Raw genomic sequence first — 72,089 nt, forward strand, 5'->3', positions numbered from 1 at the left:
TTCATTATATTTAGGTCTTGATAGACAAACAACTACCCATGATACATACGGGTCCCCAACCCAAAGTCCATTAGCAGCTCACATTATATATGGGTGTTTGTAGTACCTGTATTATATAGGGTTCAGTTCAGTTTTGACTAATCATCTATTTTTAGTTTTTTACAATTAATTAAGAAAAAAAATAAAAGTTTACTGCTATTTTATTATTAATTTAATACCAACAAAAATTATTACATTAATACAATTTTGAAATTAATAAAATGATAAAAATAAAAATAATTTTAAATTAACTAATAAATTAATACTAAAATAAAATATGAAAATATGTAATTTTTAATAATAAACTAACCATAAAAATAAAATTTAAAATGACAAAAGAAATAAGTTTAAGACTTTAATTTTAAAATTAAATGATACAAATTTGAAATTAATTAATAAAAATATGAATTTTATAATTAACTAATTGGAATTTAATTATAATTATTATAGTAGTTTAACAACTAATATTATTTTAAGATCCATTTAAATTCCATTGAGAATTATTACATTAAAAAAACTTGATAATGTTATTTTCATATTATAACATGGGCAAATTTAAATTACCTTCAATTAGTATAACTTCTAAATTTTATTTTAAAATTATTTTTCACTAATGCTAAACCCATTTAATTTTATTTAAATTAGGTTAATAAAAATGAAAAATATGGAATAAAATTGAAATTAATTTATTTCATAATTTTAAATTAAATAATAAATTACTTATCAAATTATTGAACTTAAAAGTAACTAATGAAATTAATAGTTAATAAATATAATAATTTGTAATTACTTGATAAAAGTAGAAGCATAATTAAGAAAAAATGCAATTGAAACAGATATATTAATTTTAATATTTTCATTAAGATCCATTTAAAAATAATTGAATAAATAAAATTTTGAAAATGATTATTAAAATTAATAAAAATAATTAATTTTATTTGACTTAGATTGGCTTGACCCAGTTGAGAATGTCGAAGAACTGCTGCTATACTTTCTCTTAATAAAAAACTTTGACTCCTAGACATACATTGATCAAATGCTTTGTATAGCTAATTTTGGATTTAGGGGTTTAATGTTCAACGGTTGGGGTTCTAATTTAGATATAAAAAAAATGATAATAGTTTTTATTTATAAATCAAGAGATGGTCAGGCATATACATCATACTACGCACAATTGGAGTGAAGTATATATAGGGCTCATATAGGAGAGTTGAACTAAATATTCAACCGATCTAACTTCGTTGCTTTGAAGCAAACCAAATAAGCTATTTAAAGAGGCTAATGTGGGGATGGACAAACGTTTTAGGCTCTTTGGTGTTTGGTCTTTTCATCAAATATATAGCTCATGATAAGCTATCAATAGGGACCCACTTTAAGAAAGGCAAAAGTTGTTCTTTGCATAGTTTTCAAAACTAGACCGGATTATATGGTCGGATTGGAAAAATCGGGAATCGGTTAGGTAATCGGTTCCGTTTTACCCTATAATCGTTATATTTCTCAAAAATTGTTGATTTAGTCAATAAACCGCCGACCTGGGTGGTCAAACCGTCTAATGGTTTGGCTGATTTTTTATTTTTTTGTTATAACGGGGCATCCATTTGGTTCGAACAATTGGACTATTCAACCGGGAACTGGACCCTTGACCGGTTTGTTATCTGATTCGGTTTTAAAAATTTTTGTTCTTTGACCCTTTCAAATAAACACTAAAATTCTTACTAAACAAAGTCCGTACATCACACGAAACCAAATCAGCCCCCACAACGTCCCACAGCACATCCTCGCCCGTGTGTTGGAAACATTTTCCAATGATAATATCAAGAATCATGATGTCATCATTGGAAGATGTTCCACTACACGGCGGAAATGTGTTATAGGACGTTGTGGGAGCTGATTTGAACCGGCATCGCACATGTTCCCCTAGTATATCATATGAAAGAACATATTTGTATCTACCGATTAATTAACAAAAATGAAAATAAAAAAGAAAGAAAAATTAATATTTGATGTAACAATAAATTAATTAGAAGGAAATTTCTCAAAACAGAAGCGCGTGACGATGTTATCTAATTTTCCAACTCTGGTACATTTCCATTAGACCATAAATTAAATTTCTCCACAACAAATCAACCATCCTACAAGTAAGAGGGTAATCGGCCAATCCGTAATTTCTACTCAAGTTGTATTTGATCTCACCTACTGATTGAGGATTTTCACGTTCAGGTTAAGTAAAAATTGGTGACTTTTAGTTAAAGGTGTTCGACCATTAATTCCTCAATCTCTTTAATTAATTAATACTATAATAATTAATATATACTAAAAAAAATTAATAGTCGTTGTTGTAGTTATATAGCATGCAGTTAGCACTAGCTAGATAGTTTTATACAAAATCTGGTGGATATATATAGAGGGACCAACAGCCTCACTGCCTGCCATTACCACAAACAGCTAGCACGGTGGAGCCTCCCTCCTGTTTCACCCTTTTTGTTACTAGGGGTGTTATCCCCAATCTATACATAAATTAATTCAAATTTCGACATTAAAATTAAAACTTTGTATTAAATGGTCCCATCCGTCAATATATATATATATATATTCATAATGAATATATTAATTGAATTATTAATTATTCATATATACATCAACAACGTAACCGATGCAGTGGTAATTGCAGGGTTCAGAATGCCCGGGGCGTTACTACAATTTCATAGTCTTGTTACTCACAGATAACCCATCACCCATGTCTCATGCATATAGCTAGCAAGCTAGAGGTTGTAGATTAATGTAGAAATAGAATAATACCTCGATCATAATTAGCTCTCGCTTGATCGGCTCCACCACCAAATTAAGCCTTGCTGGATAAATGTCGTAATTACTTAACCTGCTTAATTAATTAATTTCCCTCCTGTCATAATTCTAAGGAATGCCAGCCGATTGAGCAAAGAATCTTTTTTGAAAGAAATTTGAGCAAAGAATCATTCATATATATCTCATGCATTCTCATATATATATATATATTAGCAGGGATCAATGCGATGTACAGAATTTGTTTAATGGTTAAATACAATAGAAATACATAAAAGTATATAATTGTTTTATATTTTAATTTTTTAATAATTAATTCCAATTGAATTTAATCTGAGTTGATCGATTTTTTAGTATTTCTGATCAGCTTTGGTTCAGCAATTTTCCAATCCGACCAAGTTAGGTTAGTTTCGTTTTGGTTATTTATAAACCGATCAAAACTGAACCTACCCGACTATAGATATATATTAATATTTTATATTTTAAATATAATTTTTTAATACAGGAAAGTGGGAAAATTCTCATATTTCTTAGTTTAAAATATTTTATATCATAAATTTAATTTTTTAATAATACTATTGTAATTTATTAAATTTAAATTTAATTTTTAAGTATAAATCTTTTGGATAAACAATTCAAACAAAAAATAAACTCAAACGAATACAATCCAAGTTGGCGAGTTTTCACTAATGATCAGTCGGTTTCGGGTGACAAACTCTCAACCTGACCTAGTCGATTTGGTTGGTGAAACAACTTGCAACCGAATTGAACCAATCCTTGAGCACTCATAATTTCAACTAAATTAATAGTCTAACCTCTAATAAATAACAATAGTTTAATATCCAATAATTATTGAAAACTATAGCAAAAATACACGATTATTGAAAATAAATTTATAATGAATCAGGTCGATTTGGTTGGCGAAACAACTTGCAACCGAACTGAACCAATCCTTGAACATTCCTAATTTCAGCTAAATTAGAGATAGTTTAAGAGAGAATATTTCTACTAAATTAGAGATGATTTAAGAGATAAAAGGAATTAGATATAATTTAGGAGATAATAGGAATTAGAAAGAATTTAGGAGGAAGTGTGAGAAAATGGTGTCATTTGACTAAATATTAGAAAAGCAAATCCTTATTTCTTTATGGTTGTTAGAAATGGTTAAGCTTATATTATTTCTTTATTGGTCTAATAGATAATCATGTAGAATTAAAAAAATAAAAAATTCAAAAAATTAGGAAGAGGGGGGAGGGGGTTTGGAGAAAGGAGAAAGATGTATAGATAGATATGCATGCATATCCTCTATTTAAGTCTTAATCTCCTATCTCTTTGCGTATTTAAACACTACAACTCAACTGGTTTCCCCCGCAACTTAATTACCTTGTACTACTTGTTGTCTTGATCTATTAATTAATTTGTTCCTGTTTTAATTAATTGATGATTGATTTTAATTTTCCAAATAATAATCAATCAAAGCTCCAACTCCAGGGGATTATTCTGGTTAGTTTGCTTTTTAGTTGTTGACCAGTGATGATCACAACGAGTCGCCAGTCGGGCGAGGCCAACAACAATAATTGGGGGGGGGGGGGGGTTTGGCAGTTGGTGCTGGCGCATCAAATTAACTTGACTAAGAAAGACATCTCCATCCAAATTCTTCATTCTCGTCATCTAATCAACTAGCGTACATACTCCTACAACTGACTGCATGAATGCCAATCCAGTTCGATCGGTAATATACACCCAAAGCAAGGACAGCAATCATCAAATAGAAATTATAGCCAAAAAGGAAGAGGAAGGAGGGACTCAGCTCAAGTAGTGTGTGAGGGGAGGGGGACGGAGGAGCAACGGCTGCTTTCCCCTTTTAATTTCTTTATCACATCAATTTCCGCACCAATTATTATTAATAAAAGGGAACACCAGTTATGCATCTTTAATCACTACTAGGTAGAAAAATACATATATAAAAATAAAATAAGGAATAATAAAAGGCTGTCAAATTTTTCACTGTCATTGCTTTGAATCGAATAAGAATCCTTTTTCCCCTAGAACATGGATTTAGGCCCCAACGATGTAAAAGCTGGAAAGCTTTACCCAATTATCCTTGTATCCCTGCTCTTTTCCCCCATTTCCATCCATTATCATACCTTTAATCTTTCTCTCACGTCTCACCCTCTTTACTTGTACCGGCATGCCCAACTCAACTGCCAATGGGCGAGCTAGCTGGGCTTTTAAAAGGAGGGTAGAGAGTAGAGATTAAACCCACCCACCAACATTTTCACAGTCTTCTTGGCCTACCTTTGCCCGAAGCTAGCTATCTAACAGGACCCGAATCCTATCCAAATTAAACCTGAATGTTGACATAGATAGTGAGTGCATGCTTGATGCTTAGTTAGTACTTACTACTTAGTGGTAGTTAATGTCATTTTAAAATTTGTGAAGGGTATACAGAAAAAGCACCGGGAGAGATACTGATGTCACGTGTGTTATACTCTTAGAGAGTTAAAGCGAGTTAGGAAAACAAAAAAAGAAAAGAAAAGCGTGACTTTGATGTTTGATGGAATATTGCATGGTCTCTGTTTTTCTTCATCGAGCACTACCTGGAGTTGGGAATCTGGACTTCTTCGGGCCCTACCAATTATTTTGATGTTGCCAATTTTTTTTTTTTACTCAAAATTTGAACAATAATAAAGAATCTTCTGGTTTATCTCATTTTTCTTTTTCTTCTTTTCTTTTCAAAGAGAAAGAGAAAGAGATCTAGAGAGAGAGATCCGAATATCATTACTAGCACTATGTTTTTGAAATCGTAGCTTAATGCATGTAGAACCGAACCGTAGGAGTACTCCTAAATCTTGAGAAACTATAGAAGAAGAAGTTGACAAGTATTTTAGTTTTAGCCTTGCAAATGTTCTCCACAATGCTGATTTACTGGAAACCCTGACTACTTTCTGCGTGCAAGCGGATCGATCAGATGGTTGAGAACTCACTCAATTGATTCTGCAAGATCTCTTTGCAACAGTACCCTTCCAAAATTGGGGAAAAATAAAAGGATAATGGATTGGTTATTGATCAAGAAAATTTTGTAGAATTAATACAGTGGAAATGGATGCTTGGATCGATGATCCCCTGGCGGCTGGCCCTGTTTGGTTAATGGTATCGTGCTTGCATGCTCTAGCTCCAACCGCAAATGCTGTATACAAAGCAAATCATCCATTGCTGTGGATTTATATCCACTGGTCAAAGTTTGTCCGTCCAATACACTAAGACTTAATCGTACGTATGTCACTCTGTATGAATTTGTCTTATACATACCACATTAAAGTTCTGCCAGCATGAATTTGTCTTATACCACCAATCCCAAGTACTAAAATTTTTGTTAAATATTCATGAATTAATAAAACGGATTTATGAAACAGGATTCCTTTACATACCCATATATTTGGGATAAGGCATGGATGATGATGATATTAAAATACCATATGTGTTGATTAATTAAATTTCATTTTCTATCCCATATATATATATATATATATAATCGTACACACATATCTGTTTTATGGTATATGTACTGCAAAATAAATCCATGCATCTCTAAAATTAACAAATAACAACACGTCTGGCTGGAACAACTTCGAGTGGGTCCCAAGCATTCAAGTATTGTAGACGTAGACGTATGTATGATACATAGATATATAAAGATATGATGGATGTGTCAATTTGTACGTAAGAGAATTGAAAGAATATCTTAGCTTGTAAGAAAAAGAAATTTATAGCAATTTGACAACATACAGTGAGTGTTGTTGTTGTTGTTGTTTATATACATGTTCCGTTGTTGGCATCCTCCATGCATCCACATGATAGTACGTAGCTACTTTTTCTTTTCTGTCAGAAATATTCTCCTTGTTGGGGCTCTAATTAAACGATACTACACATCGCGCGAGTTTCAGATATTGCGAACCTGCAGAACAGGCCATGATAAATAGCAAAGCCTTCACCAAATCCACAACTTTTCTTTCCAAGCACAAGAAGAGATTTCCTCCTTCAATGGAAACCCAAACCCAGACCTTAATTTCTCCAATCTTTGGAGAGATAACCCATTTCAGTCATCCACAGCACCCTCTCGTGCAAGTTAGGGTTCCATATCTGTTTACCTGCACCGGTTGCAAAGAGTATGGAGCAGGGAGCAGGTACAAATGCCAACAATGCGATGTTCATCTACATGAATTCTGTGCCTTGGCTCCGCCTTCCCTAACCACCCACTCCCTCCACCATCAACACCATCTTGTTTTCTACACTAAACCAGGTGATGATTTCTGCGCGCTCGCAGATGTCTTCTGGCTCTAGCTCTATCATTTTTTTTTTATATCCATTAACTATATATCATCATTCATCAAGGCTTTTCTTCTTTCCATCTCCTCCTTTTATTATTATTATCTTCTTGATCTTTTCATTCTATATATATGGTTGATCTCTCCCTCAGCTCTGACTCTTTTTTTTTTCCATAATTTATTGAATCAATTTGAAGGCGGGGGATTTATACGATCACGATGCGACATTTGTGGGAAGACAACCAAAGGCTATGCTTACCGTTGTAGCACCTGTAACTTCGAGATGCATCCCTGCTGTGCAAAGCTTTGTCGGCAAATGGATTTTCCGGTGCATCCACATACCTTGATTCTTTTACCCACCACGACATTAACAAGCGGAGACCCCAATTTCAACTGCAATGAGTGCAACAGGAAGGGGCCAGGTGGCCGGGTTTATGGTTGCACAGTCTGCGACTACTACCTCCATGCAGTGTGTGCTAAGAACATGGTTAACGGGCTCTACGCCAATGGCATCAAAGCTCCCGAAAAGCCTAGCAGGTTAGGGGCTGCCGTTCGCCTCGCATCCCATGTAGTTGCAGGCTTCATCGGAGGACTGCTTGAGGGGATCGGAGAAGGGGTCGGAGAAGCTATCTTTGATAGCATGGTTAAAAGTAAGTCTATAGGTAGAAGCCGGCCGAAAGGCGGCTATGGGGGCAGAGACTAATACTCGGTAAGATGGATCCACAACCATGTGTTGTGTTGGTTTCTTCTGCAAGACTACTGCAGCTCTGTACTATATATTCATGGGCTTGTTAATTTATGGCATATATAGGTTTATTTGCCAAGTAAAATGTTTTTCACTTTTCATGTTATATATATCCTTTATTGTGATACTGATAATTATATATAGCTTTTGAGAAAATACAATTAATTAAATTACATACTGTCTTTCTTCTATTCAATTTGAAAATGCATATTAAGTCATCAGTAACTCCATTTTTTAAATAATATTTCTTTTTTCTTATGCTTTAATTTTCCAATATCCAGATTTATTGGATATATAGGCTGAATTTACTGTCACCATAATAATCACAAATTGAGAAAATAGAAGAGAGAAAAAAAAAAGTAAATTTTGATAGTTAAAGGGGTATGCAAATTTTTTAAGATGTCTATTTAGCTGTAAATTTTTCTATGTTGAAATGTTTTGTTTGGTGATTGATCACACGGCCGGGAAATATCCTATGCCCTGATTTTGGATAGGTTGGCTACATATCTGAGCCAATGGAAAGAGAATCCTTTAGATTGAAAACAAATTTGGTATATATACAAGGATTGTGGCGTGCATATTCATATAAGAATGCTTCTTTTACGTATCATTAAGGTTGCGTTTGGAAACGATGCAATTGGAGTGTAAGTTCCGATTGTGGGTAAATTTGTACATTGGTTTATTTTTGCCTGTGTTTGACAACATTATATTTATGCATTGACAAATGACAGTAAGGCTGCAAGTCGGGCCGGGTTAGGTTGGGTTGAGGCCAACCCTAGCCCAACCCTATGTTCTAAACCTCCAACCCTAACCCTAACCCAACCCGACCTATTCAACCCTAACTCAATCTGACCCAACCCGATGTCAACTTCAGATTGGGTTGGGCCCAACCCAACCTTCCCATCCCTTAAAATCTAGTAGAAAAAATAAGTATTTATTTATCATGAGTTATGACTTATGATAGATTTTTTCTCAAAAATATAAATTCATGAAATCAACAATAATGAAACATAAAATTATGGAAATAAAATCACTAATAACAATTCGTAGGATCAAGCAAATAATTTGAATCTATTTGATAGGTCACACATAAAAATTACAAGACAAAAGAAAAAGACAAGTAGTCAAGTACCTATGAATAACTTAAACTAAAGAAAGGTATGATAGTATATAGGGGGGTTATATAACTATCATGCATATATATATATATATATATGACATGTAGTATAGGGGGTCGGGTTGCCCGAGGGGTCAACCGTAACCCAACCCGAACTAAGGTTGGGTTCAAGAATTTCAACCCTAACCCTAACCCGATCATCAATCCAACCCGACTTTTTCAGGTTGGGTTCAGGCCAATCCGGCCCAAGTTGCAGCCTAAATGACAGATCAATGCATATTGGAATTTTGATAATAAGATGTAAAAGTACATCAATAAAAAATAAGTAAATTTGCATTCAAATGGTCTTTTGATAAAAAAAGCATATGCTTTATTGGAATTCGTGTTCGCATCCATTACAGCTAAAAGTCTATTTGGTAAGAAGATAAATTTATCGGTGCAAAACTAACCCAATTTTACAATTTATATGAACTGTTTTACACTCTACATATTTGCATCGTTTCCAAATACAATGTAAGGGAATTCTCCTTGGAAATGATATTTGGAAATCAAGTGATCATTTCCTTACTTTGACTGGTCTTTGGCTAAACTTACAAAACAAAACCGAATGGTTGAGACTTGAGAAATAATATGGGTTTCCTTCCTTTTTAACCGCATGCAACCAATTGGAACCCAAAGGGAGAATGTGATGGAGAAGAGTTTCAATTTGCAGTTCAATTCAAAATGAAGAAAAAACTCCCTAAAAAGTAAAAACTAGTGAATAAAAATCTTAATTTCTTATCTTCTGAATTTTTGTTAATGATTTCACTTTATCAGTTGGCCTTTTTTATTCTATCAGTTAGCCTTTGATGCATGTTTGAAAGATCTATACTGTTTTATATTACATGGAGAAATTATGTGGACAATCCACACCACCCATCAGATATGGGATTGTGATCTTAGACCTACTGTTAAATTTCCCCTAATAATTTAATAACCAATCAAACTCTATCCTTTTGGTAAACAAGTTCAATTAATAAGCTTTTTTTCTTTTTTTTTTTTAGTTTCGAAATTTTGTATTAACAACCTTAATTGTTAATTAATCCAAAAGAAAAACAACCGAGATTGAGCTATTCCACTCATGCCACGTCAGTAACCTGGAAATCCAAAATCCATAATCCTTGTATCAAATGTACGTATTTGACATATCACACATGGTATCAACCTATCTGTCAGGCCTGATTTGAAGAATCTCAACTACATCTAACGTGGGTTCAAGCTCAAGCCCAAGTTGTGCACCCCTACCTTGACATTGAGCTCCCACAACAATTCCTTACATTTAAATAAGGAAAAATTTTCGCTCAGTACCTTGTATTTTGGGCTTAGTGCCACTTTGGTCCCCAAATTTTAAAATATGATAATTTAGTATCTAAATTTTTAAAACGTGTCAATCTAATATCTATCCTTAATCAATCATTAATCAGTCGTAAAATGGTATTTGAAATGATACAAATGTCTTTCGACTCTCATCCAATTTTCTTTATCAATCATCCAAACAGTTGACAAAAAATTAATAATCCCAAATCCTTGCCTCTTCTATTCAAGAAATTGGGGTCACGTTCGTGGGCATTTTGGTGACCCCAACTTTCTTGAATAGAAGAGACAAGGATTTCGGACTGTTCATCTTTATGAATGTTTGGATGATTGATAATGAAAATTCAATGACACTCAAAGGGCATCTGTGTCTTTTCAAATGCCACTTAACGGTTTGTTAATGGTAGGTACTGAATTGGCACGTTTTTAGTTTGAATACTGAATTGTTGCATTTTAAAGCTCGGGGACCAAAGTGGCACTAGGCCCAAAGTACATGGTACTAATCAAGAATTTTCCCTTTAAATAACGATTTTGTCCTATTCTTATGGAAGTAAGAATTCTCAAGACTTTATCTACAAATGCATGCTAATATAAGTAAACCGTATAAATTCTGGTTTACTTTTGCTTTAGTTTGACTTTTTTTTGTTTGCTACTAAGGCTGTGTTTGGAAATGATGATGCAAATGGAGTGTAAATCCTGGTTTAGGGTAAATTTGCACTCTAGTTCACTTTTGCCTGTATTTGGCAACATTACATTTATTTATTAACAAATGATGGACCAATGCATATTTACATTGATAATAAGATGTAAAAGTACATCAATAAAAAAGAAGTAAATTTGCATTCAAGTGGATTTTTGATAAAAAAAAAAGCATATGCTTTATTGGAATTCATGTTTGCATCCATTACAGCTAAAGGTCTTTTTGGTAAGAAGGTAAATTTGTCAGTGCAAAACTAACCCAATTTTGCAATTTATATGAACCATTTTACATTCTACATATTTGCATTTACACTTATTTGCATCGTTTCCAAACATTGCCTAAGACTCGGCTTGGAAGGAGTACAAATGCAAATATGTAGAGTGTAAAATCATGTATTTTGTATTATTTTGCATTTATTTGTATTGTACATATTTGTATGTGTACTCCATCCAAATTGAGCCTAGCATGGTGTTTGGCACCGGAGCATTTTATAAGCATTTTGTTTCATAAGTGAGACCTAATTTACAAGTGTTTCATTTCAATCGGGATGCGGATTGATTGGTGTTTAAAGTGATTTAGCTTAACATTATAATATATATAATGATAATTGAGTGGCATCTCAAAAAAGTAATCAGTTTTTTCAAATTTCAATGTGCCATGCCACCAAGTTGATTCAAGAAACCTCTCATTTCCTAAATCCCAAAGCTAATCATTACAAAAATATTTTTTTTTTTAATTTTTTGAGAAACAAGATTGTCAAATGTGATTTTTCTTGCCAATTTCATTTAATTGCTAATGTTGTGTGCATGATACATCAGCAAAAATGGAAACTTGTAAAACACTCCAGTGCCAAATACCCATTAGGAAAAAGATAGTGTGAGTTTTATAGCAAATGCAAAATTTCGTCTACCTTTTTCCTACATTCATTTTCCCTCATATAAAGTGGAGACCATATTATTTTGCTCTTCCTCCAGCCAAACAAACAACATTCCTCCAACCTTCACTCTCTTATATTAAGAGGACACCACATCATCATTCAGGCTTAGTTTGGAAGGACCTAGCACAAGTGCAAATATGTAGTATGTATTTGTACTGTACATAGTACTCTTTCCAAACTGAACCTTATATTCATCCAAAACAAGTTTCAGTAAATGAATTCTCTCCTCTCCTCCGATTCATATGAAACTGGATCCACTGAGAGGGGTATCTGCCAGTCTGGCAATGGCAATATGTATGATGAGCCTGCCAGAGCTAAAACGAAAAACAACTGCCATCAATACAATCATACATATTAGCGAACACCACCTAATTAAGTGATTCTGATTAACGAAAAACAATCAATTAGAACGTATTATCATCCAATCCCACACATTATATCTATATGGACAAAGGTCAAAACAAAGTGAAACTACAATAAAAATGTATTATTTTTGCTCACAAGACAGTTGTTTTTTATTTTAAAAAACAAAACCATTCACATCACATCGGTATAATATAAACACCTCCATGATCACCTCTAGCACTCGAAATCGGTGCAGGAATAGATTTGTGTGGGGTCCATCCGGAGGGTTTTACTTTTACATAGTTTTTTTTTTTTTTGGCTACTAAATAGCAGGAATATTTATGCGTTGAAATGCTGCTAGAATGCATTAGCAGTCAGAGAGAACTCGGAAAAAAAAATGTTTTGATGAATTCCTCCTCAATTTGCTTACTTAATTTGTCAAAAAGAAATTGAATCGATTCTTCATGCTTTACTTATTTGTAACCATGCAAAATTGTTTGGTTTGGATCAATTTTTAATGGTAAAACGTACAGAGAACTTCGCTTAATTAGTTTTCAATGTTTTAAGGCAACGACTGCAATCATCCTCTAGATTATTTGGAAAAGCCGAAATAAATTTATTTTTGAAAACATAAAACCAGATCCAAACACCTCAATCTTTATATGTTACACAGGTAGTGGAAGGAGACTTTGCCGAGAAATGAGCAAAATTATTGGCAAGCAACTGAAGTCGAGAATTAATGAATGTTGCAAGTTTTTGGAAGCATCCTCAGTCCTCAGTCCTCAGCCAGGTTTCTTCAAGGCTACGCTAGGCATGCAGGTTTTGGTGGGTTCATAAGAATGAAGAAATCATATTGGTGAGGTCTGAGCTATAGGTTTTGGGTGGCGCTAGCAATTAGCAAATTAACTAATGTGGTTCCCCAATCCCAGTCCAAGCAGATCTGTAGGGCCATAGCATAGCATACTTAAATGGTCTGGACTGGAGTTGATTGTAGACCTCCAATGTAATCTTGTTATTTCTTTCTGTTTATGTTTCGCATTCACGAAATTAAAGTTGACAAAGGGGGAGTTTCGTATAGTTTAACTTTAACACATTATTTCTGAAAGAAAAAAAGGATACTCAATACTCATTAGTAGTTATTCATCAGTGTCTCCTTTTGCTGGTTCGCAATTAGAATTGGAATTATCTATTTTTTTCAGGTTGGAATTGATTTTTTTTTTTTTTTGTAATAACAGGATTACTGCATTAAAAGAGAAGGGGAAACCCCTGAAGAGTCATAGTACAAAGCCCAACTGTTACAAATAGCCTGATGATGATCATCATTATCACGAAAAGAAAACCATAGACCATTCCTACATGCTCGATTAGTAAGAAAATGAGCATAAGTTACATCACATTGTTCCTGGAGACATGAGACCAACGAACAGAGGAAAGGAAAACTCCCTCGATACCTATTTAATATCATGAATTACAGACCAAACCTCAGCTGGGATCGGATGGTTCTTTTCCATCATGTTCGTTGTTCACCAATAGGGTACTGTCGGATTCTGCCATTACATGAGAGAGTTGAAGATTCATCACTATCTTCAAGCCTTCCAAAGCAGCCTGGGATTCAGAGAAAAAGGAGAGACCTAGGCGAATCGGATTTCGAGGAGGCTGCCAAAAAATTTCCATTTGCCTTGTAAATAACACAACCATAGCCAGCATAGGAAGATCTGAGAAACCTCCATCAAAACTTTGACAAAACTTGCATGGGTGGAATGAATTCTTATTCCCAAATCCCGAGGGGGAGAGAATTACCATTCCGTCAAACGAGGGAATATCATGAATGGGAATGGGATTTCGATTCTGTTCAATTAAACGGTTGGAATTCTACTACAGTCTACAGATTCTTATTCCCGCCGCTAACCAAACGGACCCTTATTTGTTTGGTAAATGACTAAATCGTGAAGTAGACGAACGAAATTTATTTCCATCCAAATTCGAATTTTGAACCTGCAAACCCTAAAGACACTACCAGGCATTTAGATTGTGGACTTGGTTTCCTTACATTGAACTGGTATAAATCTCTCTCCCTCTCTCTCAGTTCGATAATCATTGCCTAATATTCTTCTTCTCATCTTATATCTTTTCTTTCTCTTGCTTGGCCGGAATTCTGTTTTTTTCCTGGTTTTCAACTTTTACTTTTCTCCCAAAGGTTTCTGTATTCTAATTTTTTTATAAATGTTTTTTTATTCTAAATTTTTGGGTTATTGTGAAAGTTTCTCTTCCAAATGGTATAGTTTGGTGTCAGAATGAACTAAAATTTTGTTTGATGACAGAACTTTCGCTCGCTTGCGTTTTTACTCAGCCTCATGATGTTGGTTCATGTTGACCATAATATTCATTGCAAGAAATAAAATTCGCCTTGTTCTTCCCACATGTTTCTAGAATTATTCCGTATGTTTGCCTACAATCTTTAAGAATTTTTTTCTTCTAAATTTCTTATTCGTTTTCGTCAGTACGTCTTTTTTCTTTTTTGGTGCCGGCAGCTCCCTTGCTGAAAATTTTGTCTAGACTCAATTACATTGTGGATGTAAAATTGATTTAGATCTTATTTGCTAACTCAATTCGTTTCCTGCGAAAATTTCAAGTGTCCAATAAACATCATTCCGAAAACATTTACAGTTCTTGCTTGTAGCTTCATGGCAGAAGTTTAGCATAGGAGTATGAATGCATACATAATGGAATTCCTTTATATTCTGTGTATCAATTGATGTAGTGCTCGCTTTCGGTAACTAAGAAGGTTATTCCATTAAGTTATCAGTGTACCTATATCATATGATTTTGTCATGATTGGATACAACCAAAAAGTTTACAACATTACAAATTAGAAATGGTTCATTAGCTAACTTTCTATTTGGTCATTTCTGTTTTCGTTTTGCTTCTCTACTTTCAATTTCTATGTTTAGCCAGTTTGGCCAATTTCCATCTCCAGTTGCAGCGGTAGTTTTATTCCTTATTCAGAGTATTTTTAGTAGTTGCTTTTTAATCGGTATTTTTAGTAGTTTCTTTTAATTATATTGTTTCTATACAGAAGTTGGCCTTTTTAGAGTGTTGAATGACTTATTGCTTTTCCTTCTAGTGAATAAGTTATCAAGTGGGTTATGAGCTCCTTAATGGCTGAAGCTGAAGTTGGCTGATTATTATATCCTCAAATATTTTGTTATGCAGTTATCTTATCCAACACCTACTAGAAAGACAAAGCAATAATCTATTCAGTTCAGCCACTTCAACCATTATCAAATGGATCGTCTATCTTGTCAACCTGCCTTTTGGTTCTTTCCCCCATTTCCAAAACCTGGAATCCAAATTTTTCGTTCTGCCATTTTTTAGTTTTTTATTGGCACTTTTGTTTTCTTTTTGGCCATTTTCATTTCTCCAATTGTATTTGAAAACTTAGGTGCTCTACTTCGAAATTTAGAAGCCTTGTTTAAGAACCTATGAAGCTTCTTAAAGTCTTTTCAAGTTCTTAGTGTTGGCAAGAAAAACTAGCAAGTAGAAAGTTTAATTAGGGGTTATTCTACTTCAAAACTAATCATCAATTGTTGCTTTAGTTTTTTGGGGTTTTTATTGATTCCTCCACCTCATAAATTTGTATGAGTTTGTACAATTGGGAACAGTGACAGGTGGGGGAACCTATCACAATATAAGGGGGGGTATTGTAGCATAGGTGGGGGTTTGGGACAATACATTCAGAAAACCAATAAAATTTTGAGGGGGTCAAACCATAAATTTTGCCTAGTTTTTTCAGCCTTGCACAATGTTGTCTGTAGGTTTTTAGAGCACCTTTGCTTATCCTACATCAAATACCTCTTTCCTTTTGCCACCAATATTAACTCTTCTCTATTCTTTTAGCAAAGCTGCACTTTATAGATGTATTGACTTTTTCTAGCTTATCTTGAAATATTTTGGTTATCTAAAAAATCTATAGTTGCATCTCCATTGTCTCAATCAAAACTATGTCAGCAGCAAATAACATACAGATAATGAAACCTCTTCTTGAATATTATTAGTTAATTCATAAATGAATGGATTATTGCATATAGCATTTTTCTGGGATATTTTTTATCTCTTGAGAAATAAACAAGTCACACAAGACTTGAATATTGAACACTCCCGCAATTAAGATTTTACAGGTAAGAATGCATTGATATTAACCATCTTGATGGGTGTGGAATGTTCAGTCTGTATAAGGATTAACTTCTGTTAACATGCTTGCGAATCCTTTTTTTTTTGTCTGCCAAAGTCAGATTCCCAATCACAAGCCATTACCAGGAATGATCTTGAGGAGGGGTGGATTGGATATGGACATAACCTTCAGCATGTTCTTTCACAACATAGCCACTCTCAAATCCATGTTCTCATGATTGTCAGCCTTAGATTTTACAATTACACCAAACAGTGGCCCCTATAGACCATGATGTAGTAAAACTAAAAATTAGAGGGCTAATTAGGGCAATCTCAATTTTCACAAATGGGCTACGTCCCTTGTGAAAAGAGAAATCATGCCTCTACTAAAGTATACAGGTGCATGGGGGGGGGGTATCAATATTTTCAAAACTTCACTTTTGGCCTGTTCGTTAGGGTGTTCTCCCTTTATCAAAGACATAGATGTGTTCTAATCACAACTCAAATATAAAAGAGAAAAAGACAATTAATAAAATAGAACATAGATGGCCTTTCTTGGACAAAGTGAGGTGAAATAATAGAGTTTTAAAGGGAATTGCAGACATGATGGTGTAATGTTTGTTCTCCTTCAGGTTTTAATCCATTATAATTTTCATTAGCATTTCAGGGCGATGATTATTGGAAGGCACTTTAATGGTCCTTTGGTCCCTTGGGTTTGGAGAGAATTTTAGGGTATCTTGGAGAATACTGAAGTTGTGTCTCTCAAGTGGGTACCTAGATCAGCCAAATACTCTTGCTGACCCTCTGGCTAAATCTGGGTTAACAGGGAAAATATTGTTTTGGAAGGTGACATCAATTAAGAGTGTCATAGCAGTCCTCCCAGCTTACTACACGTCCCTTTTTCCAATTCCCTCTTAGATGGCAGGGAAGATAGAAAAAACGGATGAGAAATGTCCTTTAATTTGGGTGGGAGGACTCCTCTAAGTATCATTTGGTGAATTGGGATGATATCTGCAAGCCTCTTTCTCATGGAGGTTTAGGAATCAGGAAAAAAAGGTTCAATACAGCATTATTGGAAAAGTGGCTTGGAGGTTTTCCACTGAGAAGTATGGAATCAATGCTAATGGCTGGAATGTAGAGGGTTCCCAACTATCCTTTGAGTGTGGAGTGTGGAAAGGTATTATAAAGCATGCTACCATTTCATTAAGGGGATAAAATACTAGGTTGGAAATGGAAGCAGATTGAGGTTCTGGTTGGATTCATGGTGTGGTGATAGCACTTGTAAGGGACAGGTTTCCAACTCTTCTCAATGTGGCTGACAACCAACAAGCTTTGGTTGCTGATTGCTATCAATTGGAAGGCAGCAGTAATATGGACAGCAGCTTTTAGAAGGAATTTCAACGACTGGGAGGTGGAACAGGTGTTTGATTTTCTCTCTTTGATCCAGAATCAACATCTAGAATTGCAGTCTGACTCAAGAAGTTGGATATTGGGCACATTCAAGCAAGTTTTCAGTTTAAGTCCTACAAGGGCCTTGTGGAAGAGCAGAGGCAACTTTTCCCAAGAAAAGCCATATGGGGAGTTGCTGCACCTCTAAAAGTCAAATTCTTTTCTTGGGTGGTGGCATGGGAGAAATGCCTCATAAAGGAAAGTGTTTCTAAGGAAGGGTTTTAACATTCCAGATCTGCTGTGCCTGTTATATGGTTTGCAAGATGAGTCCTCAAACCATCTTTTCATCCATTGCAGATTTTCTGCAAGAGTTTAAATCATTTTATTAACTCAGTTCACCTAAACTGGTGCTTCCCAAGGTCAATGAAGGAATTGTTTCAAGGGTGGCAGGTTTTTGGCATGTCCAAAAGAGGAAGATACTTATGGTCAGCCATCTCAAATGCAGTTTTGTGGGCCATTTTGCTTGAAAAATAAAAAACAGGATTTTTTTAGCAGAAAGCAAAATCAGAAGCTGGGGTAATTAATTTTGTAGTGGAGGAATGTTGGATGTCTATATATAATGTATTTAAAGATTATGTTTTTTCCTGCAACTTTTTTGAGGGTGGACCTTTTTGGGAGGCCTTTAAATGTGATATCTGTACTGCATCTCATTTTACAGACTGTTTGACATCTTGATACTAAAATAATATACTTTACCTTTTGCATGTGTGGACATGGAATGGACTTCTAAACTGATAATAGTATTTTGATTGTAATTGGGGGCAGATTAGGCATAACGCCTAAACAATAAGGCATCCTGGGAGTGTCACCTTCTGCAAACGCATGGTCACATGCATATTTTTGTATAAGGTGCCACATAATCTTTTATATTTTTTTTTTGTTTTATGATATAATAATATTATGGTTGATAGCATTGCACTAAATTATTAACTCTGTAGGTTTATAATATTTTATTGTTCTTATACTACTCTCTTTTATTATTCTCTTATTTGTTTGGGTCCAATCATCACATTAGTTGGCGAGTTGGTCGTGAACCTTTAAGACTTAAGAAGTGTTCAATATAAGGAAGAATTTGAATATTTTATCCAATCAATACAAGAGCAATCAAGGAACTAAAAGATTCTTCTGTTTTCTATGTTTTATTTTCTTTCTTCTTTTCCTTCTCATAAATGTGTTTCCAACTTTCTATGTTTTGATGTGAAGTTTATATTTATTTCATGAGGATTAGGGTTACTATGATTTAAAGGTTACTTCTGATTACCATGAGACCTAGGGAACTGCTCTAGGACTTTGTTCTTTCATTATAAAAAAAACATCACCTAGGTGATGTTTAGGCAGGTGACTAGGTGACAAGGCACTCCCTATCACCTAGCTTCACCTTAGTACTTCTTATTTAGTAATTGTTGCTTTAATTCTATCATCTTAAGAAACTAATTACTTAAATGTTGCCTAGAGTAAAACTTGCTTCCAAGGCAAGTAGGATCTAGCTGAACTTGAAAAATGATCTTTTCATTAGTAGTATTATAAAAATAATAAAATCTTCAACTTGTTGCTTAACTTTATTTCTTAATTCTTGTGTTTTTTGGATTTGGCTTTGGGAGAATGATTGGTAGAGGTTGGACGGTTGACGAACTTTACATGCAGAAGGATAAGGTGTCTAAGTTGACTTTGTATGTCTAACAATTGATTCTTGTAATAAGGGGAATATTTATTTATGGCATCATCATCTTGGCCATTCTCCCTTTGAGTTCTTGAAGGTTTTGTTTTCAAATTTGTTTGTCTCTTGATTTTTCTCTTTTCAGTGTCGTACTTGTCATCTGATTAAGCACTATACAAACTCTCATCCTTTACATAATAAAAGAACCAGTTTTCATTTTTCTATTGTCCATTGTGATGTGTGGGAGCCTACAACTATTGTAGATGATGGTGGTTATTGTTATGTTATCAGTTTTATTGATGACTACCCGAGATATATATGGATTTATATGCTTCATTCTAGAGAAGAAGTTTCCAATGCAATGGAGGAATTTTAGAGAATGATATTTACCCAGTTGAATCAATTTTTTCTAAACATGGTACACTTCATCAAAGTAGACATCTTCTAGAAGTGGCTCAAGGCTTGATTCTTAAGATGCATGTGCCGAAGAGATAATAGGTTGATGCGATTCCTACAGCACTGTACTTAATCAACTGTATGCCATTTCTAGTTCTTGAATTTGAGGCCCCTATCAAATATTGCTCCCCAAGTCCTTGTTCTCTCCATTTCCCTTTGTTTCTTTGGTTGTTAGTGCTTTGTCCATAATTTGTCTCCTTCCCATGATAAACTAGGTCTCAAGTCTATTTATGTCTTTTCTGGGTACCCATTAACTCAAAAAGGGTATAAATGTTTTGAACTTGTGTTTCAAAAGACGTGTTTCTATGGATGCCACCTTCCTTGAATCTCAACCTTCTTTCCTGCCTTTCCCCAAGGGGAGAAGAGTAGCACTCATGATGAGAGACAGATTCAACTTCCTTTACCTGTTTCTCATCTTGGACTTAAGTCTGAGGATTCAACCCTCATCTGAAGGTGTTGAAGAGCTAGATACTAGATGTCTAGTGCCAATGGACTGTTAGAGGACCGATCCTTCTTCCTTCCTAGGTAATACTATTCCTTTTGATGCTATTGTTCCTCATGAATCCAATAGACCCATTGTTGTTGTTCCTAATGATATTGACCTTCCTATTTGTAATGTCTTCTCTCCTTCATTCCATGCTTACATTTCTGCCATTTGTAATATTTCCATCCCAAAATTTGTCACAAAGGCCAAATAGTCAACTAAGTGGAATAGTGCATTGTGTAAGAAGTTAATGCCCTTCATAAAAATAATACATGGTAGATCTTCCAAAGGATAGAAGCCAATAGAGTGTAAATGGGTGTTCATAGTAAAGCATAGGGCAGATTACACTATAGAAAGGTACAAATATAGATCAGTAGGAAAGGGATTCACTCAAATGTATGGGGTGGACTACAATGAAACATTTGCTCCTGTGGCATCTATTAGAGTCCTATTGTCTCATCTAGTGCATTTTGCAGGCCACTAATGGTGACTTAGAAGAGGAGGTATAATGATACAACCACCAGGGCTTTGTGGTTGAAGGCTTTGAGGGAAAAGTATGTTATTTAAAAATGTCCTTGTATAGATTGAAGCAATCTCAAGAGCTTGGTTTGGTTCCTTTAGCAAGGTAGTACATTAGTTGGTGTATAAGCAATGCCATGTTGACCACACTCTCTTTTTGAAAAGGGAACAGGATAACATGCAATATTATCCAGGACACAGGAAACATGATGTCCACACCAGTTGATACTCCAATGGAAGCAAATCAAAAACTTGATAGAGACAGTTGGGAGATCTAATATTGCTTATCTTGTTAGTGCCCTTAGCCAGTACATGCACTCTCCTGCTATATTGTAGGAAGAAATCTTATGACATGGAGGAGTAAAAAGCATACTGTGGTTGCCAAAAGTAGTATTGAATCCAAGTACCATGCTATGGTACATAGAAACTGAGCTTCTATAGGTGAAGAACCTCCTGTCTGAATTGGGTTTTCATATAGGCAGCATGGTGTCATTATATTGTGACAACAAAGCAGCAATAAACATTGTCCATAACCCTGTTCAGCACGATAGAACTAATCACATTGAAGCTTATAAACATTTTATTCGGGTGAAAGTTGAGTAGGATGAAATATGTTTTTCATTTATTAGGTCTAATGAGCAGCTTGCTGATGTATTCACCAAGAATGCATCCCTCCCTACGCCATATTGATCTTTGTTACAAGTTGGGTATGCATGATACATAACAAACTCATCTTCGATATGTAACTTTAACAAACTCAATTACATCTGTAATGCCTTTACATGAAACAAAACTTGATTACCTATGATATTCTTTCTTCTCCAAGTACAATTACTTTGACTTGTCCAGAGCTATTTCAGAGCTGCAAACAAAATGCAAGATTCCCGGATTCTGCTACCTGAGGAAGTCTCAAATCCTAAGCCACGTAAAAAAGAAACTCTTGCCTCAGGGAGGAGCTTCATTGTTTCAGCTACAAGGGGAGAGTCTCAGAGGGGTTCAAGAGGCATTGCCTCCATCCTTCAAGACAACGCAGAAAGGTCTCAAAAGAACCCTAAAAAATGAAGAGTCTCCAACATATCAATAGCCAGAGAGATCATCAACCTCTGATTCTTTACCAGACTCCTCAATATCCAGAAATGAGTGTCTAGCACTGAGATGGAAGTGTTTGCTTTTGGATGAGAAAAGCTTTGTATTGGAGAGAGGTTGACGATGAGGTTAAAACACTGGAAAATAAGAAGTATGCACTCCTAGGCCAGCATTTAGTGTTAGAAAGTCTAGTTGATCCCTCAGAGCTTCAACTGTAACTTTTGTCACTGATTCCAATAAATCCTGCAAGTATCGCAAAATCTGTAGATAGTATTTGGAATATCAACTGCATAAAAAATGAATGTTAATTCACCGTCTACTTCACTCTCCTAGGAATTCTAATTGCCAAACCCATTCTCAGATCTTATATAAGACTAGATAATGCAGCCAATTCGTTCCCAGTATCGTTATATCATCCTCAAGATTTCTGTCCAAGTATTTTAACCATGAAACTAAGGCTCAGTTTGGAACGAGTATAAATGCAAATATGTAGAGTGTAAAATCTTGTATTTTGTATGTATTTGTACTGTACATTTCTGTATTTGTACTCTATCCAAACTGAGCCTAATTGATTCAGTTTCCTACGAAATAGCATGTTGAATTGATTTTCAGATATTTGTACATTCAAGAAATAGTAAATGAGTGTAATGTGATGTTAGTTTGGTATCATTGCCATGTCATATCAGAGTCACGTCAGCCATCCAAAAATCTTTACTGAATTTGCTGTTTGGTGAATTGGGCCTAAAAGAGGAATCATCATTTTCAGGCCAATCCTGATTATTTTTGGATGACATGGCATCTGATGTGGATAAGAGAGTTTCCATAAAATAAAACTCATTGTTGATAATCACTAGTTCACTGCAAAACAAACCCATTGCTGATTTCTGAGAAATCAGTGATCTCAGAAGGTCGCTGGTTTATGAGAAATTTCCTTGGAGATATCAGCAATGATACCAAACATCACCTAAATACAACAGTTCGAAAAAAAATAGTCAAACTGATAAATAAGGACTTGTCTCTTTATGAACACTGAATTTTTTATTGCAAAAAGGAGATAAATCCTTAAAATAAGGAATGCCAAATTCAGCCAAAATTCACAGATGTTATGGTAATTGGTAAAAACGTGTATGAAACTTAGGAAGACAAGATAAACTTAAGTTGCTACTTTTATAAAATCATAAAAGTAATTAAAAAAATTGTTTTAAATTTCCAAGGATATATAAAACATTTGAATCCCATCCATCTAATATGTCAAGAGGCCAAAAGTTTTCAGAAAAGAAACAGATAACCATTAGATTAAATTTGAATTTGGGCTCTTTTTTTCTTGAGAATTTGAATTTAGGCTTTGAGGATGATACATCATTTTATCCATCTCACAAAAAGCCCAAAAGACTACTGGCCCCAGAGGGCAGAGCCCTATTAAAGAAGAACTCTTGACCAATGTTGTGGATTGAAATTTTGGGCAGCCCTGATTGCCTTTTCTCCTGCCATGAGCACAGTTCGAGCTGAGCTCAAAGCGCGCATGATTTGGATATTTGTTGTAAAACTGAAGCTTTAAGCGTGATTCAAACTTGAAAGCGAGCCGAGATTATAATAGATCTATAAAAGGTTAGCTAAACTATTTGCTTGCTTCCCTCCCCGCGATGCAAAGGGAGGTTAATGTCATTTACATACATAGCGAAACTGATAATAAGAAGTCGAACTCCAATTTACCATTCTTGAGGAATATTATCCAATGTGACTACGAATGTCAGCTAATAAGAAATCCAATTTCAATCTACCATATGCAAATATAGATGCCAGATCCATGCGCTTGGATCATTTTGCAAAAACCCAAATTCCTAGTGATCTATTTTAATTGATGAAATTAAATGTAAAGTTAAATATCCTTCAAAACAAGAGATTTTAAAATAAGGCCATATAATATGTAAATTTAAAATAATGGAAGTTCAAATCAGGAAACACTTAATTGTAGATCAAGAGATAATTAAATGCTACTTTTTCCGGTACCTTGGATTAATAATTTATAACAAGAGATTGAGGATGATGTCATTTATAAAATTAGAGCAGGATGGACAAAATGTAGGGGTGCGTGCATTCAGTTGTGTTGTAGGTGAATGTCACTTTAATCAAAAGAAAAATTTTATCAAATTGTTGTAAGCAATGTAACCGTCCGGAATGGGCTATGTTGTCCTGATTAAGAAGGTTGAATTGGAGACTCCAACACGGCAAGACAAGGCATGAGCGATCCAACCTGACTCCATTCAAGGATTGCACTACTAGGCTAGGGTTAGGCTCTAGCATTGACCACTCGAGTTATCCAACCGACCCAAAATGCGTGTCCCACCTGTGCAATAATAACCCTTTATCTCAGTGGCTAGGAAGCTGTATGATTTTTCAGAGTGAAGGGTCTTTTTCCGTTGTGCATGTATTTAAGATATATTATTATTACTGAAACAATGTCCCTGCCCCTCTACAGAAGAGAACTTAGCTGTTGAAAGGCCTATTGATATGAAGTTTCGGTTTATATTAAAAAAAAAAAAAAGATATGGCTACCTATTATTAATAAGAATAAAAGCCTACACAGGGTTCACCAATGGATATACAAATTCAACCAGAAAAGTGAGGCAAAGACATATATAACAAAATCCAAATAAGAAACACAATGGATCACTTTTATTATGTAGTACTGGACGAAAAAACAGCATATGAAATTAATCGTATTTGTTATAGCAAATAACAGAAAACCAATCTCGCTGAGAATGTATGAAAAGAAAAAGCCCTCCTCGTACATACTAAAGACTAGACGTTGATGCGATGATACTAATAACAAAATAAAACTAACCAAGGGATAACAAAGAAATAGAACAAATGAAAGCCTCTTAATGGTTCACAAAAGAATGACTGACATATCCTATTCAAACCTCTATATTTTTTACTAGTATATTGGCTGATGTTTTCAGAACCCAAAGCCTAGTGAACTGAGCTTATAAGAGAAGCCAATGTTTCCAACCAAGAACAAAGCAAGAACAAGCAAGGCTGCTACAAGGACCCACATCCATGTCTGCATCCTTCTCTTACCCCTATTGCGAAGAGGTGGAGGAAGAGGCTTTGTCTTAATCTGCTTTGACAATGATGATGGTCTCTGAGGCCTCTTTGCCACTGTGGGAGGCTTTTCTTTGATTTCAGGTTCTGGTGTAGCTTCTGGTGGGGTGTTTTCTGAGCTTGGAGAAGACTCTCTTTCATTGACACCATCTGTTGTTTCTTCTGTAGCTGCCTTCTTCCTTTCCTTCTTCCTTGCCCTTTTCTCCCTTTCCTGCAGAAAGTTCATATGACCCTTGATCAATGTTACAGAGAGAGGTAATGAAAAGGAAATCCTATGGTGAGTTAAGATTTCCATATCCTCACCAAATAATTAGTTGACTACCCATGGAATACTATCTTCAGGATGCCACTAAAGTATATTTATCTAATAAGTTGGGTGAGTTACCTTCTCTTTGAGCTCAGCTTCTTTCTGTGCTCTCAATTCAGCCCTAGCTTGGGCCTTCTCTGCATTGCGCCTCTTCCTCTCTTCTGCCTCCTTTGCTTTGGCCTTCTCCTCCAATCGGCGCTGCTCCTTCAATCTAGCTGCAGCTTCTTCCTTTCTCAACTCCTCTGCCTTTCTGGCCAGTTCCTCTTCCTCTTTTGTTTGAATGTTCTCTTCTATTATTACCTCTTTTATCACTTCCCTACCAGAAACAGTCACAGAGCTGTTGTCTAGTGTTGCCGGTTTGGTGACCTTAGATTTGGCTATAATGTTCTTTTGTTCGACCTTTACCCTGGACTTAAAATCTGCTTTTTCGTCTTCTGAAGGTGTAACTGACTTTTCTTGTTCTGAAGTTGAGAGGATTATCTTGGATGAGGCTAAAATAGCACCATCAACTATCTCATCTGCAGCATTGTGTAGTACAGGTGGTTCCTCATCAGGGCCAAGTGATCGGCCATCCAATGTCCTTAATCTTCTTAGTGTACTCAATGTGTTGCATCTAACATACTCATTCCGGAATTCATCATTCTTATTCCATAGTTCCATTATTGTATCCACCTTAAACAGAATGTTTCATTTGTTAATATGACATAATACAAAAGTTGGTGGTTTGCCAATAAAGGTAAAAGATACACAAAAAATGTACCTGCTTTAGACAATGGCGTTGAAGACCTTCTTTATCTCTAGAAGATGCAAAATCATTGGCTACCTTCAAGTCATCCTTGTACATCCGAAAATATTTGTTCTGCAAATTCATGCAACCCAGGTCAGGCATCAAGAAGTCAATGAGTCAAGATCTTTCTCTCCTACCCTCCACCCACAGAAGGAGAAGAATCAATCTTTTCCCTTCAATGTGGGGAAGAAAGGAAGAACAAAACAACATGGACAAACCAAGGGTTTCAGCACTAGCAAACTCTGTTAAATTACATGCAACTAATAGCCCAATATGGAAAGTCCTTTTGTAGAGAGCAACTGCCAGTATGATCTCTCCAGAGGATTTCACAAATAATTTAACTCTTAGGAGATCTACTATCATTGTATAGTAGAAGGCCAGTTTATAGCTCCTAGCTACAAGAGCATTGTCAGAAATAGACTATAACTATGACATATGCCTAATCATAGCTTTAGAAATTCCAAACTTCCTATGCAGAGGCTGACAAATGAGCATTTTCTTTGAGTTCAGTGTTTGAAAGACAACTCAAGTAATAATGGTTCAAATCAAGTCTGAAAACTCACAGAAGAGAGCTGAAGAACTGGTTAATAGGATATACAACCATGTTATATTTCACGAAGGTTCATCTTGGAGGGCATCTGGAGTTGATGCAAGCTATTTATTTCCTCCATTTTTCTTAGATCTTAAGGTTGCAGGCTAACAACAGAAATGTTGATCACTTATGGGCGTATCTCTTTCTGAACATGACAAAAGGCTTGGTGACAATGTCAGTAAAGCCTCCATATTGGTAGCACAAAGATAAACCACTAGCTAATGTTTTCACCTTTTTTTTTATCAGTAGCAACAAGATTTATATTAAGAATTTAAAAGTAGGTACATGAGGTACAATATGTACACAGAAAGTGAGAGACAAACAGACTTGTCTCTCCCCTACAACCTGCAAATATTACAACAGTGCCCAGAACAAACTCTCCCTCTCCACCCCTTGCTTGGATAAACAATCTGACATAGAGTTAGCAGACCGCTTAACCCATTGAACCTTTACTTCCATATCTTTTGTTAACCATTTGGATTTCAGCCATAATGTTTTCACCTTTTCATGGAAATCTTTGAAAAGGATCAAATAAAACATTTCCAGCGGGAAAATCTACGATACTGGAAAGACATGGTACCAGAAGAGCTTTGACCAATCAAAATAACCCTGAGAATTTTGATGAAAACCAATTTATTGGCCACCTCTTTTATGATACCAGTTGATTGGCTGTAAGTATTTCTAGCATCATGTCTTTCCAATATCATAGTCGAACTCCATTCCCAACATATCATTTGGAGAAAAAGCGTACTCTTCAAAATAAACATAGTACTATTCCAAAAGAAATTCTGAATATATTGTACCCCTTACTGTAACTCACCGAATAAAATATCTAGACAAACAAACACAACAGAATGTACCTTATCATAGAATTCTTTCTTCAGATTCTGTAAACAAGTATATGCTTCTTGACGAAGATCATCTGCAGCTTTAAACTGAGCTTGTAAATCCCTTAGCCTTTCATTTTCCTCAAAGTATATTTTCCTAACAGCTTTAGTGATCCCTTCAGTTTGCAAAACATTTCTTCTTAACGAATCGATTTCCTGCTTTAAGAGCTATGAACATGGAAAAACCAGATAAGTGACTAAAAAACAAGACCATAAGGCCAAAATGGAGATAGGAATCAAGTAATAATACCTTAAATCGCACTTCAATATTGTCCCTCCGGTCTACTGCCTGCTGAAGTTCATCCTGTCTACCCATGTTAGAAGAATGCTGTTCACGGAGTTGTTTCAATTGCTTGATTTCACGTATCAGCTGTTTTTCTTCTTTCAAAGGCATTGTTTCATGTTCTATCATATGTTCCATTTTATGTATCTGGGACAGAGTCAAGTGTGTCATGGAAAGTTTAAAAAAAACGAATCAGAAAAAAAAATGTAAATTCTAGAATAGTTCTGTCAATTTGACAAGGAAAGCCTAGGTGATAGAACATCCTGGGGGCATAAGAGATAACTGATCTAATGCAAATTTTAACAAAATATTTTAGCTGCATCTATGCATACATCTAAGTGAGTGCCTAAATTAATGAATGCACACAAGTAAATAGTACTGCTGAAATTATTAATATCACATGCAAGGTTGTTGATGTGGTCAATTGCCTAACAATGGTGTAGCAACAGGGTGACAAATTTGAGACATTTCTTACTTACCCTATCATCAATATCATCAATAGAAATTGCAGATTGAAGAGAATCAATTTCCTGCCTTTTAGCATTCAGTGCATCACGTGCAGCTCTCTCCTCTGATTTAGCACCTTCAAATTTATCACGATACTCGCTGCAACTAGCCTGTTCATAGAAGCATTAATTAAATAACAACAAACTTAACTAATATACTCAAAATTCAAAAGAAAAACCGCAAATTCTATAAGTATCAATTACCCTTTTTACTTGAATTGCTGCTCTTATAGCATCCCGATTTTTAGTCTTCTCATCAACTTGTAGCTGAGCAAGTCTAATCTGCTCCTTAATTTTATCATCGACATGTCTTGGAACCTTAATCAAAAAATGGAAAGGCCTTTTGCCCACCTCTGCTTCTACCTTCTGTTCATCTGAAGCATCAGCAGTAGAACCCTCATGGGAAGAAGACCTTGGGCTCTCATCCCTGTGAAACACTTCAATGTCCTCAGATTCTTGGCAAATTTTCTTTCCATCACTTTCTCCAGTAGTTGAGTGACCTCCATTTTCAATATCTATAACATTATTGGAACAGTTAGGAACACTTCCATTAATTCCAAATGAGCCAAATTGAACTGGAACTTCCAACTTTGAAACATCTGCAGTAGGGATTTCCCCTTCATTCACACGATAGATGTTTCCAACTTCAGATTCTGATCCCACATCAGCAACATTATAGGTAGGCAAGGACAAAGTACTGGCATTTACAACATAAGTGTTCGTATCCTCCACTTCCATCTCTACTTCAATAGAACCATTTCCAACCACAGTTCTCGATTCCCCACTATTAGCAGGGCAAGTAGTTATACTTTCTACATCATCAACAGATCCATTATGAACAACATTTTCTGATTTTCTATCATCAGCATCAGCAACCAAACTCTCATTGACTTCAGAAGGATTTCTAACTTCAGTTTCTGACTCTGTTTTATCAACGGGGCAAGTGGGAGAAGCTTCTATTTTCTTTTGGGAATAATTTACAACTTCTGATTGTAGTCCCGGATCATCAACAGGATCAGCAGGCACCCATTCATCATGTTCAATGATTGTACTTTCAACTTCAGTTTCCAATTTCAAGTCACCTGTTGGACAGTAGAAGCTTTGGATATTTCTAGCAGATCTATTTGCACTTTCCAGTTCAGTCTCCATCTCACCAATAGGACACTGAGACTTTTCTTGCCTTTCATCAGAATCATTTACAGCCTTTATTTGTATACTTGTATCTACAATAACTGCTTCCGGCCTTGGCTCAAGCTCAGTCCTGGGGCCTTCTGAGGAGTGCTCCAAAGGAATCTCCGCGCTATCTTCAACTTCTGTGGCGAAATCTAATTGACTTTGCTTGGCTTTCCCCTCAGAATTTTGTTGCTGATCAAACTCATTGGGTTCAACTGCTTCTGTAACTTTTGTTTGAGTCTCCAAATTTTCTTCTTCCTCTTTAGCTGACTCGAATTTAATATGTTCTTCAACCTCTTCCCCATGATGGTGCATCTCAAGCTTCTCCTCCTCGAGCTGTTTGAAAGATAAGGTTCGCTGAGGTTCCCGATTTTCTTTTATCTCCGCAGAAAACTCTAATAACTTACTCTGCTCCATATCCTCCTCAAACTTATTTTGTGCTGCAGCCTCCTTGCCACTATTAAGTTGCTGCAATTCCAACTCAACAGTTTCTGTAATAGAGGTCACAGTTTCCTGATTGACTGCTACTTCTGTAGTTAATTCTATCATGTTACTGGACTGTTGTAATTCATGTTCAGCAGCCTCCCTAACCATAATTTGAGATTTTGGACTTTCTTCTACTTCCACAGAAGATACTAATTCATTTTGCTTCTCCACCTTCTCCTCACTGTCAAGCTGTTGCAATTTCAACTCAACAGTCTCTGTAATAGAGATCAGAGCTTCCTGATTGGCTTCTACTTCCATAGTTAATTCTTTCACCCCTTCATTACTGCTTTGTTGTAATTCATATTCAACAGCTTCCCTAACCATAATTTGAGATTTCGAACTTTCTTCTACTTCTTCAGAAGATACTAATTCATTTTGCTTCTCCACCTTCTCATTGTCAAGCTGTTGCAATTCCAACGCAACAGTCTCTGTAATAAAGATTGGAATTTCCTGATTGGCTTCCACCTCTGTAGTTAATTCTTCCATTCCCTCATTACCAGGCCATTGTATTTCATGTTCAACAGTTTCCCCAACCGTAATTTGAGATTTCAGACTTTCTTCTACTTCCGCAGAGGATGCTAATTCACTCTGCATCTCCACCTTCTCCTCGCTGTCTAGCTGTTCCAGTTCCAATTGTATTTCATGTTTCTCCTCAATTGTATTACTCCTCTCAATTTCATCGCCTTTCTGTGAGACTTGCAAGCCTTCCATGGTATCACCATGGTTGGAAGGCAGAACCATATTTTCCTCGACATTGCAAGTCCTCTCTACACAAGATTTATCTCCCTTTTGAACACTCAATTCTTCAAATTCGACCAGTTTCACACCGCTTGAAGAACCACCATTGTATTCCGGAACTGGTTTTTCCTCGACTGCAGGCTCCGTTTCCATTGCTTCAGCTGGATCCACGACACACTCTGAATCGAGATCCTTTTCTACGAGATCATCAGAAGCAGAATCTGCTCCATTGACAAAAACATAAGAAGCATCTCCGTCCTCCTTGGCATCGGGATCAATCTCTTCTGCACCGTCATGCACAATGCAGTTGTATTCAGCACCGATCTTCCCACGGTCTTCACAGGAACTCAAATTCGAAGAGCTCTTCCGTTCAAATTCAACCTCAAAAGTTCCATTCATCTCCGCCGTCATTGGACAAAAAGGAGTGGAATGAAGCAAACGAGGGAGTAAAGGAACCTAAAATCGAATAAGTTTGTTGTACTTTCCTTGTCCCCCACGATCACAGTATCAAACCGGTGGAAATCAATTGAAAACAGAAATAGATAAGCCGGATATTTTGAGATCGGAGAGACTTACAAGTTTGGATGCCATCGATCGGTAGAGATGCAGAAACAGAACTTCCGGAACTCTCTGAAGAATCGAATTTTCAGATCGAAGCCCTGAAACTGCACCTCCGAAGTCTAGATCGAGACCGGAATCAGCAAATCAGAGCCATTCTGCCTAAAAATCGATTTCAGAGAAGATCTTACATAAATCGAGAAGTAAATTAGGGTTTTGGAAGGAGAAAGGACCGATACGTATATAACAGCTGGCGAGAGAAAACTTACTTTCTCTGTGTGTACCAGTTCTGTTCGAACTCAAAAACCATTCTCTCCTTTGAGAAGAAGGATAAACTCATAAAAGGAAATTTTTAGAAATAATTTATTTTTAATTAATAAAATCCAAAGTAATTGATGGATAATAATAATAAAAAGAGTAGGACGTGTAGGGGAGTAGTAGGAGTAAGTTAGTGACTGGAACTCTGCCACCCTGGACTCTCAGATCGAACTGGGAGATTAACGGAAAAAGTAAAAAGCAAAATGCTATTGCTACTTTGCTAGGTAGTAGGTTCTGTTACAGTCAAAACAAGAAAAAAACGCGTTTTATCTTTGCTTAAGTCGTCCACTCAAGATTCAAGAAACGAAGACGATAGATAATTAATTAACTAGATAGATACCCGTGGAATTATGCGTGGCGTAGATGGACATGGACTAGGGGTACACCGCAGCTTACCCTTTCTCCTATCCTCCTCCTACAGTCCTACTCTGGGATTGGGTATTGGGAAGATTACTACTGTACTCATGACCAAAACAATCAACTGCCACGTGCGTCAGAAACCAAAACCACACCGCACCGACGATTGTCGGCGATCGTTCCCGAAGGATCCGCTCCTTTCACGAGGTTTCCGTTTTCCTCGTTCGTTGAAGTGGTAGGACCACACTGGAAATCGAGAGCCATGTGGCATATTCTCGAGCGTTTATCTGGACCTGGATGACGGTTGAGAATGTGCATGTGAGGCGCCAATGTGATCGGATATGTTCCTCACACCGATATCACGGTATGTTTCAACCGTACATATTTGTATGTTATTATTTATGGAAAATGTTTCCAACACTCTACGAGGAGCAGATCTCAATTCTTCTTAAACCACAGGTTTGTTATTGTTTGTAAGAAGAAGAACAAGAAGAAAGAGGGAGGGAGGGAGGGAGGGAGAGAGAGAGAAGTGGGCAAGGTTTGTGTTGTTGTTCGCTGCTTCGAGAGGAGGAAAGGGGTGAAGAGTATCTTGTGCCCTTATTTAATATTTTTTGAAAAGTTATTCTATTTTGAAAATTATACTAAGGATTCAATTATGATATCAGAAAAATATAATATCTATTTTTTTTTACTAATTAATTCGTATTATAAACATGGTAGGCAATCAAGGGTTATTTATCAAAATTCATGAGTAGATTTTGATTGATCAAAACTCTTTCCATACCATGTCTTTCTCACATCATAGATTTTTCCTTGTATTAAAATAACTATTTTTATTTATATTAGGGATAAAAAGTTGCCCTTCCAGCGAATCCCAATGAAAAATGGGCTTATTGGTAATTCAATTAGGCGTAAGGAATTGTGGCATTGTGTATATACATCACCACTATTGATGAGGGCGGATTTGGCCCTCCAGTCACATCGTGACACATTACAACTTATAACAGCTAGATGACACATAAACACCAACTAAGCAATGATTTGGAGTCCCAAAATCGTGGTTCATCTTCACTCCGACCTAGCGACTTCGACCACAACTTAGGCTGGCTAGGAGCACCTCATCTAGGGCGACCTTTAGCATCTCGTCACTGGCTGATGTGACCTCGACGCTAGGAGCGACCTCCCTCAAGGGCTTGCCGACTTGACTAAGGTCCAGGAGGCAACCTACGAGATTTTTGGGATTTCCGGGAGGTGCCTTTATATAGGCTTTGTTTGGCGTGGGCTTCCCGCACCGTATCCGAGATTTCTGGGAGGTTGCCTAACCGGTCTGAAATCCCCAAAGGTAACCGCCACGCACATTGACCATTCTCCGGAACACTCGGTACGTGGGCCAACTTCCGAAAAACTTGGGAGTGTCAAGAAATGCATACCGAATTTGTCGGCAGCACAACTCGCAGATCGCTTCCTGGACCTCAGTCAAGTTGGCAAGCCCTCAAGGGAGGTCACTCCTCGCATCGAGGTCACATCCGCCAATGACGAGCTGCTAAAGATCAGCCCTAGACGAGGTGCTCCTAGCCAGCCTAAGTTGTGGTCGAATTTGCTAGGTTGGAGTGAAGACGAACTACAACCTAGGACTCCAAATCATTGCTTAGGTGGTGTCTATGTGTCATCTAGCTGTTCCAAGCTGCCATGTGTCATGATGTGACTGGAGGGTCAAATCTGCCCTCATCAATTGCCCCCCACTCCCGAGCTGAGGGCAGCTCGACGAAGGGAGTATATCGTTCCTTTTGGCTCAGAATGACTATTTGATAAGCTCGTAGTCATATGCGTCAGTCCAATTTGCTTCTCAGGTTGGAAGAGTTCAAGTGTTTGCTGCCTTATGCAAGACCTCGCCATATTGATTTTCGGGGAGAGCGAATTCATCTACTCGAGGAGAGGTGGAGCAGGTACCCCAAGGACATTTACCTTATTAGGGATGTGACCATCAAGGGGTTTTGCAATCTAGCTAAGTACTTCAAGAGCGAAGCTCATCATGCCATCCCCAAAAAGGGATTCTAACTGTGTGATTGTTTTATTAGGTTGCTCCACCTAGGCAGGCTTCGACGCAGTGTCACTCGAACTGGTTCTCAAAAGAGTAGCCAGTGAGTTCGACGTAGAGCCTAAAACCGAAGTGAAGAGATCGGCCAAGCTTGCATCCGTCATGGTGCTGAGAGCGAACTAGTTTTTCCTTTGTTCTCTTCCTCGTGCTGAATGCGAACTACTTTTTATTTCGCCCATGCAAAAGAGGCAATTGGGTTTTATGTGGTGTCGAGGTCTTTTATCAACTTGGCACCCTAGCCCTTAGGCTCTGGGAGCGACCCACGGTCCACTCTCCTTATCCTTCATTTTGCTCATGCCGAAGAGGCGACTAGGTTTCATGTGGTGCCGAGGTCTTTTATCAGCTCGGCACCTTAGCCCTTAGGCTTTGGGAGCGACTCGCGGTCCACTCTCCTTATTCTTGATTCTACCCATGCCGAAGAGGCGACTAGGACTTATCTACCTATGCCGAAGAAGCAACTAGGACTCATATTGTGCCGAGGTCTTTTGTCAGCTCGACACCATAGCCCTTAGGCTCTGAGAGCGACTCATAGTCCACTCTTCATAATATTATTTAGCCAACGTGTGGCCTAACCAGTTCGCTCAAGTGGGTGGTCATTCTGTTGTACCCTTAGATGTGGCTACTTCTACATCATCACTTGAGATTGGCTTCCTCAGGAAGGTACTTGCAAGATCATGGCATATTGCTCTTGGAACCGCTAATTGTCTGCTTCTATTGGAGTCATGGGAGGCTCACCCTGAGGGGGTGGGCTCTGCTGTCTATGGGTCGCCTACTCTCACGGGAACCATAAGGGGCTCGACCTATGAGGGCGGTTCCACTTTCAACTCGCTTCCAACTCTCAAAGGGGCCATAAAAGCTCGATTTGTAGTGAGGCTTCGCAGTTCGGGCTAGAGGTAATCCAGGTCAGATCGTTGAGGCTTGCTCGGGCTGGTTATTCGTTTCTATTCTGTTTGTAGGTTTTGTCATTACTTTCGACGTCAGATGACAAGTTGATGCCGCGGTTGCATTGCATTAGCCCTTGGAGACGTTGGTCGTCAACTCCTACGAGAAGCCACAGGGAGTTCAACCTGCGGAAGCAGCTCGACTAGCTGTAGGTTGCCAACTCGCGTGGGAGCCTTGAAAGGCTCGACTAGCAAGGGCGTCCACACAGTCCATAGGCCGCTAACTCCCGTGGGAGCCACAAAGGGTTCAACCTGTAGGGGAGACCTCGCGAAGAAGGCTAACAAGGCTCGTCCAAGCTAAAATGAGGTTGGCAAAGCTACTTAATCAGTTGGCCATCAACTCCTACCGGAACCATGAGTGGCTCGACCTGCAGGGGCGGCCTTACTCCGAGGTGCATGTCGCCAGACTACTGGTTATTGAGGTCATTTTGCTACTAATTGCTCGAATGCACCAAGCTTCTTGATTGTCATGGAGGAGGGTTCTCATGTTCTTGCCCCCTAGTAATTGATTCTTTGTTCTCGATGTTGGTATTACTTAAAAATGCCTTTGAGTTAGTAAAAAATGGAAATTAGAGAGTGAGAACTTAAATTTGTAAAATGTGAGATCTTAGCTTTCTGGAAGAAGAGGACTTAGCCTTTTAGAAGGTGAGAACTTAGCTTCTTGTAGTGTTTCCCACAGACGGCGCCAATTGATGAAGGATTTTTTGGCCGCACCTTGTTGTTCTGACTACTTCCCGGTGTCTAATGACTCAGAGGTCAAGCTGGAGTATTTCTGCTGAATAAAGGCTTGGATGCCGAATTGACTAGATTGAATTAGGAGGCTGCTCGGGTGCCAAGATGGGTAGCTCTTTGAAGAGACCTGCAAGGAAACAATGCTAGAGGACCCGAGGTGGCTAACCTGGCAAGGTCGCTCCGATGCTTAAGTTAGTACTCTTGTAGTAGATTGCGAGCTAAAAATCATAAAGTATGAGAGCTAGAATGTACTTAATTGCGTGTACCTTCCCCTCCCCCCCCCCCCCCCCCCCCCCCCCCCGTGTCATTGGGGTTGGTGCCTTTATATAGGCTTTGTTTGGTGTGGGCTTCACGCACCACATCCAAGATTTCTGGGAGGTTGCGTAACCGGTCTGAAATCCCCAGAGGTAACTGCCATGCACGTTGACCATCCTCCAAAACACTCGGTACGTGGGCCAACTTTCAAGAAACTTGGGAGTGTCGAGATATGCATAGCGAATTTGTCAACGAGCACAACTCGCAAATCGCCTCCTAGACCTCAGTCAAGTCGGCAAGCCCTCGAGGGAGGTTGCTCCTCGCATCGAGGTCACATCGGCCAGTGATGAGGTGCTAAAGGTCAACCCTAGATGAGGTGCTTCTAGTCGGCTTAAGTTGTGGTCGAAGTGAAGACAAACCACGATCTGGAAGTCTAAATCATTGCTTAGGTGGTGTCTATATGTCATCCAACTATTCCAAGCTGCCATGTGTCACAGTGTGACTAGAGGGTCAAATCTGCCCTCATCAACTACATAGGTGAATATGCTTGAATCTTGTTTGGCTGACTGATCAATTATATATATCTTGGATTAGATGAACATTTCAAATGTTACATTTCTATTTGGTTTATATGGTGTTTAGTGACATTTTTTTTATTGTTATAAGCCTAATGACTAATTTAATGACAATTATGTGCAATAAACACAATAAACAATGATTATATTGTATTTGATACCTAAATCATTTTTTCCTGATATTCAATACATAAATACAATAAACACACAACACCAAACATGGCCCTAATGGTTTGGAATTGGACTTTGGATGAATGGGTTTATGGGGTTGGTGTCGAGTGGCGATGATGATTAATAATTACTGGTATTTGTGCTTGCTCCTACGCATCCATGGTTCATGTGGATGAGAATGCGACATTTACTTATAGGTGCCCCCACATTTCCCAACACACATGTACATTGCATATAATTACCTATAAATGCATCATGCGTGCATGACCATGATACACTTTTTCTTTTACCCTAGTAAAAGGGGTTGACTCCCTCCATCACTAATATATTTAATTAAATTCTTATGTTTGTCATTATAATCTATATATATTTTCTAAGTCTTATCCTAACTATTCGGTGTCGATCGGTTACATAAATTCTGTTTTGTGGTCACGTTGTGTTTTCTAATTAAATATTTTCAAAGTTTTAAATATATATGAAGCAATTAAAAATTGTATGTAAATGTTAAAAGCGTGATCTGTGTTGGTATTGGAGGTGATACAAGACTGAATTGTCAAATATTGGTTATTGGAAGATTGTATACATTAAACCACGTCGGCTAAGGTTAAATGGTTAATGATCAAACACTATTTCCTAGTTTCGGTTAACATATGCAGTTAGGAGGATTCCTAGCTAACTAATTTCAAAACATTTCGGGACATTTTCAGAATTCAAAATGACCTTGAATGTTGGCTGAAGCGAGAATAACAGTGCTGAAAGCAACACGCCAAGGCTGATTGGACTTTGCACGATGATAGATATATTAAATTATTTTATTTCTCATCTACCAATAAGAAATAATGGAATTTACTTCTTAAAAATTCTGTTGGAAATTGGACCACCAATGATGTTGAAATCTCACAAACTTTGGTTTCATACTTTAATGATCTCTTTACTTCTTCTATTCTAGATCTATCAAATGCCCAAGTTCCAAATTTAGGCATTATTCTCTCTCCTGAAGAGAATGATTGGCTTTCTCGCATTCCCTCTACTGAGAGGTAAAGATTGCATTATTTGGGTTCGGTCCCTGGAAATCGCCGGGGCCAGATGGAAAGCATGCAGGCATCTTACAGCAGCAATGGTCAGTTGTGGGCAATGACATCACAGATTGGATTCAACATATTTTCAGAGTTCCAGAAGACATTAAACATGTGAACTCCACTTATATTTGCTTGATCCCAAAGACGGAGACAGTTGAAAGTGCAAAAGACTTTAGACCCATTGGCTTGAGCAATGTTCTTTAGAAGATTGTTGCTAAGGTCATTTGTAATCGTCTAAAACTGATTCTCCCCAAACTGATCTCCCCATTCCTAACTGCCTTCACACCTGAGCGAAATATAATTGACAACACAATAATCACTCAGGAGGTCCTTCACAGCATCAAGAAGCAAAAATGTAGAGTTGGAAACTTTCTTCTTAAATTTGATTTGGCTAAAGCTTATGACAAAATGGAATGGTCATTTTTGTGATTTGTTCTTCATCACTTTGGTTTTTCAGCTGAAATTAGTAACATAATTTATCAATGTGTCTCTACAACCCAATTTGCGATACTTGTAAATGGCAAACTGAGTACTCCTTTCTGTCCAAGTAGAGGATTGCGACAAGGGTGCCCACTATCGCCCTACCTCTTTATTTTGTGTATGGAAGTGTTGTCCAGGCTTTTCGAATCTAAGCTTCAGGAAAGGGAAATTCATGGATTCAACTTCACTAGAACTGGCATCTATATCTCTCACTTGATGTTTGCAGACGATCTTATTCTCTTCGGAAAATGCAGCTATACTAAGGCAAATCGCTTTTTGGGTGTGTTGCAAACGTTCTATAACTGGTCTGGTCAAGAGATTAATTTTGACAAATCATCCATTTACTTCAGTACCAACACTCATAGAAGAATATGAATCTGCATAGCTAGCATCTTTGGTGTGTCCTTCATGAAATGAGGAGAAAAATATTTGGGTGGGCCTCTCTTCTTAGGAAGAGCTAAGACTGTTGAATAGAATTATTTAGTAGATCGGCTGAAATTAAAGTTATTGACTTGGAAAAGGAATACCCTCTCTCATGCCGGAAGAAGTGTTCTCATAAAATCTACTCTTCAGGCATTACCCCAATATGTAATGCAAACGTATATATTGCCGACATCAATTTGTAATGAGCTGAACAGTGTTTGCCATAACTTTTGGTGGTCGGACTCGAGCTCCAATTCCTTACATCTTCAAAACTGGTCTTCATTTATGTTTCCTAAGGATTTTGGCGGCCTTGGCTTCCGTGATGCGAATTTGAAGAATGTGGCACTCATTATTAAGTTAGGTTGGCGTTTATTGAAAAACCCCAATGCTCTGTGGGAAAAAATCCTCCATGCTAAATATGTCAAGAACTCAAACTTTTGGAGACTCAAAATTAATAGTGGTTCTTATATCTGGAAGGGAATTCTGAAATGCCGTCAATACCTTCTCAAGGGTTGTCGTTGGCTAGTGGCTAACGGTTGGAACATTAACATCACTGATGATCCATGGTTACTAATTGGTGTCTATCTAAAGTCTTCTCGGATCCAACACATGCCTTTGAAGGTGGCAAGCTTAGTTGACCATTCAACAATGACTTGGCGACGAGATCTGGTGAATCTTCTCTTTGACTCTACAATATCCAATCAAATTTTCAATATTGCTCTCTCAGTCCCAAATGCAGAGATGCAAGACACTTTGATTTGGACCCTTACTTCACATGGGAATTATACAACAACCTCGGGGTATAAACTCTTATTATCTGAAAAATTGTTACAATCCTCTGCTCATCTCTTAGGTAACGGGATCTCGTGGCACTATTTCTGGAGTCTGAAATTCATTCCTCCTAAACTACAGATTTTTATTTGGAGGATTATGCATGATGCTCTCCCTATTAAAAGAAGATTGAAAGTGGCGTTGAAACGTATACCCATTTCTTGCTCTTTTTGTGACAATGAAGAAGAATCACTTGAACACTTATTTCTCAATTGCCCTTTTGCTAAGCAAGTTTGGTTTGGTGCAGATATTTCTATCCATTCTGATCTAAATTCAAAAAGGAGTTTGGTGGATTGAATCACATCCTGGATTAAGCTCTTTAAATCAAGGTGCGTCACTGATGTTCACTTACTAAAAATAATTTCTCTTCTTTGGCACATTTGGCTTGCAAGGAATGCACTCATCTTTAAGAACAGGCCCGAGGCTCCTCAGTTTATTGCTCATCGTGCCACCAGCTTAGCTCTTCACAACTTTTTGATCTTCTCTAATTATCATGATAACTTGATGGATCATGCAAGCAACAGATTGGTGCAGCCAGTGCTTTGGACAAAGCCCCCCAACAGCTTTTAAAAAATCAACTTTGATGGTGCTAACTCCACTCAAAAGTTAGGTGTGGGTTTTGTTGTGAGAGACCACACGGGTTCCTTCATTTTTGCACGAGCCATTCCGATCAATCTATCTCCTCTAGTTGTGTCTGAAGCCACTGCTCTTTTGGAAAGTATCAAGTTCGCCATTTCCATGGGTTTCTCTTACCATCTTTGAAGGTGATAATGAATCAATTATCAAGCTCTTGTTGGAGAAAAACCCTAATCCTCCTTGGAGTATCCTTACTCTCTTATCAAGTTACAGGAATCTCCTTAATCACCTTGATGGTTCCTCAGTTACTTTTAATCCGAGATCTAGTAATCAGGTAGCTCACCATATAGCCAAATTTGCTCTTACCTGTCTCTTTTCTCAAACCTGGTCCTTTGCTTCTGAGTTTATTTCTCGTGTATTGACCAAAGATATAACTGAGATTGCCTAAGGACTAAAAAAAAAAATTTCAATCTTCTTTTAGTCCTTAGGCAATTGGTGCAAGTGGAGTGCATGTCCTGCTATCTTTGTTAATTCTTACTCCACCTCCCCGCCACATCTACGTAATAGCTCTAAACAGTTTTTGAACTGCCGTTGATTCGAACGATCGGACTGTTCGGCCTGGGAATCATTCAAGCAATTGATTCTGTTTTACTTAAACCTAAAATTTGACAAAAATTATTATATTGATCAGTAATCCAATTTGAGTGGTTAAATTTTTAACCCGTTTGACCTATTTAACAGTTTATAGTTGGTTTTTATTTTAATTATATTTTTTTTTATTTTTAAGTTGGAACAAGCTGTTCATTTGAAATCGTCAATCAAAAACAAGTGCCATAATGGTTTCAATTTCAGATCGATTTTTAAAACCTTGGCACCAAAGCTATATACGTTTCTTTTTTTTTTTTATTTGAAGTAGGGCTATCAGTGGGTTGAGTCCGACTCAAAGGACCTATGGACCCAAAAAGATTAGGTTGGTTATAATTCCAGGAATCAGAACCAAACCGGATTATGATATAGTGTCCTGATTATTATCGGTTTAGAACCAATTTCATCCAATCCCAAATCAATTCAGACCCAACCCGAGTTATATACGCATAATATATATAATATATTAAATAAGTTATATGTATAATATACATATAATATATAATGTATAATATTTAATATTTAATATATATTAAATGTATATATTTATTTATTATAATCGGATCCATCGGGTCAGACCCAATTATCTGTTCTGGGTCTAAAAATTATAGACCATGGGTTTGGTTCAACTCCAAATCCTCGATATTTCATGTTAGGTCGGTTCCCATTCTATCTGCTCCCGACCCAAGCCTGACCCACTGATTTGAGGCCGATTGCATGGGAAGGAGATTTTTTTTTTTTTAAGTCGCTTAAGCTAATTCCATTGAACAATAATAATCTCCGTATATATATATATATATATCAGATGGGATCAAATGGGATTTGCACCTGATCTACTTGAAACCTTAAAAAAATGCATCAACTTCTGCATAAAAAATAGAGCAATAAAATGCATGTAAATCTGGAGAGCTACAAGGAACATACATTCCTAGTGATGATACCCACCGCCGGTGTGTATATGTAATGCCTTGGGGGGAGGGTGTAATTGATATGGGATATTATATAAATAGATTATATATGAGACTCACAAGCTCATAGCTCAAATACAAGCATATGGCGTTTGCATTGCCAAATGCCAATCACCTGATGAGTGAGGGACGACAATAATAGACAGCTTTATTTGCTTTCAAATGATCTAAATAATGACAATAAAATTAGAGAAATTAGTGAGGACCCGAACCAAACAGCTTGGGACAGCAGGGCGATAAAAATAAAATGATTTTAATAATTAAGGATTCGTCGACTCATCATCTAGGGCTCTTGCAATTGCAATATAAGTTTGGACAGCAGGACAGGTGGTTCGATGTAAGGCACTCGTCCCATGACATTGATCTCCGACGAAAATGGAGATTGGGGTCTGGGGAGGGCTCTACCTCTATCCTCTATTCTCTTGTCGCCAAATAAAGTAGCAAAAGGGCAAGCAATCACGTTTGTATTAATTATTCACCCATGTATATATAAATTATATATATATATATATATAATTTATATCCAACTCCCTACTTACAACTTAGGACAAGCAGAAGCAATATATTTAATTTATTAATTATTTAAATACTAGCCTTGGAATCACTTACACATGAAAATAACTAAATTCATCCTTCTATTTTCCATCCCCTCAGCTGTCACGACTCGCGTGCCACTGCCAGTAAAGCTGTTATGTGTGATTATGGTCTGATCTACCATTAACAAATGATACCGAATTACCGTGGCTCACGTAAACACCCAATCATTATACATTCTCATCCCTCCATTACCCTTACTTTGTGGTAGGAGAGTGCATGCATGGATGTAAGGAGTTTGCTGTTGGGATTGGATTTCCTTGTTAATGGAATTATCAAAGAAAAAATAACAAATAATAGCCAACAAGAAAAAAAAATAATCAAACAGTATAAGAGGATAAGGACACCAGAACTTTTAACATGAAAAACCTCTTTAATGTGAAAGAGTAAAAAACCACGCGGCACTAACCCAGAAATTTTTTATTATCAACAAGAATAATGTTTTACAATTTCTCTAGTTCCAACTAGAGGATATCAACTTTAGAGACAAAAATCTCTCTAAAATATACAACAACAGTTATCGAACAACAAATGCTTTTGATCTAATCGCTTCTGATTATGTACCAATTTTTTCAGATGTACAAATTTTTTGGCTAAGTACCTCGTCACTTGACCTACTCCTAGGTGGCCTGTAACTCAGAGGATGGTAGAGCTCCCTAGTGGCAAACTGCCTGGTGATGAGCTACTTAGTGGCGAGCTCCCTGGTGGTGAGCTACTTGGTGACGAGCTCCCTGGTGGAGAGCTACCTGGTGACGAGCTCCCTGGTGGAGAACTATTTGGTGACGAGCTCCCTGATGGTGAACTACCTTGGTGGACTCGTCATTTGACCTGCTCCTAGGCGGCCTGTAACTCAGGGGATGGTGGAGCTCCCTGGTGTAGCGCAACCCGACTGCCCTCTGCATGAGGTGATCTCATCTCCTTTATAGGCGGCGGGAGCTGAGGGACCTGCGAGAACTGAATCAGAGGACCCGGGGGTATTTTCCCGGCGGGGACTCTCCGATGCCTAAGTTAGCATTCTGATTGTAGGGAGCTTGGAGAGAAATGAGAGAACTAGAGAGCAAGGATTACCTCCATTTTCTCATTCTCTCCCCCTTGTCTTTGGGGGTTGGAGTCCTTATATAGTGGTGTCCTGTAAAATCAGGCGTAACAGCCTCTGTCAAGTCAGGCGTAACCGCCTCTGTCTCTCTGCCGCAACCGTTACTCTCAGAGCTGAGGTGGTGGGTGCAGGCGGCTGCTACGGAGTACGGCTCAGCCAGTCAAGGGACAACTCTCGGGATTGGCAGGCATGGCGCCGCCTAGCGAGAGACGTGGGCGTAGGTCTCCGGATCTGTCAGGTACAGTTGTCAGGCAGGAGATCTTCCTGCGATACGCCGAGCTGCCTGTAAGTGCCGAGCTCTTCGTAAGACGCCAGGCTGCCTGCGGAGTGGCCAGCTGCCTGTGGCGAGTTGCCTATGCCGAGCTACCCGAGCTGTACCGAGCTGCCTATGCCGAGCTGTCTAATCGTCAAGAGGCTGCACTTGGTTTGCATGAGGTGTCAGGTGTCACAATTTCACTGGAGGGCCAAATCCACCCTCATCAGTTTTAATCAACAAAACATGAGAAAGATCTCACCAAACAAGATGCCAACTGTAGAACAATAGCCACAATGGTCAATGGTTGACTGTATATGCTCTTGCTCACGTACCAAGAAGCTTAAACCTCCTTTTTTTTTCTCTTGTAAAACAGGAATTTCCCTTTCCATTCTCTTTTTCTTTTTTCTTCTCAAAGATGATACCAACCTCAGATTCAAGAATGCCAAGAGACTCTTCTCACCAAGACAAAATGAAGCTTGTTGAGGAAGCCAAAGGATAGTAGAGAGTGGGCCCCACCATCCACTAATTATGAAAACAAGATAATACAATTTGTATCATTATCACTAATGAGAGAATATTAAGAGTCTTAACCTTTTTGTCTTTCTTTGTTTCTCAAGTTGTGTTGGAAAAGAGACTCCAACACATGAGTGGGCCCACCTCCACATGAGGAGGGAAACCCAACACTTACATATAGTTTTAAGTCAATGAATTTTTTTTATTTATTTTCTCTTCTCAATAGTCAATAGTCCCAATATATTGATCACTCCCCACATGATCTTACTATTTTTTTCTTAATAGTCAATAGTCCCTTCCTCTTTCTCTTCTCAATAGTCAATAGTCCCAAGGCTCATTCAAGTTGCTTCTATTAGTCTCCCCCTCCCTTCCTCTTTCCTAAATCTTCCTAAAATATCTATATCTCTAATTGACTCTACATTTTCACCTAAAACTCTCTTAATTACTTTGTAATATTCTTTTATGTTGATGAATAAGAGAGAGACATCTTAGGGAAAAATAGAGAAACAACTTGAACTAATTATCGGTATAACATACAATATGGGCCCCATGTATTGAAATTATCCATACTATTGTATGTTAAACTCAAATAATCATAATAGTTTATAAAATTAATTGGTTAGTTAATTAAAGCTAGTAATTCATAAAATTATTCATTTAATTTTCATTTAAAAATGATTAATCTATACTATTATAAAAAGTACGAATGAGGGCGTGGAACTTTTCTTGACGAAAATGTCTACAATTGTTATTTAGTCCATCTCTAATTATGAAGATTGAAAATGTAATTTCAATTAATGCTTTTCAGCTCATTTAATCCCCTCTCATTAACTCTTATATTTAAAGTATTAACTCTCATTCTCTCTTATTAAATTCTATATTTGTCCAAAACTTAAATAATAAATGTTACTAATTAGATCTATGTCCAAAACTTTTAACAATATAAACCCATATATTTTAAAACTTACTCAAAAAAAACAAAACCATTCTTTACCCAAGTGATGACTATGCAATTCAACCATCCAAATCAAATTGGTCAATCCATGAAGTCATAGTTAGATAATAAATTTTTTAAATAGAAATAAATATAGAAAATTACAAAAACATAGAAAAAATAGACACATTTATGATATTTTTATTAATTAAATTAAAAAAAGTGTAATAAACAATAATTATTTTTATTGATGATGAAAATGAAATACATAATCTAAAACTAACCAAAAATGAAATTACTTTCCTATTTAGCAGAGATCAATAGTTCAATGTTTGGGCCAAATCTATTAACCCTTAATGTCATAATTAAATAATAAAAGTTAATAAAATATAAAAAACAAAAAAAATGAAAAAAATACATAAATTTTACAAAAAAATTAGGCACATGTATAATATCATATATTTATCATATTAAACAAAAAAAGTGTACATAACAATATTATTTTTACACACATAGAAATTGGAAAAATTAAACACATCTATAACTCCATATTTACACTACTATTAAAAATATGAATAAGATCGTGGAACTTTCTTTTGACTAAAATACCCATTTTTTGAATTTAATCCCTATTTAATTGTGAGGTTTAAAATGTAGTTTGAACTACAATTTTCACCTCATTCAATTCCCTCTCTTTAAATCTTACATTTTCTTTTTGATAAATGAACAAAAATAATACACTAACAAAATAAAATATTATAAAAATAACTTTGTAGCTTAATATGAGGTACTTATATAATTAGATTCGGATTTTGCAATATGCATCTGATTAATAGTGGAAAAAAATATAAAAAAATACATGAATTTTACAGAAAATTTTGGATACATTATTACTTTCATTATCATCATCTAGAATTCCCATGTGCAAAGAACTTATATACTTACTAGTACTATATATAAAAGTGTAAATGCAATGTGAAACTTTTGTTGGACTAAAATTACCTCTACTTCTTTGTTTGAGAAAGGGTATAAAAGTCATTTTATTACAACTTTAATGTCAGCTTTAATGGCTATTAAAATGTCCATAACTATGTATTTAGTCCATCTCTAATGGTAAGGTTGAAATTTACTTCCCACCTCATTTAATCCCCTCTCATTAAGTCGAATACTTAAATTATTAACTCCTGTTTTCTCTTATTAAATTAAATCTATGATAATATTTTTAACAATATAAACCCATAATTTTAAAACTGACTCAAAAACAAAACCATTTTTAATCCAAATGGTGGCTAAGCAATTCAACCATCCGGATCAAATTGATCAACCTACGAAGTCATAGTTAGGTAATAAAAATTTTAAAATAGAAAAAATATAGAAACTTACAAAAAATGTAAAAAAAAAGTATACACATTTATGATATTTTTATTAATCAAATTAAAAAAAATAAGAGTAATAAACAAGAATTATTTTATTGGTAATGAATATGAAATACATAATTTAGAATTAACCAAAAATAAAATTATTTTACTATTTGGAAAAAATCAACAGTATAAATTTTGGGTCAAACATGTTAACCTTTAATGTCATAAATAAATAATAAAAGTTAATAAAATATAAAAATACATAAATTTTGCAAAAAAAACATTCAGGCACATGTATAATATCATATATTTATCATATTAAACAAAAAGTAAGTGTGACATATTAGAATTATTTTTACACACAAAGATACAAAAAAGTAATGGAAAAAATCGAACACATATATAATTTTATATTTAAACTACTATTAAAAATATGAATAAGATTTTGAAACTTTCTTTTGACTAAAATACTCATTTTTGAATTTAGTCCTATTTAATTATGAGGTTTAAATTGTAAATTGAATTACTATTTTTCACCCCATTCAATTCCTTCTATTTAAATCTTACATTTTTTTAATAAATGAACAAAAAAAAGATACACCAAAAAGATTAAATATTAAAAAAAAGAAGAATCTAGCCAAGTAAGTAGGCCTATTAATGATACTTGAAACTTCATAACTCGACCCAATTATCAAATATTTGGATGAGGTGTTTATGTAATCAGATTTGGAATTGCAATCCGCATCCGATTAATAATAAAAAAATAAAAATACATAGCACGTGAACACTTACTAGTATAATAGAAAAATCAAAATAAATTACTAATTTTCAATTTTAACAATAATAACTGTAAAATTAATTACAAGAATATAATACTTAATTTATAATAACAAATTCTAACATTAAAAAAATAAATAGTAGCAAACTTAGCATAATAACATAACGTCAATTATACATTAATAACAATTTACTAAATAAATAAAAATTCATTTAAATTCATTTTAAAATAGTAAAAGACAAACACAACAAGCCAGGTTCAATATGGGTTTGCCTTTACACTTAACTTATAATAACAAATTCTAATATTGTTAAAAAATTTAAACAATAGTAAACTTAGCATAATATCATAACTTGAATTACACGTCAATAACAATTTACTAAATAAATTAAAGTTTAGTAAAAGTAAAAATTACTAATTTAAAATTGATTTAAATTTAATTTTAAAATAATTAAAAATAAACACAACAAGTTGGGTTCAGTATGGGTTTGCCTTCACCCTAACCTAACCATCCAATTAATGCTTTTACTCGAACCCAACATAATGACATATAATTTTTGAACCCAATCCAAACCCTATGGGGATTCAACCCGATACCAACCAAACTTTCATCTTTTCAAATGTACTTTTCTATAGTGCATTTGAAAACCCAAGTAAAGATGGCAATTTAACACACCCTATAGAGGCTCCAACTTGCCTCGCCCCGATTAGGGCAATTGTTTTAACTATTGATTGGGTTTAGGATGGGTTCTAGGGAAGCCCAAACTTTGGTGACCGAGAATAGGGTGGGGTGGTATTTTTCCCAATGTTTTAAAAACCAACTTAGACCAAAACCGTTTTGGCCATTGGTTTCTAGGTCAATAATTCGACCATCTAGTCTAAAATAATGACCCATTGTATTTAAAAAAAAATTAAAATAGAAAAACAACTAAAAACCATTAATCGGATTGAACAAGTTGACAGTTTGATCGCTTGGGTCAGTGGTTGCTAACCAAGTCGACTGTTTTTGGCAAAAGAATGGTTTAGGGTTGAAACGGAATTGGTTGTTTGGATGGTTTTCAAGCAAATGATATAACTGTTCAAGTCAATGACGATTCAAAAACCATGATTTGTCCAATCCACCTTGAGCCTAACACTAATCTCCTAATAGATAATGTGTACGATATATTATTTTATATTATCTTTTATATTTTATATATAAATATTATAATATGATACCCATAATATATATATAATATTTTATATTCCTATGAAAATAAATAATATTTATATTATGTATGTATAAAATAGATTTTATACAATACATAATATTGTATAATCAATGCTTTTTGAACCATCATCGACTCGGACGATCAGACCGTTTGGCCCAAAAATCATCTAAACAACTGGTTCCATTTCACCTCTAATTCCTTTGCCAAAAATCATTGGCTTAGTCAACAATCCACTGACTCGGGCAGTCAAACCATCAACCTATTTGACCTGAACAATGGTTTTTAGCCTTTTTTATTTTAATTATTTTTTAAATTGAAGCGGGTCCGTCTATTTGGACTGGATGGTCAAACCAGTGACCCAAAAACCGATGGCCAAAACAATTCCAATTCTTGCTTGATTTTTTAAACATTGGTATAATTAACCTCAATAAATATTATTAAAATAAAAAATTAATGAAATTTAATACAACTTTATCAAACAATACATACCACAAAAATAATGGTTGCAATGTATTTAGTCTAACTTAGCCCAATAAGGAATGGTATAAGACTCCTTTTAACTCAATTTCTTACAACAAAGCCCATGCATCACACAGGTCCTCACTAGAATATCCATACATGGAGGGTGTAGGATTTAAGACTCGTTGAATTAGATATTGGAATTAAATCCCGTTGCCAACAAGATTAGGGTTGAAGGGGATGGAGATGGGCTACCCCTTTGTATGGTCCCACTGAGTTTAATATGAGTCCAACCCAAAGGGGTATGGGGATTGGTTCAACGCAAAGCAATCCACAGCAGTGATAAAATATATGGAGCCCACAACCATTCAATCTCTCACTGTTGACCCATGTTTTGTGGGGCACTACCATTGGTTCCATAGCCTTCCACAACCAATGCGTTCAACTCATCCTATGCCCCACAATCCCCACTTATATTATATGTTTCTCATCTTCCCCGCTCCCCCGTGGTTCTATCTATCTTTATTTGCCCCTTCTTATCAATTCATGTTAGGTTTTAATCCCTTAGGTCAGTTTGGAAGGATTACAAATACAAATATGTACAGTGTAAATACATACAAAATAATATAAAATATAAAGTTTTACACTCTACAAATTTGCATTTGTACTCCTTCCAAATTGAGCCTTAGAAAAAAATCCTAGCTCCGCCTTGCCTCTGATACAGTCTATGAAACCTTTGCAACTTGGCAGTACTAGGTATTCTTTCTAAGTTCTACTCCATCTATTCAAAGAAGGAAAATTTTATTTAGAAATTTTCAAATATAAATAGAATAATGTTGAACCTAAATAACCCATAACATAATAGATCAAATGTTTGCAAGATGCCAACTGATTAGTTGGCAAAGTCTCTTGCTGGTTGCAATGGAGACTTTGGGATTGAATCCGCTTGGATTGGGAAAAATCCCCGATTATTCCTAAGGGCTCATTTGTTTTTTGGATTTTGATGGCGTGAAAGTTGGCTAATGAGATTTTGGTTCTCATTGACTAAGATACCCATATTTTTTCTTTCAGATTTATGTGGAGTCTTCCAAGGCGCAAGTAATATCCATCTCTTATGTGGATAAATAACTTTATCACCTAGGGGAAATTGACAATACTTGAATGGGACAAAATTGCTTCTTTTAATAATGGCTTTTTATGGCTAAATGGATCATTGTTTTATTTACTTAGGAAATAAAAGAACATGGGTAAGTGCATTTACCCAAAAAAATAACTTCCCCAAAAGCAAACAGGACCTAAAAGTGTTCCAATAGGCAAAGCCTAGGAATGGCAACGGGGCGGGGATCATATTCCCCGTCCCCGCCCTCGATTCTGAAATTAACTCCCATCCCCGTCCCCGATCCCTGCCCGGGATAAAATTTGTCCTCCATCCCTGAAATTTTTTAGATAACAGTATTTTTTGAAAAATAAATTTACTTATTATAAATAACGTTTTAAATATGTTTTGATATATATATATATATATAGATATTATAATAACAATATATATTTAATATAAATAACATTTATATATTTGGGGTTGGGACGGGGCAAGAACCTCAACCCCCATCCCCGACCTCAACCCCAATCAGGGATTCCTATTAATCCTCATCCTCGTCTCAACCCTGCCAAAATAATCCCCATCCCCAATCCCATCCGATTAGAGAAGTCAGGCCCCATCGAAAATGAGAAAAATTGCCATTCCTCAAAGCCAAGTTATATTGGTAAGGGGTCCTTGGCCCCTCAAAACTTGAACTTAAGGATCACTCTCTAACGCTCCTCAAACTCTTAAAGTTAACAAAAAAAAAAATCTTGAAACCCTACAAACAATCAAATTCTTGCATCGATTGCCAACGCACCTCCGGTTTTGGATGGATGGTCATGGCCTGCAATACATATTACATATTACGTACCAAGAATTCTTTCAACCACCACCAGGACCAGATCCACCCCCACCCATCCATCCACATCCAGCCCAACGTATGCGAATTGGCGTATAATTTAAGACCTTTGGTTTTACTGGGCCCTACATACAGTCTTGATCAATCTCTACCCAATTGCTCATTATCATTGACTTTGAATCAGCTTTCCCTGTGGAGTCCACCTTGCAAAGCCATAAACGGCTGTGTAAAAAGTAAAAACCCTTCCAAACGGGTCACTCAGCATCTTCTGGCTTTGCAAAACGGGCCCTACATGATAAACCATGAAACTATGTTTAATGAAAAATCATAAAGCCCGCCCATTGCACTTTAATTCAAGGTGTTTTACTTTTAATCAAAGCTGAAAACCTCCCAACTCCCAAACAGGCTCTAAAAATTTGAAATTAAGAATCCAGCTGTAAATAATTCATCAAATCAGATACAAGGTTTTTTCTTTTTGACTCATCAAAATTCACGATTGATTACCACATTTTATGATATTCGTCACAAAATATTCAGATATCATGAATTTTATCGAACCCCGGGAAAATCTATAATACCGGAATCCGAAACATAGATGAAGCATAGTAACAAATTTATTAGAAAAAAAAAGACTCTAAGGATTCCTCATTATCCTCCAGTCCCTTCTGGAAGACAGAGAAGAATGACGCCAAAAGGAAAAGGAAAGACATTATGATAATTCTGCAAATTTAAAAAAAAAAAAAAAAAAACCTTATAAATTAAACCGTCAATACAGTAGTGCTCATCATACAGCCATCTATCAAGCTAATTAACTTTAATCCCCCGTTATAAGTCATTGATGAACATAACAGCTTATTAGACCAGAAGCAGAAGCAAGCGCGTCAACCAAATTTTGTTATTTGAAAAGATAGAATTGAATAAACAAGTAAAAAGCGGAGGAAAAAACTGAACAAACAAGAATCCCATGTGCAACCACATGCAACCTCAACATGTGCAGTTCATTAATTTGATCTCATTCAAGATAAATAGAATACTTTTGGACCCACTCAATCGCTTCTCCTTCCAATTTCCTAACAACAAACACATGCCTCGTTTTGACTTTCCCTGGGGGGATGCAAGAAATAAATCTTGCCTTGGCCTCACGTCAATACGACCCACCATCCTAAAACTTTAGTGATAATCCATTTTATGAACTTCCAACTTGCTAGGCCACGGCCACCTTTAAAAATTGCTTCTATCCCTAGAGCGGGGCATATCAATTATCAACTTCCATGCTATAAACAGAAAACATATATATATATGGCATTACCGGTACTTCACACAAATCTCAATTATCTATTTTCCCAATATAATGAACACTTTGTATGGGTTGTTGGCCCACAACCTGTTGTGGTAGTCTAATTAATAAATGAAACGTATTTTAAAATCTGGTTATGGCTAAGTAGATATTTTAATCCAATTTAAATTAATCAGATTCAAATTCAAATTTGCATTTAAAATTATGTTTGGAAGGAGTATAAATACATATTTGTAGATTATAAAACCTTGTATTTTGTATACATTTACATTGTACATATTTGTATTTGGACTTTTTCCAAATTTCTTCTAACTTATTAATTTGAAAGGAATACAAATATAAATATATAGAGTGTAAAACCTTGTATTTTGTGTATGTATTTATACTATACAAATTCCTTTGCAAAATTTCCACGTGATGGTGGATTGTAGGAATCTCTTGCGCAACAACCTTTCTCAACTTACTATCTCCTTCATTCATTGTACAGGGAATGATGCAGCTCATGCAGTGGTGAAGAAAGCTTGTACTCTCTCTAGACCACACACTTGGCCCCTTCCCCTTGATTACTTGTACTGATGAAAGATTCATTGCAATAAAACAGCCTTCGATTTGACTAAGGTTTAGTTTGGAAAGAGTACATGTAGTAATACAAAATACAAGGCTTTGCTCTCTCTCGCTCTCTATATATATATATACTACTAATAAAAAAGTAAATAGTCCCATTTTCTGGATTTTTTATTAGACATTTTTATCCTTTATCTAAGCAACATACAACGGGCACAGAAAATGGCATTATATATCATTTATTCTCACTGCAAAAACTGTCCGCTTATAACAATTAAGAAACTGTCAATTTATAACTGTTAAAAAACTATCCACTTATAACAGTTAAGAAACTGTCCACTTATAACTGTTCATAAATTAAAAATAATTTTGTTTGGAGATACTATCACATGCAAAATGCACATACATATTTATTAGTATATATATAAAAATGTATATCCAAAGTAGGTTTATGTATACAAATCTACATGAAAAGGCAGTCATCATTCGCCCCCTTAGGGCCCAGTATGTAGGAAGTTGGCGTGGTGTATTATTATTGGATAATTATTGTAAGCATAACCGTAGGGAATTTGAACTCCTATTTAATGACTCTTCTAAGAGGTAGAGAAAAAATATATTTAAAAGTTTGTGTAGGAAAGTGGGCTTTGTAAACATTGGGCTTGTATGCTGAGATTAATGGGCTTGGATGGGTACTTTAATCTATAGCATTTCTGGTTGAGTATGATGGGCAAGGCCGAGAGGGTACTGGCTTGAAATTTCACAAATTATTGAAACCTGAATCATGTTTGTTAGTTGGTAAATACCAATTCAATCTATTTTTAAAAACATGAATCATGTTTGGTAGTTGGTACATGCCATTTCAATCTATTTGTGAAACATTGTCATACTATATCTTCATCCAACGGCAGCAATGGCAACGTAGTCAAGATACTTTGCCCCGTTCCTGCCTCGTTCCCAGTGGCGGGGCAGGGCATTCACTCTCCGTCGGGGACGGGTAATCCCTGAATTTTCCTTGCTCTAAGGCAATTTCTTAAGAAGTATTTATTTTGTGGACAACTTACACATATAATATAGGAATTTGGGGTATTTTAGGAATTAAATTATAATACTTTGGGGGTACTTCAAAAATGGAATTATGGGACTAGGATTTTAAAATTTAGGAAAAACTTAGAGATATTTTAAATATCAATATTAAACATAAAGATATTTTACTAATTTTACCTTCACGTTCGGGGCGGGTTCGGGGAATTATATACAAAATCCGTCCCTACCCCGTCCCCGATTCGAGGAAAAAATATTTTCCCCGTTCCCGCCCCATCCCCGTTTAGGATCAGGGAAAACCTGCCCCGTTCAGAGCAGGGACCCGATTTTACGGGGGAAATTGCCTATCCAACGGAGAGGGTATTACCGTGTACAAATTTTTCAGTTGCAATTTGAAGTTAAGGCTGCGTTTGGTTGCAATGAAAGTGGTACAAGTGAAATTTACAGTCTAATGAGAAAGTGGTACAAGTGAAAAAGAAGAGACGGAGAAAAGGTGGAGGAATTTAGCAAGAGAGAGTAGTCTAGATCAGGTAGGCACAACATTGTAAGACATTCAATGAAATCACTTTTGACAATTGTCAGAATATTTATCAAGTGCTTATTGAACGTCCTTACTATATTGTGCTTACTAGATCCAGTCAGAAGAGAATCTTCGATGATAATGTGGAAAGACCTTAATTATGTGGTGCAGACTTCTTGAGAGGAGGAAATAATATTGAATTAGCTCAAGACAATGGCTATATAACAGGTTGTGGAATCAATGATAATGACAAACACCGGTCATTAAGGTTTTGTTTGGTACTGGTCATTTATGTAATAAACGTTTTATTCTAGATTTATCTTAAAAACAAGAAAGTGGATGACAAAAGTGTATTTACCCAACCTTTGGCTCTCTCAAAAACCAAAACGATATTTATTTAATTAAAAATCTTACCAAATAACAATTTGAAATAATTACATATGTGAGGATAACCGGCACCATCTTTCAAATAAACAGGCACATAAATGTATATGACCCACACGGCCACCTTATATTCTAGCCAAGGTTTAAAATTTTGATATGATACGCCCGATACGAGGCGTATCGTATCGTATCTTTAAAAAATAGTTACGTGATACGCATGGAAATCATGTGTATCGTCTTTTTTCATGCGTATCGGACCTGTATCGGGGCATATCAAAGGTGTATTGAAGGTGTATCGAAGGTGTATCAAGGTGTATCGGTAGCGTATCGACGAAAAAGATACGCCAAAAACCGGAAAAAAAAAATAAAGGGGAAAAGTACGATTCTTTCACCCTCCAAATGACTCTAAAACTCCAAACCTTATTCCTAGAGTGCTAGATTTGCAAAATTTTGTAAGAAACAAGTGTGAATTGTTATTTTTTTTTAAACATTTTTCAAGTTTTGAAAAAATATGGTAAAAAATAGGTAATTTTTTTTCAATTTTTTATAATATCTTATGATTTCTTTTTTCTTGAATGTATAAATTTATGTTAATCTACATTTCTTACATCCAAAATCACATTTTTTTTGTGTTATCTATAGATTTATGGAAATTTTATGAGATATTTAGGGAAAATATAAATTAACAAAAATTTGAAAACATAATTTTTTCTCTGCATATAAAGACTAGATATGTTTTAGATCTATAGATTTATCTATCATATCCATAGAGCAATTGAAATTTCTTCTTTAATAAATATTTTTTGAATATATTATGTAATGTTTATTTATTTTTTTATATGTTTTGAAAATAAATAATAAATAATAATTATTTAAATAATAAATAATTATTAAGTACATTTTCACTTAGAAGTTGTGTTAATGCATATTTTATGGTTGGATAAGAGAATTGGTTTTTTCCCATCTCATTAAACATTAAAACTTAAGAATTATAAATTATAAATTATAGTTAAGTATAGGATTTTTAATGAAATTATAATTAACTACAATATATTTATTCATAAAACCATTAAAATATATTAATTTAATGTATATACACCTCATTTAGGTCTTATATTAGTGTTGTTATGTATTTTTATGATTTATTAAAGCATTTATAGTATTTCAAAGCATATATATGCGTATCTTAGTTTTTCTCCGATACGCATGCGTATCCAAGGCGTATCTCGATCCATCTCTTAAAATTGCCTTTCCGATACACTTGACATTTCCGATACTTTAAGCCCTAACTCTAGGTATATTGAGTCGAATCTGCTATACTTTTTTTCTGCACTTGCTACAAGTGGTCCGAACAACCATTTCAGCCGTACATAAGAATATCTCACCAGGATGGACAAAGATGTTCCTGTTATATGACTGCAATGGCTGTTGGGACCAGATTCAAACTCAACTTGCTGCACTGGGAAATCAATTTAGCGTTTCAGGACTGTGTAAAATCCATTTAATCTGGATCTAGTCCCAATGCACGGTCCCAACAAGCCATTGCAATCATACATCAAGAACATCTTGCTATAAAGGATAAGGGAATCGTTCCCAATATACAACTACAATGACTTGTTGGGACAATGTTAGGACCAGATCCAAACTCATTTCTTTTCTTTTGATAAATACATGGATATAATGGTCCGCTATGATACACACTTAAGGTTCAAAAAATCATTACGTATCATATCAAACCCTTCCCAATACGCCCCTACAAGGGTTGTATCAGGTCAGGGCCTGGTTCAGAGGGCAGTCGGGACTTAAACTGACCCCTCTGAACCAAAATCAAAAAAAAGTGAAAGTTCAAAAAAAAAATGGGCCGATATTGGCCAATACTTTAAACCTTGTACACACTTTGGTGATATTTGTCATCGATGCTGATTTTTCCCTACCGATTTTTCAAAAATCACCAAAATCGGTGTTTTTCCAAAAATCAATAAATTTTGTTATTCGGTATCATTTCCGCCATATAAGCCAATTTTTGAGAAATCAGCTTTGAATCCATTTGGTGTTGATTATCAAGGGCCCACTATTTTTGTATTAGGGTTATTATTCAATGCCATGTCATCCTCAAAAAATCAGAATCAACTAGAAATCAAGAAATCACCAAAAAAAAGTGGTCCCTCAAAAGGCCTATTTCCTAAAAATCACCAAAATCGGCCAACCAAACAAAATTTTCAACGCCGATTTCTCTAACGCTGACGTGATTCCAACATGGCAATGATTTTCAAAAAATCATCATCAATGCCAAGCATCACCTTAGTAGCTCCTTAAATCACACAAGCTCTGAAATGTGTGTAGGAGCACTGTTCATATATCTCAATCTACAAAAATAAAAAAAATAAAAAAATCACTTCAAAGGCAAGAGTGCAAGACCTCCCTACCCACCAAATAAACAGATGGAGGTTATCAATGTACATGCCAGTGTTCCCAATGCCGTTTTGTAAGAAGCTGACCTCTTAAAAGTTAGAACATAACATGCTTCCATTGCTTCCAGCCATGAGACAAAGTATCCATTTCCTGGTGATGCTAATAATTATCTGTCCTTTCTCGAGCAATTTCACCTGTCAGTTCAACAATCCACATACCTAAACAAACCCTTAACATCCCCTTCCAATCTCGATGAGAGCTTCAATTGAAGTACTCTCTCTCTCTCTCTCTCAGGACCTATTTGATGATTTCTCAGGAAGAAAATTCTGCACAAATGGTCTCCCCACTCCATATTGGTGCAGCAACCAACACATTGTCGTCAGGAAGAAAATTCATACGAGGGATTTCTCAATGCCGTCACAGACAGCGGATGCAAATCCAACATTACTTTTGTTGACCATAAGTTCAAAGCCTTCCCAGCTAATTGTGTCCATCCTCTTCAACATTATCTGAAAAAAGAGCATCCCAGAATCCACAGAGAAAATAAACAGGTAAAGCAAACCAGTGGAGATAAATGCATATTCATCTTACCCTAGGAAAAAGAAACAGGCAATTGACAATTTGATAGTGAACCTCGGTAATGGAAACAATGATGGATGTCAACAAAGTCCCTCGAGCTTCAGTTGTGATATATAACGCTTGAAGCAAAGCTCTTCCAAGCTTTTCTTGATGGGAATAGGAAAATGATCAAGGACCTTCACAAATGACTATTGATGCAGGAGCTGAAAAGTCAATTGGAATTTTATGAAACTTTGTATTTTTGGATTTTTGGACAATAGGGGTATTTTCGTCATTTTACAATTTTCTGTGGGGCCCATTGATAGGGTTTAATTTATCTAGTTATAGCTTATTTATGTTTAAAATTTCAGAGCCATTGTATAAGTAAGATTAGAGTTATTGAGTTTTCTTTGAATTGAAATAGGATATGACATTTAGTTTGAATCCTACACTAGGATTATCGAGTCTAACAGTTTCTCCTAAGACTATAGTCTTAACAGTTTGACTCCTATGATTATTATGAATTTATAGAGTCTAAATATGTACGGACGTTTTACACAAAGGCAATGAAGTTTATTGAGTTTTCTTCAGCTTATGCTAGATATGGTGAGTGATTCCCATGCCCTAGAATGATTCTAGGCACCCTGTAAGTGATTCCAGGTATTTTCTTTCTATGTTCTTTCTCTCCCTAAAATTCTGATCAAGAATACCATTCAACATTCTCTAAAGACTAGAACTGAGCTGGTCCTGCATCATCTCTATAATCTATATCGCATATTCAAACCTATTGTTGGCTTCAAATGCGCATCATATATGTTCATAGGGTCCCATGAGTTATATATATAGTAGCTTGCAATTCATTCAGCCTCGGTCAGTGACAATGGTTTCTACCAAAAAATCGAAGGGAAAGGACGTCATTTTAACAAAGAAAAACAATAAACAAAACTGGAAATGGTCCATTGTCTTGCATACATAGCAAACTTAACCATTGAAAGCTTAGAAGAAAGATGTGAGGAAAAGAGAGAAGAAAACTCTCTTGCATCAGGTTCTCGATAACACCCACTGTCCACCGAGCTTCTCTCCTAAGGTTGGCCTTTGCAACTATGACCCTTGGCAGCATTTACAAGTTCATCTGTCAAGCATTCAGCTATGGTCTTGACATTCTTGAAAGCACTCTCTCATGCACCATGCCCAGTTGTAAAAAGATATATTGCTTGGTTAACACGCCTCGAAGGAGAGATATAACAGCTTGACACCTCGCAACACCAGCAGAACCAATAAAAGTTGCATCTTCTCTTGGCCCACTGTTAAATATAGCATCAACAATGACTTCAATAGGGTTTTGATCTGTGAGGAGATGGATTATTTCCATCACATGCTTGACAATATGGACAGCCATGAGCTTATTCCCATTGCTATTCCTGTGCATCATCAGGGAATTGGTCAACCTCTACAATGGGGCACTGAACCTTCCTGAATCTCTAGACAGAATACATCCCCGCTGTGTGTGGGAGATATACAATGGTTGCATACTTGTTGGGAGTTATACCAATGTAATCCACCAAGGATATGTCACCAACCTGGACATCATCCAAAGACCATGTTTTGAAAAGCCTCACCTGTGGTTGAGCAAAAAATGCCATGGCTGCAGAGTGCAGATGCAGAGATTCTTTGACTTCTCCAAACCCTAAGGCACCCACTTACCAGTCGGTGACTTGGAAATACCCACTTTTCTGTCATACTATTTGAGTCCAAGATATTTGCAACAGAATGGATCTTCTAAATAGTAAAACTATCATCAGATCTTTGCTAAAAATATAATCATCATCTGAGCCTTTTTTTCACTAACAATAAGTTCATTGGGGGAAAAAAACGGAAATACAACCAGGCGGGGAGCATCACCAATTGTCCGATTGTTCAGATGGTCACTTGGCATCCCACAAAATGAGGCACAGAATCGTAACCACAGGCTCTCTGTGGTAAGGTCAGTGGACCTTACACGCACCCTGCTCTGTCCCCACCCACGGGTTCCCCTGTAATGTGTGTAATGTAATACAAACAGGTGGAGCATCAGTCCACGGAAGAAAACAAGACCCTCTAAAACCCATTGCAAGCATATGAGCAGTAATATCTTGAGAACGTGTAACATCATCATCCAAGCCTTGCCCCAACCTTATGGAGTCTGCCACATGAATCCTGTTTCACCATTCCATTCTGCTAGGTGTGATATTCATCTTTAAATGAGTCCTTAAATTATTCCTTACTACCTCAAGCCACATCATCTTTGATCTGCCCCTGGATATTGTAGCCCCTTCCACTAGAAGATGAGAGCATGCATGATGCGCCAAGCAGATTAAAGAAGTGGACAGGTAAAACATAAATAACACATAAATAACCAATAGCACATAACAGCAAATCAACCTAAATGTTTATTCATTTAATTAAGCAAACCTACCTTCAAAATTTTTTCAAGGTTGAATCTGACCTTATAAGAAGTAGAAACAGAACTTTGTTATATACTACATTTTACTTTCCACATAACTTCAACTGGAGTCCATCTTCTAGGCAACTGAAAAGTTAAAATCCAATCCAATGGCAGGTTTATTTAGCATTCTGAACTGTTCCAATAACATTTTCTGCATTCAACTGATTGGCCAATTTGGAATATAAACTAACCTTCAATAGAAAACAGCTGATACATGAAAGGCAGTTTGCTTTGGCCAGTCTTTTTGTATGAGACTGGCATCTGCATGATTTCAAGAAGACTGAACTTAATCGGTGCTCCTTTCTCAATATTATAAATCCATGTATCCTTGAGAATCACGGTTCTGAGATGACAAATTGACAAAAGTAGCTATCGAAATCAACACTTGCACATTTCCATCGTCAAAGAGGTCCTCGATAAGGTTACAATTCACCTAATCCATTCCAGTTTAATGAATCAAAAAGTGAAGACCCATAGGGCAAGAGAATTTTCGTGACCAGCACTATATAACTGGAGAACTTCACAGCTTGCATTGTCCTCCATCAAGAATTGCAAGGAGTTATTCAATGTGGTTCCATTATACTGTTGAGCAAGGAAACAATATAATGTGATTCCAATAACTTGGCTAATTCAAGAAGCACCATGAGCCTAGTCCCTGTCATCGCCTTCTGCTTAAGTGCCTTTACAAGTTGGTCTTCATATGCACCAGCAAAGATTTTCTTCTGAAGCCAACATACGTCATTGAGTGTCATCATCAATCCCTAATTCCATAGCTTCAAGCGCATCATCTTTGTCCTTATTTCCACCTGGTGGCCCGCATTATAACCGCTGTCAACTCCTTCCTCCTCTTCCTCTTCAAACTCAACGGCAACGCAACGACAACATCATCATCAAGAGCATAATAAGCATTAGCATGGTACTTGGAAGCCGGTGAGAAGTCTACCAATTGATACCAGCTGATACGGCAGCCTCTCCATCTCTTTTTCTTGTCAGGATTCTTAATATTCTATCTCACAACATCTCCACGGCCGCACCAGTCACAACATTTGACGGCTACCCGGCCAACTGCTATTAAATGGCGCCAAGGCCAAGCAGAAATTCGCGAGCCGACAGCGTCTCTTGGTCGTCAGCTAGTACAGACATGTCTTAGCAAAAGTAAGGAGGAGGACGATCTGGAGACGCCGTCGCTTGCTCTGCCCACTAGCTTTCCTTCTTTAGCTTGTCGTTAGACTCGGGGGGTTCAGGGTTGGAGGGTTCATTATAAGCCCGCCCCGTCACCAAAGGTTTTACCATTTTAGGTCTGTCTAACTTGCGATCGATGAGCTAAAAGGTGTACGCGGACGGGCGAGCGTCCGTAGTGAGAACAAGAGTGAGTCCTGTAAATAAATAAGGGATTCTAGTCCTGTAAATAAATAACGAAGAAGACAGAAAGAACAAGATCAAAGGCTTAGCGCTAGCCGTTAGAGACGATGACGATGATGTTTTCCCTATTACTATACACTAGGCCGTTGAAAAGAAATGGAACTATGGTAGCCACAAGCCACTATTTGGGCCCCATAAACGGTTCTTCCTTGGTGAAAATATGGATTTAAATCGGACAGGTAATTGGGTCAACCTCAGATTCTCGATTTCTGCAGAGGTGCTATACGTCCGACACGACAATTTGAGCAATACACAAACCCAGACTGGGTCGAGACTAACAGTAACAGGGGCTTCATATGTTTTTAAGTCTAATCCAGCCCAGGGTAGCCCATCCCATACCCCCATACTTGACTTTGACGGAGGCGTCCATCAAAATTCAAACGGTGAAAGCAGAAATCCTGAAAGGAGGTAGGAGAGGAGGATATTCCATCATTCTACTACCAAAAACACAGTGGGACTGTGGGAGGAGGAGATCAAAATAGTAGAGTCGACACACAAAGACTCAAAGTGCCAAGAGCAAAGAGAGGGAGGCAATTTAGGAAATACAACATCACTTTTTGTATTTTAAAGAGTTGCAAATCCACAACAAACAAACAAACAAACAAACAAACAAACAAACAATTACACAATACAAACATGTGGCATCAAAATTGATGATGATCAATACTCAAACGAAGTCCGGAGGAGGACGTGACCAACAAGATCAAAGATCTAATCTAAACTTCTATTTATACAACATGTATATCTACTTAATCATCCAGAGCCGGAAGAAAGGCACCCACACCGGAAAACAGAGCCCTCCTCAATCCTTATCCAGAGAAGAGCGAGCAATCAAACAACGGTGGTGGTAGCGGCGGTGAGATCATTTCTCTCAATCCTCGTAGATCCGGCACTCATCCGTCTCGGGGTTGTCCTGACAAAAGGATTCCAAGGGATCTTGTTTCTCCAACTTCCTACGAAGATCGGCCTTGGCCTGACTTACCTCTTCCACCTCGTCCCACGCCACTTTACACTCGTCCGACGTCTGGTCCCCCTCGCACACTTGTTGTGCCTCTTGAACCTTCTTCTCGATCATCTCCGTCAGGTGCTTTTCTCTCATCTGCGTTCCTTTGAACTTTGACACAGCCATCGCTTTTATCGACAAACCCCCAATCTTCCTGCCCCGGCACTGAAAAGGAAGCGAAACGGGGAATGGGATGTCGCAGGCAGAGTTGGAATGTAGAGAAATAGAATAGGAAGAAGAGGCGGAGAAGATCCGATCTCGAGTTGCAGATGGAGTAACCTTTAGAGCAAGGAAGGACGCCATTTGGAGTTGGAATAGATGAGTTGGGAAAGCCTATCGAAAACCCTAATCGAATGCTATCATCAGAGTTGCAGTCAAAAAACAACGGAGCATTTCTGATATCATATGGTTCATGGCTGGCTTTTTGGCTTTTTCTTTCTTGCTTTATAAAGGGATCAAGTTTCTTGACTAACCACAGTTGTACTCTGACATCGGACTTTGGTTTATATAAGTTTAACCTCAAGTGAAATGATGATCAGCCTCTCTCTTAGTCTCTTGTTGTGTTAATTACTTTAAATACCCCTAGAGATTAGAGAAAGAACATCTTAGTTATATCGGCGGCTTTCCTTTCCTTTTAACAAGTCGGTAGGTCAAACCTGGAGCAAAAGGGTAGTTTCGACTTTCGATACTTTCAATTTCCATTAATAAAAGATTTAAGAATGCTTTCCCAATTCCCTCCCGATAGTCGATCTGTCGATAGGCTCATAGGCAGACTAGCCGATAATGATATGCATTGGCACATAAGCACATAGCATTGCATTGAATTGCCGGTTGCCGCCCACCACAGTCCACAGATGGAGATGGAGATGGAGATGGTGTACTCCAACAGCGCCATACTTGCCATTACTCATGTCATGGGCTCATGGCCTCATACTTGCTGCGGCATCTACACCGGGAATCCGGAATGAATCAACCGAGTCCGAGTTTCATAGAATTTCTTTTCTTTTCTTTTTGGTTTTTTTATGGTAAAGAACCGACCGAGTTATGGATTGAACCAAATGTTTGAACGGATTAAGATTAAGGTTTACTACACTGGGGGACGTTTGACATCGGAGCATTTCATAAGTTGCCCACCCTGATTCACAAGTGTTTTTTTTTTTTTTTTGATAAATCATAAGTGTTTTCTTTTATCTGTTTTTTTTTTTTTGAAAACACAAAATGAAAATGAAAATGCAGGGTGATGGAGTTCGCAAACCCAAGTGAACCCACCAATCGAAAGCTTCCGTGTCATTCAATCCGCCTCTAACGGTTGGACCGGCATTAAACCCAAAACCAAACTCGGAATTGTCTCGTGTTCCTCGTTCGAACTCCCTCCCTCCCTCTCTCTCCCTCATTCAAACCCTAACCCGTCAACCATCGGTGGCCGGCGGCATCAGCAACCAGCAGTAACAGTAAATCGTCATTATAAAATTTTTTTATCAGGCTGTGTTTAGTTTGAAGGAAAAAGTAGGAAAAGGAAGAAAAAGAAAGTTTGTGAAGGTTTCCCTACCTATACACATCATTGCATCTGCATGGCTTCCCATTTCCTGAACCAGAACCGAGAGATGTCTTTTGAGAGAACTCTTGGTTTCCTTTGTATTGAGTTATGAGACTCCATATCCTAAACCCATAACTCCCAAGCAAACTCATGTGGGCCTGGCGCCATGGCTTCTTAAGTTGTCAGCAGGGTGCAAGTGGTATTGGAAACTGGGAGAAAGCTCTTTGGCTACAAGAGCGAGGTGCCCATATTGTGACTTGTGAGTTCACCTACTGAAGTTGCCTTGGTTAGCGAGTTGTGTTCACAATAGTTGGAAACTCGTCGGATGTTCGTGCCGTCCTGCTGCTTGGCGACGAAGGTGTATTATTAGGCCTGAACGAAGGTGGTGTTGTTGTCAACATGTGCTCGCCAGAGACATTTTCACCCCAAAACCCTTCTACATCATAACTAATCAAAGGAAGTTCTGCCCAATGCCCGTTCTAGAACTTTCAAAAACAAATAAAAATAAAATAGAACTCAGTTTTGCAGGGAGGAGGAGGAGGAAGAAAAAAAAAGAAGAAAACAACGATGCTTACTGCCGGATATCTTGCCGTCGCAGGTGGATTCCACATTTTACGAACACCGTGTGCTGTGAGATCGCCTCTAGGTTAGGGCTCGAATGAGAAGGAAATAGAGGAAGTTCGAATAAAATGGGGGGTGCTTTTCGGTTCAACCGGATTCCTTCAACTAACGGTTAAAAGTCCGTTAAAGTTAATATTTTTTTTAAAGTTGTCAACGAATTATTTACTAAGTTCACACAGGATATGAACTTAGGTGATGTTAAATCATAAATCAACTTTTTTAAATTTCAACGTGACACATTTCCTCAGGGATTAGTCATAATTTACATGGTGTAGCCTCCATCGAATATATTACTTATGTCACTATTTGGACTGAACCACAAGTGATGAAGTAAATGAGAAGTTATTCTTACTAGTAGACATATGAGTGATAATGTAATTATGATTCTTGAAATGTATTATTTCTTAAATTATAAATGTTCATGGACAAGTTATCTTGCATTAAAGTTAGATATATTTAAAACCCATGATAGATTTGACTAGACCTATTTTATCCAAGTGATGCAAGCCCAAAACGCATAGCTTGGCAACGTATTGCCAACCTACCTAATTCGGCTGACCTTCGAATAGCCTGAGCCTAAAGCAGAGAAGAACGCCCCCGCCCCTCAGGGCTTGAGGATGGTCAACCAAATTACGCTCGCCTATCGATTAAGTCGGCCAAAATTAGCCAAGCAACGGCTAGCCCTCGAAGGGCCCCAAAGGCCCCGGAGATCGGAAACTGAGAATCTCAAAGATGAGAGCTCGGAATGCACTCTCACTTCACCAGTCGAAGGCTGAAGATCTCGGACAACCCAAACCTCGGCCAAGGCAAGACCGAGGAAACAAAAAAAAAGTTGGACACAAGTTTGGAACTAGAAAATTTCATTAAGTTAAAGAAGCCAATGCATTAAGTCAAAGCTCGACATATTGAGCCATTAAAGGAGCAACAAAAGAAAAAAGAAGGGACCCACAACAGTTTAATCTGCGGAAGGGAAGTGGGTGGCCTCATCATTCTCATCTTCAGCATCGTCGCCTCCGCCTTCCTCATCAACAAGCTCATCCGAGGCCGGGGGCGTTTCATCGTCATAGGCCTCCCAAGTCTGCACAACATTGGCTAGCTCGGGACAGTGACGTAGTGCTCTCCGCCAAAAGACGTTAAAACTTGCTTCGTAGGAAGCCAAAGCATAATGATCCATGTCCTACCGAAGTTCCACCGAGTTCTTGTACCGTGCCACTGCCTCCCCGGTGGCCTCTTGCTTCAGTCGTTCCCTCTCTGCCTTCAGTTCAGTGATCTCGTCCTTCAAGCCACGGACCAACTCTACTTCCTCGGCCAACCGAGCCTACAACTCAGCCACCTTCTTCTCTAGTGCAGCAGACCGCTCCCCAACCGCCTGAAGCTCGGCGAATTGTGCCTTCAGCTGCAAGTACTCGGAATGCTCCTTCTAATACCACCGCCGCAACTCACAAAAGCGATCAACCACAACAATGGCCAAGCATGCGTTCTGCGGACACAAGAAGCGTTGTTAGTATGAGGAAGCACACTTAAAACAATGAAGGCACTTAAGTATAAACTTACCTGAGCCACAACCTGGATGAGTGAGCACTTTAATGTGCTGCTCCCAGTACTCCTAGCCTCTTCAGTGATGTAGGTCGTCATCGTCTCGCCGAGCAGCTGCTCGGGAACTCCACGAGTCTCTATCCCATCCTGACTACAAACTATCCAGCACAACACATGGATGTCCGAGCTGCTGCTCCCCACTTCGACCTGTGTATGGAAAGTCGTCTGGCGAGCTTCCCCGAGTTCCACGACCACTACGTCCTCATCATCATTCCCCCACCGTCTAGCTCTCTTCTACCAACGAGGCACCCTCTTGGAAGACCTCAGAGGAGGAACTACCTCGGCACGGACCTACGTTACTATGCCAGCCCGATTCTGCCTCTAGCGATTCTCCTTCATCCAGCGTACGATCCCCTCTTCACTTGCCATTTCTACACCTGCATCACGGAAGCACGACAATAAGTACAAGGACAAAGAAGCAAAGAAAGTACAGGTAGATAATGCAACGAAAAGGACAAACCAACCACCCTACGCATCAGCCCGCCAAGCATCAGCATCTCTGAGCATGTATACACAGTTACGTCTATCTCGTGGATTATGCTCAAGGCCGACCTTTCCTCCCAAATAAGAGCGAACCATTGAGGTTGGGGCACTCTCGTTCTCGTCTCTCGTAGCACGGCCGGGAAGGGGAGGCCCCCAGAACAGTGGACAAAGAAGAAAATCTCCTTCAAGTGCAACACTTCGACGTTATTCCTAGTCAATAGTAATAGCCCTACTGGTGAGGTTTGAGCTAAAGAAGGAAAATCACCATAACCAGGGTCAACTCGATATCAAGAATGGCGCAGTAGGACAGAAGGCTGACAAAAAACCTAAAGGAATTCGGCATCAGCTGCACCGGCAATACTTTAAACCATGTAAGTACCTCAGCAACCCCTTCGTTGAAAGGAAACTTCAACCCGACTTCAAGACTGTTCTCGTACACACAAAGTTCGCCAGGCCGAGCATCGGTTCCCATCTCACTATGCTGTGGGCACCTCATTCGAAAGTCCTCGGGGATGTCATACATAGCTCGGATCCGAGCCATGTCCTCGAGGTTCAACGCACAGGGTGTGGTCCCAAACTGATGAGCAGCCCGCAGCAGAAGCTCGACTTCTACACTAGAAGGACCAACCTCGGCCCTCTCAACCTCGACATCCTCAAAAACCCCAACCTCAGACTCGTAATCGGACCCACTAGAACCATAAGAGCTAGAAGCGGAAGAAGAGGAAGACATCTTACTGAGCTTGAAGCCAAGTAATAAAAACAAAGCGTCGAGCAACGCTGACAACATCCAGTTGAGCTATCCCAGCAGCTTCTATCGCAAATGGCAAGGGGGAAATGCCCCTCCACCCCTTCTTATAGCCCACAGGAACGCGAATTGACGCCAGATCTATGGTAAAGATCAAGTGTCACCCTGACAAAGCTCCGATCCATCCCGCGGTAGCGGTCCAACCACCGACGCAGGTGCTTGAGGTTCGCCCAAGCCCACTGGGTCAACCAGTTCCCTATCTTCCTCGAGATGCCCAATAGCAAAGGAGGCCTCGCTCCGCCCTAGCCGAGCATCCCACTCTTCGACTTCGGAACTGGGGAAGTGGTGCTTGGATCCCAAAATTTCAAGTACAAGTTCCTCAGCCAAAGAGCATACCCTCAACTTCGAAGCTCAGCAGACCACAACCAAGCATCACAATAGCTCAGCACCTACGAGGCCCCAACTTCGAACCTCGTAGATTAAAATCCATGTCTATGAAATGAACATGAATCAAATTAGGTTGTGGACTGATGTTTGCTCTTTTATCAGAAAATGGCAAACGGATCATTTGCAAAGCTACTTGATGACAACAAGTTGAAAGGCCCAAACTATGCTGACTGGTACAAGAACCTTATGTTGGTCTTAACCTCTAAGAAATTGGACAAGGTAGCCAAGAATCCTGCCCCGGATCATCCGGGGGATAGGGCTTCTGAGGCCCGAAGAAGAGAATACCAAGAATGGGAGGAGAAAAACTCCCTTGCCCGCTGCTATATCATTGCCTCCTTAAACAATCCAATTCAGAGGCAGTTCAATCAGATCGAACTTGCTAAGGACGTATTGGACAGTCTTAGGACAATGTACGAAGAGCAGAATCGTTCTACTCAGCAGAAGGTCTTGAAACAGTTCATGACCGCGCAGATGACCAAGGGCCAACAAGTTCACGACCATTGTCTCCGGATGATGGGCTATATCAACGAACTAGAGGCTCTTGGATCCGGGCTGGATCTGGTAACTCAGATCGATGCTATTCTCAACTCTCTGCCTCCATCCTTTAATCCATTCATCATGAACTATAACATGAACAAGCTGAACGTCAGCTTGCAGGAACTCAGCAATATGTTGCAGAGGGCCGAAGAATTGGTTAAAAAGGATGAGCCCATTGCCATGCTTGTTGAAACTAGCAAATCGGGCAAGAAAAGGAAGGCGAAGAGAAAGCCCCAGAAAAAGGCTGCCAAACCCAAGAAACAGAGGAAGGACAAGGCATCAGATGCCTGTCATTTTTGCAGAAAGACCGGCCACAGGAAAAGGAATTGTCCTGCCTACCTGGAATCCAAGAAAGGTAATTTCGAAACTTGTGTTATAGAAACCAATTTGTTGGTAGCTTCTGCGTCCTGGTGTATTGACTCTGGGGCTTCAACTCATGCGTGTAATTCACTGCAGGGGTTCAAGGTAAGCAGAAGGCTGAGTGAAGGAGAAGTCACACTCTACTTGGGGACTACTGCAACTGTTGCAGCCGCGGCCATAGGAACCGTGGAATTATATTTTAGAGAAGGAATAATTGTACTGAAAGATTGTCTTTATGTACAAAATTTAAGAAGAAATTTGATTTCTGTCTCAAAACTGTGTGCAGATGGTTATTCTGTCTTCTTTAGTAATATGATTACTATTAAAAGAACAACAGATTCATCGCATACGGGGAACTGGAGAACGGTCTCTATGTTCTACATCCTTCTCTAGAAACTAATATAACCGAAACTACGCCGGCTGAAATCCCCAAGAAGAGAGCCCGTGATACAGTTAATCCCACGTGTCTGTGGCATTACCGACTTGGCCACATCGGTGCTGACCGAATCACAAGGTTGGTAAAGGATGGTCCTTTGGATTTTCTAGCTGTAGAAGATCTTCCCACTTGTGAGCCTTGCCTACAAGGCAAGATGACGAAACGGCCATTTAACGGTAAGCCTGAAAGATGTACAGGCACACTTGACCTAATACATACTGATGTATGTGGTCCCCTGAGTGTTAGGACACGAAATCAACACGTGTATTTCATCACCTTCACAGATGATTTTTCACGATATGGTTACGTGTACCTAATGAGACACAAGTCTGAATCCTTTGAAAAGTTCAAAGAGTTTAGACAAGAGGTCGAGAAACAGTTAGGGAGAGAAATTAAAGCCCTTCGATCCGATCGAGGTGGCGAATATCTCTCTGACGAATTCAGGGACTACTTAAAGGACAATGGGATAGTATCACAATTAGCTCCTCCTGATACACCACAACTTAACGGTGTTTCAGAGAGGAGGAATAGGACCATATTAGATATGGTCCGGTCGCTTCTCATACACTCAGAGTTACCCACATCCTTTTGGGGTTACACATTAGAGACTGCGATTTACGTGTTGAATCGGGTTCCAACCAAATCGGTTCCGAATACTCCATATGAACTTTGGACCGGAAAGAAACCAAGTGTCAGACACTTGAAGATTTGGGGTTGTCCAGCACACGTTAAAAGAACGAGTGCAGACAAGTTGGAATCCAAGACCAGTCGTTGCCTATTTGTAGGCTATCCAAAAGGCTCTATAGGTTACCTTTTCTATGACCCAAGTGAGCAAAAAGTGTTCTGTAGTCGAAATGCGCAATTCTTGGAAACCGACTATATCCTGGACACCCATCGTCAGGAAGTTGTTCTTGATGAGGAGAGCTCAGGAGCAGTGGGAGATGTCCCACAAGTTCCAGGTAGTGACCAACTTAGAAGATCCACTCGGGCATCCAGGCCACCAGTCCGTTATGGTTATGACCAGGATAGTTACCTGGTGGAAACCTTGACTAGTGAGGAGGATCCCGTGACTTACGCGGAAGCTATGTTGGACATAGATTCCCAGAAGTGGGTGGAGGCCATGAGGGCAGAGATGGACTCAATGGAGACCAATGGAGTCTGGACTCTAGTAGATCCGCCCTCTCGGGTAAAGGCAATCGGTTGCAAATGGATTTACAAGAGGAAGAAGGGCCCCGGTGGTAAAGTTGAGACCTTCAAGGCTCGTCTGGTGGCGAAAGGGTACACTCAGAAAGAGGGCATCGATTATGAGGAAACCTTTTCGCCTATGGCCATGCTTAAATCCATTAGGATCCTGCTAGCTGTAGCAGCATACCATGATTATGAGATTTGGCAGATGGATGTCAAAACTGCATTCCTGAATGGAGATCTTACTGAAGATATCTATATGCAGCAGCCGCAAGGCTTCATTGCTGCAGGTCAGGAAAACATCGTATGTAAACTTAACAGATCCATTTATGGGCTTAAGCAAGTTTCTAGAAGTTGGAACATCCGTTTTAACTCTGCTGTCAAATCGTTTGACTTCGAGCAGAATCCAGATGAACCCTGTGTCTACAGGAAGTACAGTGGGGATAAGGTTACCTTCTTGGTTCTGTATGTAGATGACATTCTACTCATTGGGAATGATGTAGGAATGTTAACTACAGTGAAAGTATGGCTTTCGCAGCAATTCTCCATGAAAGATCTTGGAGAAACCTCCTATATACTAGGTCTTCGACTCTATAGAGATAGATCGAAGCGGATAATAGGATTATCCCAATCTGCTTACATTGACAAAATAGTCAAAAGATACAACATGGAAAACTCCAAAAAATGAAATGTTCCTTTCAGGCATAGAGTCACTCTCTCCAAGAAGATGTCTCCCAAGACTTCTGAGGAGATTGATGGCATGAAAGACGTTCCCTATGCCTCTGCCGTAGGGAGCATCATGTATGCCATGCTGTGCACTCGTCCTGACATTGCTCAGGCAGTGTGTAGTAAGCAGATTTCAGGCCAACCCAGGGCAGGAGCATTGGACTGCTGTGAAAAACATACTTAAGTACCTTCGAAGGACAAAAGAGTTTTGTCTGGTGTTCGACGGTAGCTCACTACAGATCCAAGGGTATACAGATGCCGATTTCCAGTCGGACCCAGATGATAGAAAGTCTACATTTGGATATGTTTTCACGATAGGATCGTGTGCTGTTTGCTGGAAAAGCAGCAAACAGGGGTCCACTGCAGACTCCACGACCGAGGCCGAATACATTGCCGCAAGTGAGGCTGCCAAAGAAGCTGTGTGGATGAAGAAGTTCGTTCACGAGTTGGAAGTTGTTCCGTCCAGCACATCACCCATCCCATTGTTGTGTGACAACAATGGAGCCATTGCTCAGGCTAAGGAGCCACGA

The 72,089-nt window shown here is 37.7% G+C and overlaps 3 protein-coding genes and 2 long non-coding RNA genes across 5 annotated transcripts; 1 reads left to right on the forward strand and 4 right to left on the reverse strand.

The window, feature by feature from the left end:
• Window positions 1-12,967: 12,967 nt before the first annotated feature.
• LOC104603840 (uncharacterized) lies at window positions 12,968-22,504 on the forward strand. Its single transcript, XR_736278.3, has 2 exons — window positions 12,968-14,425; window positions 17,196-22,504. It is a non-coding gene; the product is annotated as an uncharacterized LOC104603840 (long non-coding RNA).
• A 2,337-nt stretch (window positions 22,505-24,841) lies between these two features.
• On the reverse strand, window positions 24,842-31,947 carry LOC104603839 (calponin-like domain protein). The gene is made up of 7 exons (XM_010268002.3): window positions 28,859-31,947; window positions 28,628-28,765; window positions 28,116-28,295; window positions 27,839-28,033; window positions 26,360-26,458; window positions 25,678-26,271; window positions 24,842-25,503 (listed from the first exon to the last, which is right to left on the reverse strand). The coding sequence occupies exons 1-7, from the start codon at window positions 31,460-31,462 to the stop codon at window positions 25,147-25,149; spliced, it is 4,167 nt and encodes a 1,388-aa protein (XP_010266304.1). The 5' UTR covers window positions 31,463-31,947; the 3' UTR covers window positions 24,842-25,146.
• Window positions 31,948-57,151: 25,204 nt separating this feature from the next.
• LOC104603894 (small ribosomal subunit protein uS7) lies at window positions 57,152-62,269 on the reverse strand. Its single transcript, XM_088889058.1, is given in 4 exon segments — window positions 57,152-59,219; window positions 59,222-59,427; window positions 59,429-60,293; window positions 60,432-62,269. Coding segments are annotated over 3 exon segments (558 nt in total). The 5' UTR covers window positions 59,620-60,293; window positions 60,432-62,269; the 3' UTR covers window positions 57,152-59,058.
• On the reverse strand, window positions 57,152-65,114 carry LOC104603838 (uncharacterized). Its single transcript, XR_016076762.1, has 3 exons — window positions 64,999-65,114; window positions 64,436-64,908; window positions 57,152-57,927 (listed from the first exon to the last, which is right to left on the reverse strand). It is a non-coding gene; the product is annotated as an uncharacterized LOC104603838 (long non-coding RNA).
• Window positions 62,418-63,367, reverse strand: CP12-3 (CP12 domain-containing protein 3). Its single transcript, XM_088889059.1, has one exon. The coding sequence runs from the start codon at window positions 63,187-63,189 to the stop codon at window positions 62,755-62,757; it is 435 nt and encodes a 144-aa protein (XP_088745185.1). The 5' UTR covers window positions 63,190-63,367; the 3' UTR covers window positions 62,418-62,754.
• Window positions 65,115-72,089: the final 6,975 nt, after the last annotated feature.

This window comes from Nelumbo nucifera, chromosome 5 (genome assembly GCF_055504915.1).
Source record: "Nelumbo nucifera cultivar China Antique chromosome 5, China Antique-T2T, whole genome shotgun sequence".
NCBI classification, from domain to species: Eukaryota; Viridiplantae; Streptophyta; class Magnoliopsida; order Proteales; family Nelumbonaceae; genus Nelumbo; species Nelumbo nucifera.

Coding starts and splice junctions, on each gene's coding strand:
- CP12-3 (XM_088889059.1), bottom strand. CDS start 63,189: ATGGCGTCCTTCCTTGCTCTAAAGGTTACTCCATCTGCAACTCGAGAT.
- LOC104603839 (XM_010268002.3), bottom strand. CDS start 31,462: ATGACGGCGGAGATGAATGGAACTTTTGAGGTTGAATTTGAACGGAAG. Junction 28,296..28,627: donor TTGATGATATTGATGATAGG/GTAAGTAAGAAA, acceptor ACTCTGTCCCAG/ATACATAAAATGGAACATAT. Junction 25,504..25,677: donor AAGCTGAGCTCAAAGAGAAG/GTAACTCACCCA, acceptor AACTTTCTGCAG/GAAAGGGAGAAAAGGGCAAG.